This window comes from Pocillopora damicornis, chromosome 5 (genome assembly GCF_964200805.1).
Source record: "Pocillopora damicornis chromosome 5, jaPocDami1.2, whole genome shotgun sequence".
Taxonomy (NCBI): domain Eukaryota; kingdom Metazoa; phylum Cnidaria; class Anthozoa; order Scleractinia; family Pocilloporidae; genus Pocillopora; species Pocillopora damicornis.
This window is the reverse complement of record NC_142674.1, coordinates 15,132,866-15,204,954: the sequence shown is the minus strand read 5'-3', so window position 1 is coordinate 15,204,954 and position 72,089 is coordinate 15,132,866. Positions and strand designations below refer to the sequence as shown.

At 37.7% G+C, this 72,089-nt stretch overlaps 3 protein-coding genes and 4 pseudogenes across 6 annotated transcripts in view; 4 read left to right on the top strand and 3 right to left on the bottom strand.

Moving 5' to 3' along the window:
• Positions 1–1,076, bottom strand: part of LOC149045569 (uncharacterized) — a 4,947-nt gene extending 3,871 nt beyond the window's left edge. Inside the window, exon 1 of the mRNA XM_089205922.1 lies at positions 1–1,076. This exon is cut by the window's left edge and continues 3,871 nt beyond it. The gene's annotated coding sequence lies outside the window, so the exon portion shown is untranslated.
• Positions 1,077–17,254: 16,178 nt separating this feature from the next.
• Positions 17,255–20,963, bottom strand: LOC113673549 (uncharacterized). The gene is made up of 3 exons (XM_089206790.1): positions 20,612–20,963; positions 18,670–18,888; positions 17,255–17,696 (listed from the first exon to the last, which is right to left on the bottom strand). The coding sequence occupies exons 1-3, from the start codon at positions 20,670–20,672 to the stop codon at positions 17,437–17,439; spliced, it is 540 nt and encodes a 179-aa protein (XP_089062916.1). The 5' UTR covers positions 20,673–20,963; the 3' UTR covers positions 17,255–17,436.
• A 5,491-nt stretch (positions 20,964–26,454) lies between these two features.
• Positions 26,455–33,804, top strand: LOC149045567 (uncharacterized; annotated as a pseudogene). Its single transcript, XR_016187289.1, has 2 exons — positions 26,455–26,693; positions 32,153–33,804. The product of XR_016187289.1 is annotated as an uncharacterized LOC149045567 (transcript).
• LOC149045568 (uncharacterized) lies at positions 26,733–33,804 on the top strand (annotated as a pseudogene). Its single transcript, XR_016187290.1, has one exon. The product of XR_016187290.1 is annotated as an uncharacterized LOC149045568 (transcript).
• On the top strand, positions 27,746–33,804 carry LOC149045566 (uncharacterized; annotated as a pseudogene). The gene has a single exon (XR_016187288.1). The product of XR_016187288.1 is annotated as an uncharacterized LOC149045566 (transcript).
• A 10,407-nt stretch (positions 33,805–44,211) lies between these two features.
• Positions 44,212–64,439, top strand: LOC149045564 (vitellogenin receptor-like). The gene is made up of 5 exons (XM_089208255.1): positions 44,212–44,248; positions 56,327–56,390; positions 57,062–57,172; positions 62,206–62,316; positions 62,927–64,439. Exons 2-5 carry the CDS (start codon positions 56,333–56,335, stop codon positions 62,962–62,964), a joined length of 318 nt encoding a protein of 105 aa, XP_089064381.1. The 5' UTR covers positions 44,212–44,248; positions 56,327–56,332; the 3' UTR covers positions 62,965–64,439.
• LOC149045565 (uncharacterized) lies at positions 50,507–51,602 on the bottom strand (annotated as a pseudogene).
• Positions 64,440–72,089: the final 7,650 nt, after the last annotated feature.

The window sequence follows — 72,089 nt, the reverse complement described above, 5'->3', positions numbered from 1 at the left end:
TCTCTATTATTTTTAAGTCTCTCTTTTCGCTTTTCAGCAGTTTTTCAGACATTGTTTTTCTATAAGTGCCTCTCTTATCTTCAAGTCTGCTTGCCCTTTCATTAGCTGTTTCTGTATATTTGACTCTTTTCATGTAATTTCTGTGCTTAAGAAGTCTACCATGTCTGTTTTCATTGGTTTCTGATAATTTTCTCTTTATGCATGTGAGTTTGTTTTTATATCTACTGTTTTTGTCAGTCAATGTTGAAACATAATGCAACTCGTTAATATATCCAATAAATATTGTCTTTCGTCCATCCTGATCAGCAACAGGAGTTAAGATTGTACTTTCAGGTGAATTTATATTAGACTGTGTGATATGAATGACACAGTTGTATGCATTGGCCACAGCTTGCATTATGATGTTATCACACCATGTGCCTTGTTTTGACATTTGTTGAATATAGTTATTCCAGTGATCATTAGAAATGCTTTCAATATACAATTCTGGGTAACTCTGTAAATGGCCAATTCCAGCCATACGAATTTCAAGATGCAAGTCAGCAGTCCTATACAGTTGGTGCGAAACTGATTTAAAGAAACAATCTCCAAATCCACCTACATCATGTGGTATAAGTCCTATGAGACGAAGCCTTTCAGTTAAACAATCCCATGGTAAATCATGACTAACAGCATTCTCAGGAGACATACCTCCATTTAATTTTGAATTATCATTGTGAGTTTGAGGAAAGCTTTTTCCACCAGAATTCATTAAATCTGCCACACGGATATGTGTTTGTCTACAGTTACATGTAGAATAGTTATCTGTTGTTGTAAATTTTCTTTTCTGTATGTTCATGTAAAAAACAAATTTACTATAATAATGATCATTGGTATACCAGAATTTCCAGGTGTTGTAATTTCTACATAAATTAGTGATAAAAGAACTGTCTGGAAGATGTTGTCTTACAAAAGACTTGATTCTATTCCTAGACTTCGTATTACTTAGTGCCTTTAGAATTATTTTAACAGGAACGCGAGATGGTTCCCTGTCCCTTTTCCTCTGACAATTCACTCTTTTCTTACGAACTTCAACATTTTCAGAAGTAGTTACACTATGATTTTCAATTTTCTCAGAAGAATAACTTGTCAAAGCCTTATCATGATCTTGTGAACTACAATCACCACTTATCAGCCCGGTAACCATTTGACTTTTGTCACTTTTCATTTGGCGCAATGGCCATCGAGCAGAATGACTCGGTTTAATTGCTTTGTGACCACAACGGGTCATTTGGCGCAATGGCCACCGAGTACAATGACTCGGTTTGTTTGGTTTGTATTTGTGACCGCTATGGGTCAAAGCACAATGGCTTGGTAGATTTGCTTTGAGACAACTTTGTGTCAGAGTTATCGGTTGATTTGCTTTGTTGTTCGGCAAATTCGAGGACATCAATTCAAAGCAGGAGAGCAGCGAAGGTCTTCGGTTTGTTGTAGTTCGGACAACGCCGACATCGGGCTTTCTACATGCTCTTGGAGTGCTAAAAAGTTTCCTGGTAAGGCTTTGACAAGTTGAAGCGATGAACTTTTTAAGAAACATCGCATGAAGTTTGAGAAAAATAAATGAACTTACCGAATAATCCAAAGATATCCACGGAGGCGACACGGACGCACGAGCAGCTTGCACTCGCACGAGGTATAGTTGCGTGCGCACTCGCACGAGGTATAGTTGCTTGCGCATAAAAGTAGTTGTGTGCGCATGTCCACCAGGTGAGCCCGCAATTTCTTTGGCCGGCTATTGGGCTTAAAATTCGTGCGCGCGCTTAATAATTATTCAAAATGGCGCAGATTTTGAACATCGCCCGTCCAAGTAACCAAAAATCTCGAATCTTCACGCCTGGCATGCACAGGTATCCCATCGACCACAGGATCCCCAAAGATTACGAAGCGTTCTCCTAACGTCGAACGCAAAAAGTTTGTTTTCTAATTTTTTTAAAATTTCGTCTAATCAAAGAAAAGATGGAAGTAATCCTGTTTTGGCATAAAGAGAGCTCATCTGTTGCAGAATAAGATGATCTGTTCATTTTTAAAGAAATTTAAAATTAGATGACCTTGGAATGAGGACACTTAAAGTCGAATTTACATTACCATCACTGAGTGACGATATCGTCATTAATTCATATGAGATAAATCATTTAAAGCAGTGTTTTTCCTCGAAGTTACTCGTTCAGTAATTTTCATTTCAACTGACGGTACAAGATTTAGATTTTTGACTCCTCTTCCTTCTGTTCTCAAGGCGATGCAGTACTCTTGATCCAATAGTATCCAAGAAAATTAGTCTTTCACTGCTCACACATAGATGTCTAGGTGTCATTTGCCTTGAAACAGACCAGTGTACAATTACGGGGGTTTGTAAGGCCTCCTTCTGTATGTATGGATCTGAAAAATTAAAAGAAAGTGAAGTTACATCACATGGACATTTCAAAACAGGATGTATGAATTCAGCAACACTATCTTGACTATGATTTGAACAGGTCTTGGTGTAACTACGCTAGCTTGGCTTTTGCGCAGATAATGTTTTACTGAAGTTTAGCTCTACTGAACCTTTCGTATAACCGTGGGTTTACTGAAGCAAATTGAAACGCATCCCTTCAGTGAATTCGTTGGAACTAATTTGTCCTGAGAGAGGACCAGCAAGATATTGCTGGCCTAAGACGAATTTTCAAAAAATCAGTTCACGCTTCACGGACATAAAAGAGAACATTTCTAATCTCTCCTCTTATGTTCATGGTTTCAGGGAAATCTTGAGGTTTTCACGCTATGTAAAAAAAAAAAATTCAGGGTTTAAGTATACTTCAGGCCTCATACAATTTCGTAAATTCACGAATAACGTTAACCTTTCAGTAAAATTCACGCTTCGCATTATAACTTTGGCCTTCATCACGCGTCACGTATAAACCTTAGTGATGCACCAGTTTATTCATACCTTAAGTTTCCTCTCAGAAAGTGATTCTCCACAGGGTCCAGCAAAGGAATGTGATGACTTTTGCAAAAAGTCCGCACCGATTATTTTTGGAGAAAAGGTAAACTCTTGTTCCTGTTCTGTAAAGATACGCAGCTCCTGATTGTATTATTTTGATACACCATACTTCCAATACTCCCATTCCCCTTATCTTTCGGAGGCATCTGGCGTATGAAGAATTTAACGGACGCAAATGAGATGTGAGTTAGTTCAAAGACCAACTATTTTCAAAGCCGACAGACCCATAAATCACGAACTCGTGTCTTCTCATCATTGCCTTTCTTGTAATAAAATTTAGGGCGCAATTAAGAGCGGCGAAGAGAAAGTCGCAAACAACGACATTTCTGTCTGAGGTTTTCACACCTTCAAATCAATTAAGAATATGACATTTTCCCGTGAGTGCTAATCTAATCAACTTAAAGCTTCCTTGATTCTTTCTCCTGCTCGTTAACTGTTCGAAATGCCTTGCAATTGTAAGTCCTTGTCCACACTTAACCTTTTTAAGCTCAGAAATTTGAGGTTTTTTTTTTTATAACCATACTAAGGAAACAGATCTATTTTTCTTCGTCCCGGCGGGCTATAAATACACTGGCGTCACATTGGGCATGCACTCAATTATGGTTTACTATAAAACTGAAGAGCCGCGATGCCGGCGGTTTTGAAGGCAGCGATTTCGCTCAATGAATACTGACCTTCGCAAGCTTAGCGCTCACGGTAGGCCTAGTTAAAGATATGAAGTCTCCATTCGTTCTGTATTTTTTTAGAACCGGGCCAAAACCAGAAGGCGCCCTCACGATGGCTTTGTAGAGTGGGTCTTCAGTACATTATCCCTTTCATTGGTTTGTGCCTTATTAGGCAACATTGCACGGTTTGATTTTTCTTATCCTAGAAACAGTTGCAGCTGACAGAGAGAGGGGATTGTTTTTCTAGAGGATTATTTTGGCCCTCTTATTGAGATACACATGTAGCATTATTACCTACTGTAAACATTGGTGGAGATATTAATTAAAATCTGTGATACTGTTAATTTAGTTTTCCTCTGAATAGTGAACGTTTTAAGGTTTTCATTAGAAGGTTGAGCATTAATTTCCCTGTAGTCTTTACAAGACAATGCAAGATTTAAATTGCTCGCAATTTATCACGTATACAGATATTTTAAAACAGGTCAAAGGATTGAAATCGTGACTAGTTAATATATTTTGGCTAGAGTAGATTGCTTATTTGCTCAGTTTTTGTATCTGATCATAAAATAAAGTGATATGACTTAAATTGTATGTTGTATTGCTTACTTTTTTTTAACATTTTAATATTTAAATTTTATTATGTGGCATTAAGCCAAGTGCTATTTTAGGTACATAATTCCTACTCAAAGTTAATTGACAGAATATTCGTGGCATCTGTTATTGACTGGTCAGAGAAAGACTGTTATATTCCTGTATCCATGAGTGAATCTCTGCAACATCTAGTGAATGAGAGGATGCAGAATTTCTGCAACATCCAGTGTATGAGTGGTCACAGTGTTTCTGTGACATTCTGTGACATTCTGCGATACCTTGTGAATGAGTGGTTGCAGAATTTCTGCGACACTCAGTGAATGAGTTGTTGCAGAATTTCTGCAACACCCAGTGAATGAGTGGTTGCAGAATTTCTGCAACACCCAGCGCATGAGTTGTCACAGAATTTCTGCGACACCCAGTGTATGAGTGGTTGCAGAATTTCTGCGACACTCAGAGTATGAGTGGTCGCAGAATTTCTGCAACACCCAGTGTATAAATGGCTGCAGAATTTCTGCAACATCCAGTGTGTGAGTGGTAGTAGGGGACTAGTGGTTTCAGAATTTCTGCGACACACAGTGTATGAGAAGTTGCAGAATTTCTGCAACATTCAGTGACTGACTGTTAGCAGATTAGACGGATTACCTCTGCATCTTTTCATGATTGTCCATTAACACATAGTTTCTTACGGACACGCTAAATATTGCAGAGGAAAATTTAAATTTTCAATTTATTTTAAAATTTGTCCGCTAGATTTGATAATTTTTAAGTGATTACCAAAACTTGCAGAGGAAAATCATTAATTTATCCAAAAATGTGCTATTTTGGAAAATACAAAATAGATTGGAAAGCGTTATCTTTTAACTCTTAAACCTGCCTCTAACTATGCTCTTCGCTCGTCTACACAATCTCTTCTGTTCGTTCCATGGGTCAACACCTTAGGATCATGGAAATCGTTGCCGTAACCAATCAGATTGATTGATTACCATATTTAGTAACACACCTTCTTCCACAGTCGTCACGTGGTACGAAGAATGCACCCTCACTGGTTACTACCTTTAGTGGTATTCTATACTTCTGACTGTAAGCGAAAGTTTCATGCGATTATTCCGGTTCAGCGGGGTACTAAAAGTTTTATAAATTTTTTAATTTTAAACTGAACAATTGACTTAAACTGAGAGACTGCAAAATGAAGGAGCAACATACGTTTCCGTCTTCAATCTGATATAATAATTTATCTTCTCCATTCTTAACAAGCCTTGTTCACGCTTGGTTTCCTATTCTCCAAAGGTTTCCGCATCTTACCGCAATAGCGTTTTGCTCTCCTCCAGTTCAAGCTCAAGGAAATTTTCAGGGTAAAAAATAAATAAATAAATAATGGTTCAAGATGTGCGCCTCAAGTGTTTTCAAAGTTGTTACTTAGTGATATCGGTAGCAGTCACGCGAAGAGCATAATACTCACAAATAACATGCACACTATGGTCGCGTGAAATGTCTGACGAGTCATAAATAATACAACTGTGCGCTGCCTTTTAATTGCCTGTTTGTAGTAGTGGTAAAATCACACCCACGTTTTCTTTATAGAGGTCTGCTACAACTCTCTCGTTCACGAGTCACAGCTATTCCGTTCATTTTCGTCTCTCTCGCATTCCCTTGTTCTTTCTATGAAACCAACCGGTAAATAAGATGCTCGCAGTCTTCACGGAATGAAGGGAATTAGTGAAAGGTATAGTTAAATTAGACGAAAAGACATCAATTTAACACGCAATTCCCCTCTTATCACAGCTCTAGTGTGTTCAAAAACTGAATACATCGCCTTTAGCAAAATTAGACAAATAAGTTCATTGCATCAGTTACATTTTCTCGTCTTTATTACTAGCTGCCGTTCTTTTGCGAAAACGTTGGCTCTTAGACGTAAGATTTTGCTCGGCTGTTCTTAGCTCAGTTGAATTGGGGGTAAGCCACATAGATAAGACTGAAAGGCAAATGGCACTGAGATTGTTGTAAGAGCTTTCTCCAATAACGCTTCAGTTATCATCAATTCTAATCGATTTACGACTTCTGGCTAAATCGATGGCCAAACAAATGATTTGCTATTTTTTTTTTCTCAGAGCAGGGGACTACCACCCCGGATCGAATGTGAAATTACTCTCTGCACATTAATGACCTTATTCTTCGACGATAATAGCCAATTTTCCGTCGCTTTCGTCTTCACGCCGGCTTGTGCGGTCACTTAAAGAGAACAATGAAAAATGATGAGCTGATATATACTATAGTTGCTTTCCTGTGAAAAACGAGTCTACTGGTTCTGCTATTGCTTTAACTTTGCAGTCAAACAGGTACAGAAAATAAAGGAGTCATTAGGTTGAAGTGATAAGCTTCACTTAAAACAGTCCTATTCTATTAGTTTAATTAAGGATAAAAAACAAAACAAAAAAAGCTGCTGAAGGAGGAGGCGGGAGGGGGCTGTTAACCTCTCAACCCTTCCCAAGGAGCTATTCTATGCTCCTATAGAAATAATACACCGAACGTCAATTCCACATGCTTACAACAAAACCAACTTGTAAGCTTTGCTTCTCAGCTGGCATAATAATTTCAGCTCTAATTTCATTGTTAAATATGCCTATTAAAAAGATTTTTCAGTAGTTAATAAATTATTTGATGAGCTATTTGATCTAGGGCGAATTCAAGTACAGTCGGCACTAATGAGCTATTTATTACGTCGTGCATCTGCATACAGCTGTAATGAAAAAGACAAAGATCATTAGCAAAGACGTTGAAAAGCATCGCTTTATAACCTTCCTTGTTGGACTCAAAAGCGTGTGGGCAACTAATGCTACACCATCCTGTTGCACTTAACAATCTGGGTTAAAACAGCTTTGAGGCTGTGTTGTGGACTACATAGGCTTTCAGATAATAAAAATAGGGTAAAACGCATTAGATGAGTCAATCGGTACTTCATAATTTGTTTTCAAAAGAACGGCGCCATTCATTAGTTAACTTAGAATTAACTTACAGATGACTATCAGTTAACTAACAGTTCACGTATATTTCAATTAACAATACTCCAGAGAGCTTAAAAGAATCGTACAGCATTATAATCAGATAGCTGATAGGCATTGGTATATTTACTTCACACAATTTTGGAGACGATTGACCGTGGTGAGATGTATGTCAGGTTGTTTTTTTCTAACTTCTCTAAGGGATTTGATCTTGTGGATCATAATGCTCTACTGCATGAACTGGGTAACCTGGATGTGGACCCACATTTGATGAGGTGGATTGCTGCCTTCCTCACAAATAGGAAACAGTGGGTAAGGGTGGGGACGGTGCTGTCCCCAACAATACAGCTGAATGGCGGAATTCCCCAGGGAACTAAATTGGCCCCTATCTTGTTTTGTATTCTTGTGAACAGTATGGGCTTTAATTGTAAAAATAGAGTTAAATATGTAGATGACGCTACAGTTATGGAGTTTGTCCCTAGGCTTTCTCCTTCATACTTGAATTTTACTGTGTCCGAAATTTACTCGTTTGCTTTCTCTAGGGGAATGGTTCTCAACAGCAAGAAGTGCAAAGAAATGTGCATTACGTTTTTACAGTATTGCCCGTTTTCGCCACCCCCTTTAGCTGTTGGTAATTCTATAATAGAAAAGGTTTCCTGTTACAAGTTGTTGGGGGTACACTTATCAGATAACTTAACGTGGAATGAGCATGTATTTCCTATTGTAAAGAAAGGAAACAAGAGGTTATATGCAATACGTGCTCTTAAGAAGTGTGGTTTAACTGATGGGCAGCTTATCTTCTGACCTACTATGAAATTTAGTACCGCGATGTCAATTTTCAAGACCATATGCCCTTAGGGCAGGAAGAACTGTGTCTGTACCTACCTCCTCAAGATCTATTAGATTTGGAAATTTTTGTACCATTAAATATCAGAATCATGTGTAATATACTTAACTGCAATTTATCTTATTACTTATAGTATTTAATGTTTACACAATATTTAATATTTATATTTAATTGATATCTAAAATAGTTCTATGTATGCATAATGTAGAAGTATTTGTAAATTATGACCCGCCTTGTAATTCAGTTTCTACTGCAAGAAGGCTGAATAAACGATCATCATAATTGCAAACAATCTAATTGTGAATTAAATCTTTCGCTGTAGCCGGTGATGTCATTATCAACTCTCCATAGCGTTTACCATACTTTCCTCATAATGTTTGTTCGGAGAATTTGGTGTTAAATCCAAACAATTCATCTTAGTTGGAATTTTTTTCCATTTCCGCTACTTGTCGGCTTGATAATAAGTTCACACTGCAAGCTGGCAATAATTGCCCATTGATCACTTCTGTGAGCGGGTGGATCAGTCGAATTTTTGGTTTGCTCGCGGCCTGTAAGACGATGTTTTTCGCTTGAATGCCACTACCTGTTCGATTGGCTGAGTGCAACAATACCTAACAACCAAGCCCAACTGCTGTCAGTTGTCATTGCAATTTACAGCGAATTAGTTTCGTCTTGCAGTGCGTTCGTCATTTGATGATCAATTCTCACACCCTGGTAGCAAAGTTGGAACCATGGAAACTTTTTCTGTCGCTTCTGTTGCTCTAGTGACTTTGTGCAGTGCATCATCTGGTGAGTTTATCTTCCTGAATTTTCCTTTTTTAAAAAAGAATTTCCGTTGACATCTTCTAGCTCCTTATATCCGGCTCAAATGCATAAATGTTGAGTCACTGCGGAACTATTACACCAAGATCAGCTAAGATCACGGCTTTTTGGGAGCGCACAGATTCAAACGGATTTGATGGATGAAAGTAAAAGCGAAAAAACGAGATGTTCCTTCAGAATGTACGAAATTGATATAAAATGGAGACGTCAATTTGTTTTCAATTTACTTAATCACGTTGGGACCCGAGCGTAAAATTTGCCGCCTCCTTACTTGGTATTCCGTGAGCGACTTGCCTTTTAAAACTTTCTTGGGAAAAGTTCTCTTCCGCGTTTCAAATTAAGGTCCGATCAAGTTGAAACTGCAAACACCCGGAATTTAAAATCAGTAAAAGACGAATAGAAAAATCACATAGAAGCAGATTGAAAGTTATCAAAGCTCACGCGATGAAAGTGTTATAATTTTGTTTTTCGTTTATGTGTCTCTTGCATTTATTTATTCATTCAATCGTCTTTTGAGCTACCGAGTCCGCGAAGCATGTTATCAACTGTTCAGGTTAAGTATAACATAACAAGTTTCGTAATGCAAAACGTATATGAAGGTGTTATGTGCACCCCAAAAAGCAGACGCCAACTCAATGCTTGATATCATTTGCCATGTTTAATGTGAAATAAGCTGTATTCCGCAAATACCTCTTTTAGGCGAACGCAGACCTCAAACTGGAGTCCTTTTGAGAGCTAAAAGGGTTTGCAAGAGATTATTCTATTGTTTTATCAGTATTAACTGTGTTCAATTCGACTCTTCAATGTTAAACAACGTCAGAGTGCCAGATTTCTCACACGTATTCTTGTATACGATATCAGTTGAACAGAAAGGCGTGCAGTACGTTTATGGGCTAGTTATTGGTGTTTAAACACAAATAATAATAATAATAATAATAATGACAATCTTTAATGAGGAAACTTTTTCACTAAAAAGTGGTTTACAAAAAGGCCCTCGAAAATTAAAAATTAAAAATTTACAATGAATAAAAATGCTAAAAGATGCTACTAAAAAACTAATATATCTTATGTGTAATACAAAACTTAAATCAATGAATTAAAAATCTGACGCTTCAAAATATTTACATTATCAGAGGCTCGTATAGTTTTGTCCAGCGAGTTAAAATCACTTACAGCATGATAGCCAGTTCTTTGTTTGCCCCAGTTTCTTTTAACGGATGGAATTTTGAGGTTTGCTTTATTTCTTGTGTTGTAACTATGCTGTTCTTGCTGAGTGACTAATGTTAGTTCGTGATGCGTGAGACCATTAAGACATTTATATACATGTACGCATCGGCGCTGGAAGCGCCTTTTTTCTAGTGTTAACCACTTCAGTGTAGTTAACGCATCAGACGCAGAGGAATACAGTGGTCGATCTAATATTATTTTAGCCGCCTTATTTTGAAGCACTTGCAAACTAGACATTAAAGTTACATTATGTTTGTCTCCCCAAACTACATCAGCATACTCGAATAAGGGCATAACAAGGCTTTTATAAAAAAGGATGCGCGCCTTAAACGGTAACAAATGCTTAATGCGTCTAAGTAGGCCAAGCCTTTGATTAACTTTCCCTGCCATGTATTCGACATGATTTGTCCACGAAAAATCAGACGATATTAAGATTCCAAGATATTTAAAACAAGTAACATTGTTTATACAATGATCAAAGATTGAAACAGTTAGAGCTATTTTCCTCTGTAACTTCTTGTTACTGCCTATAAGCATGCATTTGGTTTTGTCCAGATTCAGTGTTAACTTATGTTCATTCAGCCATTTCGCCACAGCCAGGAGGTCTTGGTTGAGCTTTTCAGTCAGCTCCTGAGAGGAAGACCCATAGCAGTAGATCACCGTGTCATCTGCATAAAGTGATGCTTGACAGGCATCTAGAACGCTTGGCAAATCGTTAATGTAGATGACAAATAGCAGAGGACCCAGAATACTTCCCTGAGGGACCCCATGGGTAACTGGCAATTCATCAGACAACTCATTCCCACAACATGTACGCTGTTTCCTGTCAGTAATGTAAGAGCGGAACCACTGAAGCGAGTTCTCATATAAACCAATTTTGGAGAGCTTGCGTAACAAAATCCGATGGTCCACAGTGTCGAAAGCCTTGGTTAAATCCAAAAACACGGCCCCACACAGTTTACCTTGTTCCATGTTCAATAAGACTTCATCAGCAAATGATGTTAAAGCAGATTCAGTAGAGAGCCCCTTCCTGAATCCAAACTGTTTCCTTGTGAGAAGGTTGTTAATAACCAAGTGCTGGTACAGCTGGGAATGCACGGCTTTCTCGAGAATTTTACTGAGTGTCGGTAAAATAGAGATAGGTCGATAGTTCGATGCATTAGATCGGTCGCCTGATTTAAACAAGGCTGTAATTTTTGAGCATTTCCACAATTTAGGAAATTTACCAGTAAGAATCGATCGATTCAACAGCTTAGTGATGGAGGGAGTGATTGTATTAGCAGAGCTCTTGAGTAGTCTAGCACTAATTTTGTCCAAACCAATTGCTTTATTTGTCTTCAAAGAGGTAAGCTGCTGAAGCACAAACGATTCCTCTACTTCAGTTAACTGGAACTGAGACAACGGTTGTTCTAAAACCAAGTTGCAATTCGACCAGGTAGTCGTTATTTTGTCAGCTAGGCGCTTGCCTATGGATGCAAAGAAGCTATTCAAAGCAACAGCAATGGATTTGGAAGTGGTGTGCTGAATGCCATGGGAAATGATGTACAAAATAGCTTGGTTATCAAAGACTCCTGCAAGACAGCTTAAGCACTTAATGAAACCCACTGTTTTACGTTGCACCAGTCAATTAGCAGTGTTGTGTTATACCTCCAAGCTGTGAAATGGAACAAAATGGCTCGGTGATGAAAGGTTCCTGCCAGTAAGCAAGTTGAATTGTATTAGAAAGGAGAGACTTAGAGTTATTTAGCACTTAACAAATTGGCTTATTCATGCATTGAATTATGTTTGAAAAGGGAGCTTAAGGACTTAATTCCTGCAACTCAACACAAGTATGTTTTGAATTGTATTAGATAAGAGAGCTTTTAAGAGTTATTAGGCATTTACTAAATGGCCCTAAGGAAAACGAAGCTTACTTCCTGCCGTTGGGTCACTCAATAAGTGTTTTGTGAAACCTTCAAAACTTAAAAAGGGGAACAAAATGACCTGGCGATCAAATGCTCCCGCAAGTGAACTCAAGGATGCATTGAATTTTATTTGAAAAGAGAGCTTTTAGATTAGAGTTATTAAGCACTTTTAAAACGACAGGACAGTATGCTTGCGAAACCTCTCAACTGACTTAAACAAAAAATCTTTGGCGAAGAAAAGCCCCCTGCAAGCCAACTCAAAGATGTCTTGAGTTTTATTTGAAAAGAGAGCTTTTAAGGCTTTTAAGGTTGTTAATGACAGGCGCTGTGGATAACAGAAGTCAACAATAGCTCTTTATTCAAAAACACGACAAATTATGTACGAATTACGTCTTAATTGCAAAATTAATATTATTTGTTTTATGAAGACGGCCGGCGAACAAATGCGCCACGATTTCAAGGTGCAGGACCTCATCACGTGCAAGTCGAAGGTTCAAGTTGTTTTTAATACAAGGAATTAGTGAGTTTTGACCCATGGTACGTGAAAAATAGAAAACGTATGTGATTTGGCAAGTACCACAAACTGACTTGTTGGCCCTAAATTTTACTTCGTATTTTAATCGGTGATAAAATTATGCAAGAGAAGTGACAGGTTTTTAAAAAGGAAGCTGACTAAATTAAATTTTTTATCAATATTGTCTTCGTAATTACGTAGCCATGAATATCTACAGTGGAGCGATGGCTCCTTATCTCTTTACAGTTCACATGTCTTCAATCGATTTCCAAACAAAAACTATTGCATGTTGCCCGTAGACTGTTTACCAGTCCCCTCTCTAACCGTGGTCTTCCTGCAAGTAAAAAAATTAAGCGAGATGAAAAATACACTAACATCTTTGAAGTTCTGGAAGCAATGTGCACGAATCCAAAGCTTCTCTTTTCTCTCGCAGATCCGGAATCGAGGGTGCTTTTATACAAAAGTAAAACACAAAACTGGAAAATGTCATTGTTACGACAAACATTAACTGCATTATTGTTGGTAAAGGAATAAAATTTCTTTTATTAAACAATTATTATTAATTATTATTTGCAAATATTCACTGAATCTGAGGCGAATAGTTGTTTTAGTATAATCGCTTAGATGCTTTCGAATTCTGTTGAAAATATGCTTTTTGTGTTTCAATTGTTTCGATTACTCAATAAACATTAGCTTTAACAGAGATAAAATGTTTCGATTGATTTGATGACTTTTGTGAAATGAGAGAGACTTAGAATCTGACCTTCCTACGTTACTTGACAGCATTCGCAATAAAGTGCGACGTATGCAGCAACTTACCACCCGAAACTGGATATCTAGGTAAATCCTGCATTGAACCAGAAGTCCTGGAGTGTCCTGTAGGTTATGATAGATGCATGACCATCGACATCAAAGCAATGTTCCCTGACATTGGTCCGTTTGATATGAAATTGAAAAACTGCTCCATCAGCGCCTCAATGTGTGCACCGGACGGGCCAGCGAACAGTGAGTAAAATATTTGAGTAAAAGTTTCGTTTCCGGGAATTTTTTGGATTTGCTTCATCTCGCTCTATGCTTGGTCCAAAAACAAAATTACGCCATCCTCTCATCCAATCAGATTCAAAAGCCAAAACAAACGTGACTGGCGTTTTTCCTTGCTTTAGACAGCTTGCTCTCAGCTTGCTCTCATTTTGATTAGCTGTCATGATTAATTGGTTTTGGTCTACGAAAATCAATCGAAATTCGCTCTAAAATGATCTTCTGATGATGATTAGAAGCCTGGGAAATGCTCGCAATCAAATCACATAAACAAAAAAACAAGACATGAAAAACAACAAGAGTAAAGATGACTTCAACGCGTTTTGAACCTGATATTTTACAATGCCCATAAAGACTGGTTGGCTTGAATCTCAAGGTATTTTAAGAGGCTGATAGTTAGTCTTAGTCCCCCAAGATTGACTGGCATCTAAGTTCTCCTAACAGTATTACTGCTGAGTCAAACATTTAGGTTAAGAGAGTACAGAAAATGATCGCCAATTAAAGAAGCTCAAGATTGTCATGCAGATTCTCCTAACATGGGGAAAGCATATGAGTGTACGCCTGGTGATTTCAGGGTGTAAAGAGGTAATACAGTGTTTCTGAAAATTGAAAACAGACTTTAACTATCGAGTCTTGGTGTCCCTTATTGGAAAGGGTCACTCATTCCGAAAAATTGAGGAGAAAAGTATCGAGCATAGGGTGTTCTTAGAAAGGAGCTTTTCTCTAGCTTTCATATTTAATTTTTCATCACATTTTCTTCTTTTATAGTCTGTAATCGTAGTACAATTAACATGACGTCTTGTTCAATGGATTGCTGTGAGGGAGACTTTTGCAACAGAGGTGAATATGGTGGATCTGGGGCTGAAGCCGCTAATCTGTCAGTCTGGCTCCTAGGCTTCGCTGCCATTTTGATGGCTCTGTACCAGAAGTTCATCAGCTGATTTGTAAACCTCTATGTTGTCAATGAAGTCCACTGAAGGTATTATTTTTAGCTGCAGCCCTGTTCAAGAAGTGAGCAACATCAAAACCCCATGATGTCAGAAGAGGAGGGAAGGAGGAATGTGAGGGAACGGGAAGGGGGGGGGGAAGTGGGAAAAATAGTATTTCCCTTTTTTTGAAGTCTAGTATTTTGATAAAAAAAACTGAGGTACCGGTAATTGTGTTTCAATCTCGGTATCAGCCAAAGGGAATAAATTTGTTAATTTTTATTTTTGAATTTAGAGTTTGGACTCGACATTATGTTGTGTGGAGCTCATTCTTTCGTGTTCACCATTTTTCACCTTTTTAAACAGACTTAGATTCTTTTCCCACCCATCGTCACTCTCTTACTTATAGCAGTTGTTTGGGATATACTGACTCTGAATATCCAATGGCCAGAAGCAAATGAATAACTTGTCAAATTTTTCAGCCGTAACAAGTAAATACCATTCAGGGCTTCTTTCCTTATTAGTTTTCTTTATGAAAGAGCTGTCTATCGAGCACCTCAAGAAGCTCAGGTGCAAGGGTCATTAACTACTCGCATTTGCTGATGCAATATAATAAATGGGCTTGAAGCACACCCTGATCGAGGGTTACCCCTGCATTTCGCAAATAAGTTATGTACTTTTGTCATGCGTTCATACCTTCATCTTTGACTTCACCCCACCCAGTTGAAAAAAAGGTGATTTGTTGATTTGGACTTGTTGATTTGGACTTGTGGAACCCATGACTCAAACAGCGTTACGCAATAGAACCAAAAACATGGAAAGAAAAGTTTATTTTAATTTGAACAGATCTCTTAAGACCATGTGAAGGATTTAACCCTTTATATTTATTTGTTTTACTCTACGATTTTCATTAATGTAAAAAATATAAAAATTGGTGAAGACAAAACAGATGAATGGCGAGGAAACCAAATATAAACCAATTACAAGCTCAGGTTCTCTCAAAATTAATTCAAGATATGTAAACTTAGACCACATACAAAATTAATTGCTCTAGAATTTTCAACATAACGCTACGCAATTTTATGACCGTGAGTCCTGTAAACAACGATTCCAGTATGATAAATCTATCACACGGGTATCGTAAATGCTAGAAATTCGTTCTTTTTTTGCTTCTGAACGGTCAATTTTGGCCCTTTTTTTGAATAAAGAGACATTTGTTGGTCATTTTTCGTTGCATTTTATTCAGTAATAGCTTCTGGTAACACGCGATTATCTGGTAAGCCCGACAAATTTGCATGTTGCATTTTCATTGATTTGTGTCTGAAATGTTTCAAGTTCTGAGGAAAACCAAAAGAGTAAAGCACTCTTTAAAAATCGGACCAAGAAGAGAAAAAAAAAAAAAACAGGCGGAATTGTGCCTCAAGAAAACACTGCCAAAGTTGTGATGGAAGCTGAAAATGACTTGAACTCAAGTTTTACCGCGAAATGTAAATAAAAGATTTTCTAAAAGATTTTTTTATTTTCTAAAAGTTACGTAAAAGATTTACGTAACTTACAAGATGTCTTGGTTTGTTACATGTTCTCCTCGGCCCATCATGGAGCGAAAGAAGGTCTGCAAACATATACTTTTTGAAACGTTTGAGAAGCTTTTCGAGATTATGACAAACAAGAGCAAGCCCGTGCGAAACGGGATGGAACGAAAAGTGTAACAACGGACTTCTGTGCGAACCCACGAATTGGAAATAAAACATTTTCGTTAAAATTTTGTACATATTGGTATGTCTTTGATCATTTTTACAATCCCACTCAGATCAATGATCTCCTTGGACCATCAGGGAGAATAAAAAAGGTTTGCTAAAATACAATTTTAAAAGAATTTGCGCAGCTTTTTTGGCTCTACATCTCACACAACAACCAAGATCAAGGCCGCGCGAAACAACATGACCTGGTACAAGGTTGGCCAATTTCAGCGTTCAGTTGGATGCGAAGTCGCGTTTTAATGTAAGGAAAGTTGACCCGCTTTTCTCGAAATCGGATTATTTTGTGTATGGTTTTTAACCAAGTCTAATCTTACTGATTACTCTAGGTAATATTCAGTTACGGAACTGGGAATTAAATTCAAATGCGTTTACTAAGCTTACAGATTACTCCAGGTAATGTTCAGTCACTGAGCCGGGAATTAAATTCAAATGCGTCTAGCAATGCTATTGATGAAGCAGGTCATAGTTTTAAACATGTTAAAGTTCCCTTTACCGTATCAGTCTTCTTGAAAGGTCAAATTTCACCCCGCAAGCGTCGATGCAACACTTATTTCAAGAGACGTAAAATTAATAGGGGAAAGCGAGTTATGGCCTCTCTCCACCAGGATTGGAAAATATCGAGTAGTGAACTGTTTTTATTCCACCTCCACACCAGCAACTAATTTAAGGAACGATTTGAGAGGAAATCATTCAGAAAAAAAAAGATACTTGCGGAGGTCATTGAAAAACATGCCTTGTAATTGATGAATACTTTGGCTAATTTATTTATCATCACATTCATGGAGCTTAACCTATTTCGTGACACAATTTCTTGGTGGGACGGTAATTTGAGAAAGACTTCCCTTGGATAATTTGAATTTTATACATTTTGATTTAAAATTCTTTTTAAGGAACATACTGTTGTCCCTTTGTTTCTGGCTTATATTTTTGAACCAAAAAATTCGTTAACAAAATCCTTTATTTAAAGCAGTACGCGTTTTCACCCAGGATGAGATCAGTTACACTCTAAATCCTTACTAGTAATAAAACTAATATTGGTAACAAACAGTGTATCATATTTTTCTAGAACTAGCGAGCTTTAAGTGGCAAAATTTATGAAATGAAATAGCAAGAGATAGCTGGTCTTAGTTAAATCCCACAATCTTTGGTAGAACTACGGCAGACAAAATGCTGGCGAGGCTCACAGCTGGTCCCAGTACTGCGCCGGATGGTTTAGATGTAGGGGACTGGACCACACTTGCAGTGGACTGGATGCCTTTTTTAGTTGAGCCCTCCCCAGCTGTAGATGGCTTTGAAGTGGACCCTCCAGTATTACACAATTCGCCTTGGCAACAGTCCATTGTACAGTTGGAGACTAGACCGCCATCACTGAGCATTTTGCACGCTGTTGAATTAAAAAAAAAATAGTTTTCAATCAATGTGAAATCACATGTAATAACTTAACAACACAGGAGCTTTTCTGGTGTTCTGCATGAAAGCGGATACTTCTTTTAGTAGCTTTGATCCACAGGATCAAAAGATCGAAAGAAAGTATCTAGCACACCGTTTAACAGGGGACTGCAGCTCCGTAACGTTCCTAGGAATGGTCACTGAGATTTTATTTATACTCCCAAAAGTCAGAAGCACTTAGTACAGCATGAAAAATTAGCACGTGACCATAGCAGCACGAACTGAATAACAGCTTTTACATGAGTAGTTCTCAGTTAGAGATTCAACCACAGAGGTGAGAGTTTCAACGACCTTAAAAATCCCCAAATGCTATTTCCACTCAGCAACATATGAAATAAACTAATTTACAAATATTACCCTTGAAAGGTAGGAACTTAACTGCATGCACAACCCTTGTTTGTTTGTTTCTTTTTTGGCTGCATACACCAAACCTGACTAGCAGGGCATGTCACGCACGATAGAAACCGTGTCTCCTGCTTATCAGCTTTTTCCTATAAATAGTGTCATAACAAATCTCCCCTGGCGCTTTCCTCTCGGAATTTCATTTTTGCACTCACGGACTATTTCAGTTTTCATAATTCATCATCTAATTAACAAATAGATTCCAAGTTGCCGTGCGTCTGTTCAGTAATAATGATACGACAATTGAAGACCTAAATATATTATATCGCTTGGATGCACTTGGATAGTAGGCCACAATGGAAATTTTACGAAATTGGAGGGCATAGAAAATGGAGGACTAAGCGCGTAATGATTTGTGGTTGACTAAGATCCTTTAGCAGAAAGAAATACATGGTGTAATACCCTAGTAAAATCAAACTAAGACTTTGGTTTAACAAGAACAAAGAAGAATCGTCATGTTATGCGATTTAAGTGAAGATGGAGAGGAAATTCTTTCTAGAGCTTACAATTAAAGTCAGACTGGGGATCACAGGCTGCGCTAACTGAGCAGTTTCTAAGCTCGACGAATTGCGGTGCACCAATGCCGATAGACATGTCATACTTCATCTTCATACATCTGTCGTAAAAAGGAGGACAAATGAGCTTTTTCACATTGTCGAGGTTACAACTAGTTCCGCCAAGAACTTGTGGAAGGTTGTTACATTCGTAACACTGAAGAGACATAGCTGTTGGGTAAAAAGAAATACAAAGGTTAGCATATGATTCTTACGACTCAATACAGAATGTATAAAGGGGTAAGTTTCTAAAGAAACTGTGGTTCTGCGTCAGTGGGAGAGTATAGAAGGTAATTAAGTGTTAACAACTGAGTTGAAAACGTAAATTAGCCACTGTAAAGGATAAAAAAGCTGACGTTTCGAGCGTTAGCCCTTCGTCAGAGCCATTGGCTCTGACGAAGGGCTAACACTCGAAACGTCAGCTTTTTTTTTTCTCGGCAGGAGAACGCAACACGTTTGAAGTCCGGTCGATACTGATTTGAAACAGCTGCATTTCAAAGTGTTGTGCTGTTTGCTCTTAACGATAAACCCTCTGCTGAGTTTTTATCCGCTGATAATTGCAGTTGAAAAGTGATCCGTTCCGAAATATAATGCTGCATCATAAATTGTGTAAACGTGTAAAACGTGTAAATTGTTAGCTGCAAAAGGATTCTTCGAGGACATGCTCGATCTTGAGAACACGTGCGAATCGGTTTTTCCGCTTTCAGCAAAAGCCCATCGAACTGTTTTTCTAGGAGTTATTTTAAGTTCCTGTTTATTTCCCTCACAAAACAGGAAAATTGAAAGCGAAAAAAGCAAAGGGAATTAAAAGGCTACGTGCATTATTTAAACTTTATGTGCTCTTATTTACCTTGTCAATGGAGTTCCTAGGCCGCTCACGCAAATCACAACACAACGACTCAGTTAAATTCTAGCGATTCTAGAAGTAACATTTCTTCACTTCTTCTTTGCTCATGGACTTCAATGCTTTTACCAAAATAAAAAAGGAAAACTTAATCGTTGCGATCAACAAAAAGCCCGACGCGTTGTGCTAAAGCTGGAAAAACGATAATCAAAGTTATCCTATGTCAGGTATGTGTGTGCGAGGCGCATTTAGCTAGTTTCTTGCTTTTCATTTGAGTCTCTAATAAAACAGAAAAAAACGTTTCCAATTGAAGGTTACAAAGGCTGTATCAAAGCATTAGTAGTATCATAATGCAACTTATAGACAGGAAAGAAACCAGTATACGTTATCCTGCGTAAATTTAGCTCCAATGGCCACGATTTCGTTGAAGACATTTGAAAGTGACTACAAAGATTTCGTTGTTGCGATAGATGCATCTTGATTTGACGACACCAAATGAAAAACCAAAGAAAGCAAAGTTAAAGTGTTCTGAGGCAATATTTTAGCCTAATTTTTCGGAAGAACAAGTTCAATAAATGTGCAAAGCAGTCAGCTTTCCTGTTTGAGCTGAGGTGACAGTCCTCTGCTCTGAGGATAAAAAAATGAGACCATTTACTAATTTCAATCACTAATTTGTTATGACATCGATTCCATCGAATAGAATGAAAGATGACTGTACGATTAGCGGACAAACCACTTGCTATGATCTGCTGCTGGCCTTTCAGTCTAAACCATCTGGCTCACTCCGAATTCAATCATGCAAAAGAGAGCGTGGCCTTATCCAACGTTTTCGCAAAAGAGCTGCAGCTAGCAATCAAGACGAGCAAATTTAACAGATGCAATACACTTGCTTGGTTTATTTGCCTGTATTACTGTGATTGGAAAAGGGTTTAGTGTTGAGCTGATCTATTTTCAGATATTGAACCTTTAACTTTCACTAATTTCCTTCATTTTATTTATGGCAACTGCGAACGTCTTATGCATGAAACAAAGATTATGAATCTTACTTACCGGTTGGTATCATAAGAAGAACCATGGAAGCGACAGAGACGAAAAGGAACGGAATAGCCATGACTCATGGACGAGAGAGTTGTAGTAGACCTCTATGGAGGAAACCTGGGTGTGATTTTGCTGTTACTGCAAACAGCCAATTTAAAGGCAAGGCAAGGCAAGGCTGTACTATTTATAACTCAGGCATTTCACGTGACCAGAGTGTACACGCTATCTGTGAGAATTATGCTCTGTGCGTGTCTTATATCGATATCAATGACCCAAGATGAGTTACATGACAGTGCTTTGAGTTGTTCTTCGTAACACGGAAAAAGTACGTGGGAACAGGAGCGTTTGTGGAAGGATGGAGAATATTACAACGGGTAGCATGCAAGTGACAGATTTGAAAAAAATTTGAGGCACACGTCTTTATATTTCGAACTATTAAATTATTTTGCCTCCAAAGCCCAAGAAGGGGTCTCAATAAATTCTTGCGGTAAGATACGAAATCGTAGGAGATGCAACAAGAAATCAAGCGTGAACAGGGCTGGTTATATTTATAGACACGATTAAAGCAAGTTGCGGATGACGATCTTGCTACTTCAATTTACATCCCTCCGTCATCAACTGTTCAGGTTAAAACTAATTTAAGTTATAATTTGACGAGTTGTGAGAATAAGCCACCCTATTCAATGTGAGGACAAGACACAACCGATTTACGCCAACATAACTCCTAATTCAAGCCACCAAGCGAGTTCACAAATATGCACATTCTCGAAGTTTAAAATATCAATACCGTGCTGATCCGGAACTTCCGCTTACACCCAGCTCACTTTTTAAATTTTCCTTTAACCTCTCAACGTAAAACAGAACAACGAAAAGCTTAGACATTTAAAAGAAACAGCTATATTGAACTTATCATTCCTTGTTATGTGCACCGTCGATGGTGCAGGAGTTTTTCCGGCGAAATAAAGTTATGATTTCATACTTCACTGATCATCATCATGCCATCATTTTCATGAGGAGATTTGATGTGTCCATAGATAAAAATGCGTTCTACACTGCATTTCAAATTAAATTAATCTTAGAGCCTTTTTGTTATTGAACTTTAAATGTGATTAAAATGAAAGCTGTTCAGCAATACAGACAGTGAACCCATCGCTAACTGCGAACTGACCTCTCTTGTATCATAGTTAAGCTGGCAATCTTTTATTTATTCAATTATAATGAGTGGCGTTCAAAGATATTCTCGAGATGTTGTTTGGTATCAAACTTCATGGAAAGGCCAAAGGGCGCAGTGTTTGGTTATGAATGACTCCAGTAAAGTAAGGCCCCTCTTGTGACTTGGTGTTGCAATCCATGAAATAATATGAAATAACCTTAAGGGCCATTTAAAGAGAGACTGTGGTCGTTGGCTGCTATACATAGCCTGACCTTAAGAACACGTGCGAATCAATTTTTCCACTCTGAGAAAGAGCCATTCTACTGAGCTAGGAATCTCTTTTAGTTCCTTTTGATTTCCTTTATCAAACTGGAAGAATTTAAAGAGAGAAAAACAGGGGGGGGGGGAGTAGGGAGTGATAACGTTTTCAAGGGGAGCTGGGAGGAAAGTTAGCGCTTGCATAGTTAAAAGGAGGGACCATGGCAAATTAGATGTTTCTTTTATCCCATACACCCACTCGCTCATCCACTCTTCCCTTCTTTTGGGAGTCTCGGTAAGCAGGCTACCGTTTTCTGATAGAATCATTGACATTACACTTGCCAATGATGGGGGAATATTAGAATGCTAGAAATCCATCTGGGGGATCAGGTTAAGTTTTTGGGATCCTTTCCACCCTCTTCGCCTCTTCTTGGCGATAATTAATTACTGGTTCCTTGGTCGATTACTTTGACAGTTCTAACTACTTAATATCAGACAGTGAGGTCGTTACGAGAAAATATCAAGCTGAGGCTTTCGCGAGATCAATCATTCCCGAAATGACCAAATGGTCGAAGTTGTTAAGTTGTTTATTGAAATGGCTTACAAAATGAATTTTGCTGTCCTCTTATTGACTCGCTTCAAATTGAAGTCATAAACATTCAAAGAAAGAAGTTATTGTATTCTGAAATTCATCCTTGTGCAAAATACTCGTCGTCTTCTTCCTTTTTTGCTATTTATTTACTTTTTTATTATTTGTGTCATCACGGAACGAGGTTTAAATCTGGCGACTCTCCACTTTGTTTGGGAATAATTTTTTTCAACCGAAGGAAAACGTTGAGAAAAGTTTTATTATCATCATATTATTTGTTTTCTTCCGGTATCCTTCGGATCATTAAAACGTTTCATTCGAGGCCTATTAGTTGTTTAACTCAGTTGTTGAATTGTTGATGAAAGCTGTGTATAATCAATTTTCGTTGAAGATCATCATCCATCTTATTTCAATTCAGCCGATTGAATCTACCATGATGCACTTTGGTTAATTACATTGTAGGTTTTTTAGCTCATTCATGCTGAAAGCAATGGATGAGGTATCTTGGTGGAGTAGATGTTGACGGGAGTTGTATCCGTGGACGGAAGTTGCATTGCAGACCGTGAACGGAAGTAGTCTCGTATGCTACCCCTCCCCACTCAGTAAAAGTCAAAAAAATTAATTTCGATGAAGCTCAGAAACTCACGTGGAAAGAAATAAGATGTTTGTATGGTTTAAAAACAATGATAACCTCAAATCACATTTCTAAACTTCTAAAAATGCAACTTGAATCGAAAAGCCAAAATGTTCACACCTAGGGGACCCTTAGCGGGTTCATTTCAAATCACGCCGTTACCACGCAGAAGAGCTTCAGCATCAGAGACAGTCATATTGGCAAGCCACGCATTTGCGTTCATCTTCATCTGGTATAAAGTTATTATAACTCTATCATTGTGCTTGTCCTCGGGAGCTTTTCAACATACAGTCAACACATTAATCATAGCGGCCAAGATGGTCTAAATATTTTCTTTCGAGCTCCATTATTTCGGTCCGGACTTGAGGCTCGCTCAGACAAAAACAGCAATACCAATCCGGTCAGTACAAAATGCAGACTGCAGACAGCAGACCGGGTACAAAATGCAGACTAGGTATAAAATGTAGACTGCAGACTGGTTACCAAATGCAGACTGAGAATTTATACTGTTTTTTCGTTTGATACGTGATAACATATCGTATTAAAACTTACGAGCGTCACGCAATCGCTTTTCCGCCACAGAATTTACCAACTTAATAAAAGTGGATGTAGATGTAAATGAGATGTCACTATTGAATATTTAACACGCGCAATATTCGAGAAACAATTGACAGCTTTGCACGTGGTCCATACGTTTCATCTTTTTAACCGATATGTGTTCACTTTGTTGACAAAAATGCGGGCCGGGACCAAAACTGTTCCCTCGACTTGATGTATTTTTAACGTTTAGGGCTGTTCGCGCACTGATTTTCACATATGTGCGTTATAATGTTATTGGCTTACATAAGGAACTGGCGAATTTTTATAGGGAAAAGCGAAGCGTTGCTTTCGTGACTGGCCATTTGATTACTTTTCTGATGGTTTTATCTCTCATCTGTTTGGGGATTACGCAAATATTGATATGTGAAAATCAGACTATATGGGGGCTTGAAATTCTATTAAGAATAATTGTGGCCGCTTTGTTAAATACCAAATGCAACGACCGCTTTATTAAAAACAAAAGATATCAAGAAACGTGCAAGGAATATTTCAAAATAGTACAAATGATCATGAAAGATGAAGGTTATAAATATTTTGCTGCTTGAGCAAAATTTGATGCCTGGTCATGCCCACCCGGCCCACCCTCCGCCCCACAAATTTCGACAGCTCTCGTTTACAACAGTCCAGTGACGCTAGTAAAATAATTACGTTATTCGTTACCCGATGGTTGCAAGCGTTAACGATCTCTTACTTGATTGACTCATTTGAAATGATGATGATTCCCCAAGTTTTTTTTTTTTTCGGCACGATTATGGCAAATTTATTCAACAGTAGTTTTAATTTGCGCGTAAAAAACAATGGAGATCTTAGGATTCAGCGGTGTCATTAAAATATAGTGATTGACACAAAAAAAATTCAGTTTTTCATAAGCTTTGGCAGTGAGTTGAAATCAATTTAAAATCAACTCAGAACTGTTTAGAAGGGAATAGTCAACACTTACTTAATTCCACACCTGATGGTTGCAATGGGACAATTTTGATGTGCTCTTATTGGCTCCCTTCGACGTGAGGTCATAAACATATAAAGATAATAGTTATTGGATTGTGAAATACATCCTTATGCAAAATACTCGTCATATTCTTCCTTTTTATTGTTTGTGTCATCACGGATCGTGCTTTTATATCTAGCGACTCTCCATTTACTTTGGAAATAATCAAATTTTCAACAGAAGGAAAAAGGTGAGAAAGACATTATCATGTTTAGTTGTTTTCTTCTGGTCTTGTTCGGATCACTAAAACGAGTTTCATTCTGGGCCTGTTAGTTGTTTGATTCAATTGTTAAATTCAATTGTTGATGATTCGCTGTCAATTTTCGTTGACGATCTTCACCCATTTTATTTCGATTCTGCCGATGCACTTTATTCAGTTCCATTATAGGCTTTTTAAATTATATTTGCTGTCGGTCGCTGAAAATAGCTCAACGCTTCTCAATTGTAAATAACTGTTAAAAAAACAAAACAAAACAAAAGAACACGAAATAAAAACAGGTACGAAAAAAAAGCGAGAAGCGAAACTCGACAGAACAGAGAAAAACCAAATTTTTAACTGTTCGTAATACTAAATTCTCCAGAGTTTTTAAAAGGAGCAATTTTTGACAGCAATCGGTTACACAGACCGATGACGCTGGTAAAATAGTTAGGTCATTTGTCACCACGAAATAAACACGAAATAGAAATAGGTACGAAAAAAAATGCGAGAAGCAAAACTCTACAGAACAGAGAAAAACCAAATTTTAAACTCTTCGTAATACTAAAATCTCCGGAGTTTTTAAAAGGACCAATTTTAACAGCAATCGGTAATATAGTTACGTTATTCGTCACCAGATGGTTGCAAGCGTTAACGATCTCTTACTTGATTGACTCATTTGAAATAATCATGATGCCCAAAGAGATGTTTTTTTGGCACGATTGTAGCAAATAAACTCAAAAGTAGCTTTTAATTTTCACATTTAAAAGAAAGGAGGGAGTCTTAGGATTCAGCGGTGTCACTAAAAAGGTAATGATTAAAACAAAAAATAAGTTTTCCATTAGCTTTGGCAGTAAGTTGAAATTAATTTACAATGAGCTCAAAACTGTTCAGAAGGGAAAAACTATTTAAATAAACTACTTTTCACTCTAGGCCTACTAAATGTTTAATTCAGTTGTTAAAATGTTGGTGATTCGCTGTCAATTTTCGTTGACGATCTTCACCCATTTTATTTCGATTCTGCCGATGCACTTTATTCAGTTGCATTATAGGCTTTTTGTGTCTAGTGCGTTAGCACGCAGACACAATAGAAGAGCGTACGGAATTCGAAAAGCACTTTATATACGCCACATTTGAGCACGAAATATGATGTTTTACTCATAGTTTACCTTACGTGACAAATAACATGAATTGTACACTGATTTTTAACCAGTGGAATGTGTAACCATGTCGATATTTTATCGTTATAATTTCGGAAACTGTCGGTTGACCAATTGGATTCAAGTAGAAAACCGCAAGGAAGATTCGGGAGTAATTGAGTTCGGGGACGAAAATATGACGAAGACTCTGGTCTTTGACCACCATGTGCTTTTACCCATGCCTTGAGGAAAGGAGGAATTTCACACTCGTGGATCACACTTCGGAAAGTTGGTGAGTGTCCTTTTGCTCTTGTTACCTTTATGATGAACTTCTATAACGTTGGTTTCTCAGTATGCCACAGCTTTAGAAGTTTGAGTCAATGTGGTCGAGTAAAAGACTTTAAAGGATGTTTTCAAGTGTTCGATCGATGCTCTCCACGCCAACAGAATAGTCATGCTGCGGTGTTGTTTACGATGCGTAAAGGGAAGAACTTCAGCTTCGTGAGACCCATTTGGGGAAAAGAAAAGGCCTTAAAGGTAAACATTGAACCCCTTTTGGGGAAAATTGAGCCCCCTATGGGGAAAATTGAGCCCCTTGTGGGGATTATTGAGCCTGCCCGTTTGGAGATTACACAAAATGTATATCGAAGAGCGAGAAACCTGACTGATGTTAAAGGAAAGACTCCTTTGACTGATGAAACATCTGCGAAAGCTGTGGTATATATGAGCAGAAAAAGTTATGTTAGTAGCAGTATAAATGCGATTAAACGTAATGTAAGCGATTTCTCGAAAACAACGGATGTGGATATGTTGTGTTCACGAGGAACAGATGGAATTGATACACATTTCAAAATAGCTGACCAAAAACAAAAGAAACGACGTAGAGACCGAGAGCCGTCGAGGGTCTCGATGAAACGGATTGTGCAGTTTATGAAAAAAAGAAAAACAAGGTATAAACTTAAGGTCATCATTTGGAAATATATTCCTAAGTCTTCAAGGTTATACATCTTTGCTACTGACTATAAGTTGTGTTACATAAGATATCTTAAGAGATGTGACAGTTTTTTCACCAGCTTAGTTAATATAAGCAAACCAACCGTAAATAAGCTTTTGAAGAAATCAAGCAGCCATTCTAGAAGATTTTCTGTATCAAGAATGAAGCTTATGACTTCAGGTGATATTGAATTAAATCCAGGCCCTTAACTACATGTAAATGTCAACACTGAAACTACAGTATCAGTTGGTTCCACCATATTGTTAAACTTTCGGTTATGTCAGCTGGGATTGAGATCCCTAGATGTTGGGGGTGCTGGTGACTGTTTTTTTAGAGCTGTTTCTCATCAGTTATATGGTGATCCATGCCATCACTTGCATGTTAGGCAAACTGGTATTGATTATCTAAGAGCAAACCCAGAACATTTCATTGAAAGCAATACCCAGAATTCATGGAATGAATATTTGACCAACATGTCATTACGAGGCACATGGTGTGATGCACTCATTGTTCAAGCAGTTGCAGAGTCACATTATTTGAGAATTCACATCATAGAATCCCATGAAAATTTTGGTCACACAACTATAGTAAATTAATGCAGGCACCAAGAGGTAGACAATTCAAAATACATGGAAATGTTGTAAATGTACCAGCAGAAGTGTCTGAGACTGTGAATATGTTACCAAGGTTACCATCAGAAACAGGTACAATTAAGGTAAATTTAAAAAGAAGATTGCAATTCAAAAGTTCGGCATTGTCCCTTAACATAAGACCTCATAAAGTTGTCCAAGCAGCAAACTGGCTTGTCACTAACAGTACCCTGTATAGACAAGAAGGAATAACAGTTAATCAGGCCTGGGGAGAAGAATGCACATCAAACTTTCTATTTGATGACAGAAATATTGAAAATGAAACTGAAGAACCGCAAAATATTCACAACAGTACTAGTAATATCACAAATAATACATGTACTTCCTTTAGTGAAGTTATTGAGACTGAAGATCAGTGGAGTGAGGATGAAGCAGAAATACCTGCTAGAGTTACTGACACTATGTAAACCAACACAGATTTTGCTGAAGACAATGGGAGTCAATGTATTCTAAGTGTTGCACCAGGTGAAGGAAAGGAACCGTTAGGCATATTTCAAGATCAGTATTCTGAAGAATTAGCATATCCTGGTATATTCCTTGGTCAAAAACGACCGGAAAATAATGATAGACTTGTTAATGTTCACTACAGTGACATTTGTAAATCTGAATTATGACGATCAGATAGAAGAGCTGCAATGTGTGTTGAAAACATAATTATTCTTCAAAGCAAAGAAACTGCAAATGAAAATATTACGAGGAAAATCACAAGTTGCTCTTAGAAAGTGCAAAGGAAATAGCAGAACTTTAAATGCAGCACAACTCAAACAAGAAGGGGCAATAGAAAATTTGATTCATCATGATGAAGAATTTCAGTTCCTCAAGGCATTAAGAGGCTCTCCACCTTATTTTGAAAAAGCAAAAAAGGACTTGTTTGCCATGATAAGACAGTTAGGACCAGCATCATTATTTTGTAGTTTCTCTTTAGCAGAAACTCAGTGGATCCATCTGCTTAGAATACTTGGTGAATTAGTTGACCACAAACAGTACACAGATACTGATTTAGAAAATATGAATTGGAATGAAAAATGCAGGTTAATTCAAAGTAACCCAGTAACATGTGCAAGGCATTTTGATTATCAAGTTAGTCAGTTTCTGACTAACTTTCTCTTGAAAGGAGCCCAACCTCTGGGCAAAATATCTGACTGGTTCTATAGAGTGGAATACCAGCAGCGAGGCTCACCTCACATCCACATGCTTATATGGCTAGACAGTGCACCAGTATTTGGAGTTAATGATGAAGCTATTGTTACAGACTTCATTAATCAGATCATTAGTTGTAAATGGCCAGTTGATGATCTAGAACTGCAGAAATTGGTGAACCGGCAAATTCACAGGCACTCTCAGACATGTAGAAAGAAGAATAAGAATGGATGTTGATTTAATTACCCACAGCCTCCTATGAGGGCAACTGAGATTTTATATCCTTTAGATTCAGATATACCTCTACATGAAATGAAACAACACAAACAAAATTGGAAAACTATTCAGAAACAATTGAATGATTTAAAAGAAGGTGAATTAGTTACCTTTAATGAGCTGCTTGTCACTGAAAATAACTATAGATTGGCTATCAGGTCAACTTTAAATGCTCCAACTATCTTTTTGAAAAGAGAACCAAATGAGTTAAGAATTAACAATTACAACCCAGCTTGCCTTAAGGCATGGAGAGCAAATATGGATATTCAATTTGTTCTTGATGTGTATGCATGTGCTATGTATATAGTGTCTTATATTTCTAAAGCTCAAAAAGGAATGAGTGATCCTTTGCGACAAGCATGTGCTGAAGCTAGGAAAGGAAATTCTAACATCAAACAACAAGTCAGAGATATTGGAAACAAATTTTTGAACAGTGTTGAGATAAGTGCACAAGGAGCTGTTTACATTGTTCTACAGCTTCCTATGAAGAAATCATCACGCCAAGTGATATTTATAAATACTGCACCTCCTAATGAAAGAGTACAGCTTCTTAAGCCTATTAATGACATTTTAGAAATGGAAGATGATTGTGAAGGAGTATACACAGGTGGTCTTTTGCAAAGATATGCAAAACGTCCTGTTACTCTTGAGCACTTGACATCAGCAGATTGGGCAGCTTGGTATGACTCATCAGGAAAACCCTATATCAAAAAATCATTTCAAAATGACACTGATAACCTTCCCTTTGAAACAGCAAGTGAAAACAATGATGATGACCTTTGTAATGAACTTAGTAATGAAAAGAAAAACAAAAAAAGATCAATAGCTAGAGTTATTAGAAGTTCCTTATTATGCTCTTTACACCATGGAGAAATGAGGAAGCTGACTTGCTAGCAAATAGTTCTTCCTACAAAGCACGTTTCTTACTTATGAAAGATGCCATAAGTGAACACATGAAAGAATATGCTGTTTGTGGTAGTGGTATGGATAAACTCCAGGAACACTTGAATGGTGGTGAAGATACAGGTGATTATAATCAGTATGATTCAATAGCACCATTTACACAAGATATAGAATACCAAGATATGGCTGTGGGTGATAAAGATCTACACCCTGATTTTAATGAAAACTATGATTTATCAGATGATTTTGGAATTCCTTCTACTGTATCAAGTAGTGAACCACTCATACTAAATGAAATGCAAGATCAAGAGTACAGGCAGTTGATTCAAACACTAAACAAGAAGCAAAAGGAATTTTTTTTATCACATTTTGCATCTTATTAAAACATCTGACAAACCATTCTACTATTTTCTCTCTGGGGGAGCTGGAGTGGGCAAGTCTCATCTTATCAGAGCTCTATATCAAGCAGCAGTAAAACATAATTCCAGAGCAGGCGAAAACTTTAATGAAGTTAAAATTTTATTGCTTGCCCTTACTGGAAAAGCTGCTTATGGTATCAAAGGGAACACAGTACATAGTGCCTTGGCAATACCAGCATGCCAGTCTCTAAAGACATATAAACCTCTTGACTCAAGCAGACTAAATACCCTCAGATGTAAACTTGGTGCTGTTCAGCTTATATTTCTTCATGAAATATCATTGATAGGCAATACTATGTTAAATGTCCAAATAAATAATAGACTTAAGGATATCTAGGATAGTAAAGAGGTATTTGGAGGTATTAGCATAATTGCATTGGGTGATTTGTTTCAACTAAAACCTGTTATGGACAGTTATGTGTTCAAAGATATGAAGAACTCAGATTATGGATCTCTTGCCCCTAATTTATGGCAAGAACATTTTGCAATGTTTGAACTGGACGAAATTATGAGACAAAGGGAAAGTAGAGAATTTGCTCAAATTCTAAATAGATTGAGAGAAGGTAATCACACCCAAGATGATATCGCAAAACTGAAAGAAAGATGCATTTTAGAACACTGTATGAATTACCTAATTGATGTTCCTCATTTGTTCATTCAAAACTCAAAAGTTGACAACTTTAATATTAGAGTTCACAGGGCAGAGGACATACGAAAAGACTTAAACTACTCAAACATGGATGTAAATGTATTCTCAGAAACATGGTTATGTTACTTAGACAGTGATACTGACTACAGCATCACTGGGTATACCCTATTTAGAAATGACAGTCAACTTGACGTTTTCAATACAAGACCTTATAGTGGAACCGCAGTGTACAGTAAAATTCCTTTTCTACCTGGATATCCAGTTTGCAACAACACTGGTGGTGTTCAAATAACTATCATTAAGGTTACAACAGTTCCACATATTACCATAATAGGCATATATCAGTCTCCAAGAGTGCCAATTAGACAAATGTGTGTAGCATTGATCAGACTTCTTACCCTTGATATTTCAGGTTTCAAAATTTTCATTGGTGATTTCAATATCAATTGGTTAAATGAAAAAGACAAGATTCCTCTTTATAATCTATTTATAAGAGATCACAGTTACAGACAACTGGTATCATGTTCTACCACTGATAACAGAACCACTATAGACCATGTCTACACTAATTTACCTGAATCACAAATCCATGTACACATTTTAGAAACTTATTTTTCTGATCACAAAGCAATCTGTGCATTGATTCAAAATAGACCTTCATGGTTTTCTTGTCACCTTCACTGTAACTTCCATGTGTTTTTCTTTTTGTCTTAAAGAGAATACTCATAGTTAATGAGTACAAAAAAATGAAATTAACTCAAATGTACAAATTAGATACCAATCATGCACTGTGATTGACATCTAAGGGGTAATCTGCAGATATGTGATATGCAACACATATCCAGGTATGTTTATTTTATGATTATTGCTTTTGTGCCCTGTAGTACATACAGATTGCAGTTTTCTTTGATACCTGTTCTACAACCCACAGTTACTGATACCATTTATTTCTCTTTGCTCTCCAGGTAGACACACCTTAGTTGTAATAGGACTTGAACGACAATGGACAACCTAACAGGATACATTCATAACGTATCTCTTGTTAAGCACTCCAACAAGACTCGCTATTTTGACATGCTTATTCAAACAGAAGCGACTAAAGTACGTGGAGTCTGTTTCTCTTCAAGCAAGCATCTCAACTTTGAAAGATGTAGCAAACAAAAGTCCCCAGTAAAGATTAGCAACTTCGCTATTAAAAATGACAGTGTTCTCATGAATGCAAGAGTCCAAATAGAGGAACTGAAGGAGGTCACTTTTCTAGGAGAAGAGATACCCTCGACTCTAAACATCTAGATGCTCTCGAATGTCACCAATAACCAACTTATTAATCTCAAAGCCAAAGTGGTCCACTTATCTGGAGTGAAGAAAATAATCACAAGAGATGGCACGAAGTCGAAAGCTGATTGTCGCCTCCTAGATCCATCTGGATCAATCAAATTAACCCTGTGGGAGAACCTGATTACAGAAGTTGCAGACGACAACACATATAACTTCTGTAACCTTAAAATGATGAAGGATAATGACAATTACTCCATTTACCTTACTACACCAAAGCATGACTGTTCCATTTCACCAGCTGATCCCTTCCAAGAGGAAGTAGCTTCACCAGGTGATTTGCCAGACTACTTCACCCATCAACAAATGCTGAAGTCTTTGGTGTTCAAAATTTCATGTGCTATCGCCAATGTTGCAATTGTAACAAAAAGCTTCCAGCAACACCAGGGAATGTGGTAAAGTGTGAAACATGTGGCCTCAGGCAGAAAGTGTCTGCTTGCAGCAGTCAGTACCACTTGCAAGCATTGCTGAGACATGATGACATTAACACCACTGTAACATTTTTTAATGATACTTTGCTCAGTGCCTTACAGTTGTTTAAAGTTGACACTAAGCAGTCATTAAGTGAAGATATTGTTGTTGAAGCATTCCTAAATACACCAATGCTCTTTGTTACCTTTGATAAGAAAACTAAAGTTGTGGCTGCAGTCAGTGTTGTAGAGAACTAAACTGCAGCAAGAACCAAAATAATGGTAAAGATCAGAATGCATCCACTCTATATTACCATTTAACAGGATACCAAAGCCATTGTTGTATCTTTCACTAAAGACAAAAATGTTCATGTTATTATCACTGGGACAATGTTCTATTATAGCATTCCCCTTCTCCCAAGTGACTTTTTGTATTTAGAAGTATTTAGATATTAAATATTTTATTGAGTTTGTACATTCAATTGAAAACTGCAACTGAAGTACATTTATGAACAGTATTTTTAATGCTTATACATTGAGAAGCGAAAGTTTCAACAGGAACTCAAGGCTTTCAATGCAGATTACTGATATTGCCACATAATTTTCAATTACAACAGTAACCCGTCTCAGTTGAAACCTTCAGTAATTATCAAGTAGTAGAGCTGTTCGCATTTCTTCATACTCTCCTGTTGTTAAACTTTCTGTTTCTTTTTTATATTACAGTTATATGTTCATTAAATTTTCTGATGTAAAAGAAAAAAAAACAATTCCTAACTTGAATCATGTTTTGTTCTTACTTATTGTATCAAATGCATACAGTTACGGTTCCTTTTGTATTGCAGGCTGTTTTTTACAATAAACTTGTTCATCCCTGATGTCTATGTTCCAGTCTCTGTATTCCAGATTTTAGCCACCTAAACTTGCAGCTGAAATTATTTTAATCAATTCTTGCTCAAATTGTTGAATTGAACTTGCAACCAAACCTACACAAAACAAGACCCCACGGAAGTACCGCTAAAACCCAGCACTAGACACGCGTACGCATTGCGGAGCTATTTTTTAATTATATTTGCTGTCAGTCGCTGAAAATAGCTCAACGCTTCTCAATTGTAAATAACTATTAAAAGAAACGAAACAAAACAAAAGAACACGAAATAACAAGTACGACAAAAAAAGCGAGAAGCAAAACTCGACAGAACAGAGAAAAACCAAATTTTAAACTGTTCGTAATACTAAATTCTCCAGAGTTTTTAAAAGGACCAATTTTTGACAGCAATCGGTAACACAGACCGATGACGCTGGTAAAATAGTTGTCATTCGTCACCGCGAAATAAACACGAAATAAAAACGGGTACGAAAAAAAAGCGAGAAGCAGAACTCGACAGAACAGAGAAAAACCAAATTTTAAACCTTACGTAATATTCAAATCTCCAGAGTTTTTAACGTGGTCTTGTATCTAGCGACTCTCCATTTACTTTGGAAATAATCAAATTTTCAACACAAGGAAAAGGGTGAAAAAGACATCATAATTAGTTGTTTTCTTCTGGTATTGTTCGGATCACTAAAACGAGTTTCATTCTAGGCCAATTAGTTGTTTAATTCAATTGTTAAATTGTTGATGATTCACTGTCAAGTTTCGTTGACGATCTTCACCCATTTCTGCCGATTGAGTTTACCATGATACACTTTATTCAGTTGCATTGTAGGTGTTTTTAATAATATTTGCTGCCGGTCGCTGAAATCGGCTAAACGCTTCTCAATTGCCAGTGGCTGCTAAGAACGAAACAAAACAAAAGAACACGAAATAAAAACAGGTACGAAAAAAAAAGCGAGAGGTGAGAAAGCCTATTATTTGTTGAATTCACTTGTCAAATTGTTGATGATTCGCTGTCAATTCTCGTTCACGATCTTCACCCATTTTATTTCGATTCTTCCGATTGAGTCTACCATGACGCACTTTACTCAATCGCATTGTAGGCGATTTTAATGATATTTGCTGTCGGCCGCTGAAAATAGCCAAACGCTTCTCAATTGCCAATAACTGCAAAAAAAAAACAAACCAAATCAAAAGAACAAAAAATAAAAACAGGCACGAAAAAAAAAGCGAGAGGTAAAACTCGACAGAACAGAGAAAAACCAAATTTTAAAATATTCGTAATATTCAAATCTCCAGAGTTTTTAAAAGGAGCAATTTTGAAAGCAATCGGTTATACGGACAGATGACGCTGGTAAAATAGTTATGTCATTCGTCACCACGAAATTAAAACAGGTACGAAAAAAAAAAAGGCAAGAAGTAAAACTCTACAGAACAAAGAAAAACCAAATTTTAAACTCTTCGTAATACTAAAATCTGCGGAGTTTTTAAAAGGACCAATTTTGACAGCAATCGGTAAAAGAGTTACCTTATTCGTAACCAGATGGTTGCAAACGTTAACGGTGTCACTAAAAAGGTAATGATTAAAACAAAAGATAAGTTTTCCATGAGCTTTGGCAGTGACTTGAAATTAATTTACAATGAACTCAAAACTGTTCAGAAGGGAAAAACTGTTTAAATAAACTACTTTTTACTCTAGGCCTACTAAATGTTTAATTCAGTTGTTAAAATGTTGGTGACTCGCTTTCAATTTTCGTTGACGATCTTCACCCATTTTATTTCGATTCTGCCGATGCACTTTATTTAGTTGCATTATAGGCTTTTTAATTATATTTGCTGTCGGTCGCTGAAAATAGCTAAACGCTTCTCAGTTGTAAATAACTATTAAAATAAACGAAACTAAATAAAAGAACACGAAATAAAAACAGATACCAAATTAAAGCGAGAAGCAAAACTCAACAGAACAGAGAAAAACCAAACTTTAAACTGTTCGTGATACTAAATTCTCCAGAGGTTTTAAAAGACCAATTTTTGACAGCAATTGCTCATACAGATCGATGGCGCTGGTAAAATAGTTATGTCATTGGTCACCACAAAATAAACACGAAATAAAAACAGGTACGAAAAAAAAAAGGCCAGAGGCAGAACTCTACAGAACAGAGAAAAATCAAATTTTCAAAACTCTTCGTAATATTCAAATCTCCGGAGTTTTAAAAACGACTAATTTTGACAGCAATCGGTCTGATGACGCTTGTCATGTCATTCGTCACTGCTGATAAAAAAAACCAAAACAAAACACGAAATGAAAACAAGTACGAAAAAATTAGAGCGAGAGAGAAAACTCGGCAGAAAAAAGATAAACTAAATATTGAACTGTTCGTAATGCTTAATCTCCAAAGTTAGTAAAAGCACCAATTTTGACAGCTATCGTTTACGATAGTCCAGTGACGCTAGTAAAAAAATTACGTTATTCGTTACCCGATGGTTGCAAGCGTTAACGATCTCTCACTTGATTGGCTCATTTGAATTAATGATGATGCCCAAAGACATGTTTCTTTCCGGCGCGATTATGGCAAATTTATTTAACAGAAGTTTTAATTTGCGCATAAAAAACAATGGAGATCTTAGGATTCAGCGGTTTCACTAAAACATAATGATTAAAACAAAAAATTTAGTTTTTCATTAGCTTTGGCAGTGAGTTGAAATTAATTTACAATTAACTCAGAACTGTGTAGAAGGCAAAAACTATTTAAATAAACTATTTCTTGTTAACACGCACTTAATTCTACACCAGATGGTCGCAATGGGACAATTTTGATGTCCTCCTATTGGCCCCCTTGAAGTGAGGTCATGGACATGTAAAGATAATAGTTATTGGATTCTGAAATACATCCTTATCCAAAATACTCGTCATATTCTTCCTTTTTATTGTTTGTGTCATCACGGATCGTGGCTTTATATCTAACGACTCTCCATTTCCTTTGGAAATAATCAAAATTTCAACAGACGGAAAAAGGTGAGAAAGACATTATCATTATTAGTTGTTTTCTTCTGGTATTGTTCGGATCACTAAAAGGAGTTTCATTCTAGGCCTGTTAGTTGTTTAATTCAATCGTTAAATTGTTGATGATTCGCTGTCAATTTTCGTTGACGATCTTCATCCATTTTTATTTCGATTCTGCCGATTGAGTCTACCATGATACAATCGCATTGTAGGCGTTTTGAAAGATAGTTGCTGTCGGTCGCTGAAAATAGCTTAACGCTTCTCAATTGCCAATAACTGCAAAACAGCAAACCAAATCAAAAGAACACGAAATAAAAACCGGTACGAAAAAAAAAAGCGAGAAGCACTCTTCAGAACAGAGAAAAACCACATTTTTAAGTGTTCGTAATACTAAAATCTCCGAAGTTTTTAAAAGGACCAATTTTGACAGCAATCGGTAATAGAGTTACGTTATTCGTCACCAGATGGTTGCAAGCGTTAACGATCTCTTACTTTATTGACTCATTTGAAATAATAATGATGCCCAAAGATGTGTTTTTGGCACGGTTATGGCAAATAAATTCAAAAGTAGTTTTAATTTTCGCATCAAAAAGAAAGGAGATCAGCAATTGGTAATGAAGTTATGTTATTCGTCACCAGATGGTTGCAAGCGTTAAAGATCTCTAACTTGATTAACTCATTTGAAATAATAACGATGCCCAAAGAGATGTTTTTTTTTTCGTGGCACGATTATAGCAAATAAATTCAAAAGTAGTTTTTTTTCATTTTCGCATGAAAAAGAAAGGAGATCTTGCGATTCAGGAATGTCACTAAAAGGTAATGATTAAAACAAAAGATAAGTTTTCCATTAGCTTTGGCAGTGAGTTGAAATTAATTTACAATGAACTCAAAACTGTTCAGAAGGGAAAAACTGTTTAAATAAACTACATTTCACTCTACGCCTACTAAATGTTTAACTCAGTTGTTAAAGTGTTGACGATTTGCTGTCAATTTTCGTTGACGATCTTCACCCATTTTATTTCGATTCTGCCGATGCACTTTATTCAGTTGCATTATTGGCTTTTTTAATTATATTTGCTGTCGGTCGCTGAAAATAGCTAAACGCTTCTCAATTGTAAATAAGTATTGAAATGAACGAAAAAAACAAAAGAACACGAAAAAAAACAGGTAGGAAAAAAAAGCGAGAAGCAAAACTCTACAGAACAGGAAAAAACCAAATTTTAAACTATTGGTAATGCTAAATTCTCCAGAAGTTTTAAAACGACCAATTTTTGACAGCAATCGGTTATACTGACCGATGACGCTAGTAAAATAGTTACGTCATTCGTCAACCACGGAATAAAAAAAACAGGTGAAAAAAAAAAGGCGAGAAGCAGAACTCGACAGAACAGAGAAAAACCAAATTTTAAACTCTCCGTTATATTCAAATTTGCAGAGTTTTTAGCGTGGTTTTATATCTTGCGACTCTCCATTTACTTTGGAAATAATCAAATTTTCAACAGAAGGAAAAAAGGTCAGAAAGACATTATCATGATTAGTTGTTTTTTTTCTGGTATTGTTCGGATCACTAAAACGAGTTTCATTCTAGGCCTTTTAGTTGTTTAATTCAATTGTTAAATTGTTGATGATTCGCTGTCAATTTTTCGTTGACGATCTTCACCCATTTTATTTCGATTCTGCCGATGGCATTTGCCATGATGCACTTTATTCAGTTGCATCATAGGCTTTTTGAATTATATTTGTTGTCAGTCGCTAAAATAGCTCAACGCTTCCCAATTGTAAATAACTGTTAAAAACAACGAAACAACACAAAAGAACACGAAATAAAAACAGGTACGAAAAAAAAAAGCGAGAAGCAAAACTTGACAGAACAAAGAAAAACCGAATTTTAAACTCTTCGTAATACTAAATTCTCGAGAGTTTTTAAAAGGACCAATTTTGACAGCAATCGGTTTTACAGACCAATGACGCCGGTAAAATAGTTATGTCATTCGTCACCACGAAATAAACACGAAATAAAAACAGGTACGAAAAAAAAAAGACGAGAAGCAAAACTCGACAGAACAGAGAAAAACCAAATTTTAAACTCTTCGTAATACTAAAACCTCCGGAGTTTTTAAAAGGACCAATTGTGACGGCAATCGGTAATAGAGTTACGTTATTCGTTACCAGATGGTGGCAAGCGTTAACGATCACTTACTTGATTAACTCATATGAAATAATTATGATGCCCAAACAGATGTTCTTTTTTGGCACGATTATGGCAAATAAATTCAAAATTAGTTTTTAATTTTCGTGTTAAAAACAAAGGAGATCTTAGGATTCAACGGTGTTACTAAAATGTAATGATTTAAACAAAAGATAAGTTTTCCATGAGCTTTGGCAGTAAGTTGAAATTAATTTACAATGAACTCAAAACTGTTCAAAAAGGAAAAACTGTTTAAATAAACTACTTTTCACTCTAGGCCTACTAAATGTTTAATTCAGTTGTTAAAATTTTGATGACTCACTATCAATTTTTGTTGACGATCTTCACCCTTTTTATTTCGATTCTGCCGATGCACTTTATTCAGTTGCATTATAGGCTTTTTTAACTATATTTGCTGTCGGTCGCTGAAAATAGCTCAATCCTTCTCGATTGTAAATAACTAAATTCTCCAGAGGTTTTAAAAGGACCAATTTTTGATAGCAATCGGTTATACAGACCGATGACGCCGGTAAAATAGTTATGTCATTCGTCACCACGACATAAACACGAAATAAAAACAGGTACGGAAAAAAGAAAGGCGAGAAGCAGAACTCGACAGAACAGAGAAAAACCAAATTTTAAACTCTTTGTAATAATCAAATCTCCAGTTTTTAAAGGGACCAATTTTAGTTAACACGCACTTAATTCTACACCAGATGGTTGCAATGGGACAATTTTGATGTCCTCTTATTGGCTCCCTTCGACGTGAGGTGATAAACATATAAAGATAATGGTCATTAGATTCCTTAATACATCCTTATGCAAATTACTCGTCATGTTCTTTCTTTTTATTGTTTGTGTCATCACGGATCGTAGCTTTATATCTAGTGACTCTCCATTTACTTTGGAAATAATCAAATTTTCAACAGACGGAAAAAGGTGAGAAAGACATTATCATCATTAGTTGTTTTCTTCTGGTCTTGTTCGGATCACTAAAACGAGTTTCATTCTAGGTCTATTCATTCATATTCCATTCTAGTTGTTTAATTCAATTGTTAAATTGTTGATGATTTGCCGTCAAATTTTCGTTGACGATCTTCACCCATTTTATTTCGATTCTGCCGATTGAGTTTACCATGATGCACTTTAGTCAATTGCATTGTAGGCGTTTTTAATAATACTTCCTGTAAAATAAAAATGTAAAATAATTATGTTATTCGTTACCCGATGGTTGCAAGCTTAACGATCTCTTACTGGATTGGCTCATTTATAATAATGATGCCTAAAGACATGTTTTTCTTTTCAGCATGATCATGGCAAATTTATTCAACAGTAGTTTTAATTTGCGCATTGAAAACAAAGGAGATCTTAGGACACAGTGGTGTCACCAAAACATAATGATTAAAACAAAAAATCTAGTTTTCCATTAGCTTTGGCAGTGAGTTGAAATTAATTTACAATGAACTCAGAACTGTTTAGAAAGGAAAAACTGTTTAAATAAACTATTTTAGTTAACACGCACTTAATTCTACACCAGATGGTCGCAATGGGACAATTTTGATGTCCTCTTATTGGCTCCCTAGGAGCCAATAAGAGGACATCAGACCTTCCTAGGTCTGAGCAGTGTCACTAAAACATGATAATGATTAAAACAAAAAATTCAGTTTTTCATTAGCCTTGGCAGTGAGTTGAAATTAATTTAAAATTAGCTCAGAACAATTTAGAAGGGAAAAACTGCTTAAATAAACTATAGTTAGTAAACACTTGCTTAATTCCACACCTGATGGTTGCAATGGGACAATTTTGATGTCCTCTTATTGGCTCCCTTCGAAGTGAGGTCATAAACATATAAAGATAATAGCTATTGGACTCTGAAATTCATCCTTATGCAAAATACTCGTCCGTGATATTCTCAATTGCTCATAACTGCTGAAAAAAAAAACCAAAACAAATAAATACAAAACACGAAATGAAAACGGGTACGAAAAAAAAAAAAGCGAGAAGCAAAACTCTACAGAACAGAGAAAAACCAAATTTTAAACCGTTCGTAATATTCAAATCTTTAGAGTTTTTAAAAGGACCAATTTTGACAGCAATCGGTTATAAAGTCTAATGACGCTTGTAAATAGTTACGTTATTCGTCAACAGATGGTTGCATGCAAGCGTTAACGATCTCTTACTGATTGGCTCAATTGAAATAATGATGATGCCCAAAGACATGTTTTTCTTCAGCACGGTTATGGCAAATTTATTCATCAGCAGTTTTAATTTGCGCATTAAAAACAAAGGAGATCTTAGGATTCAGCGGTGTCACTAAAACATGATGATTAAAACAGAACATACAGTTTTTCATTAGCTTTGACAATGAGTTGAAATTAATTTACAATTAACTCAGAACCGTTTAGAAGGGAAAAAACCGTTTAAATAAACTATTTTCAGTGAACATACAATTGATTCTACACCAGATGGTTGCCATGGGACAATTTTGATTTCCTCCTATTGGCTCGCTTCAAAGTGAAGTCATAAACATTTAAAGATTATAGTAATTGGATTCTGAAATGCATTCTTATGCAAAATCCATGTCATCCTGTTCTTATTTTATTGTTTGTGGTATCACGCAACGAGGTTTCATATTTAGCGCCTCTCCACGTTTTGGGAATAACCAATTTTTAACAGAAGGAAAAAGTTGAGAAAGGTATTATTACAATATCACTTGTGTTCTTCTGGTATCGTTCGGATCACTAAAACATGTTTCATTCTTGGCCTATTAGTTGTTTGATTCAATTGTCAAATTGTTGGTGTTGCGCAGTGTATAATCAATTTCGCTAACGATCATCACCCATTTTTTTTTTATTCTGCCGATTGAATTTACCTTGATGCACTTAGGTTAATTGCATTATAGGGTTTTTAATTTTATCCGTTGTTAGTCGTTGAAAATAGCTAAACGCTTCTCAATTGCTAATAAGTGTGAAAAAACAAAACAAAACGCGAAATGAAAACAGGTACGCAAAAAAAAAAAAAATTCGAGGAGCAAAACTCGACAGAAAAAAGATAAACTAAATATGAATCGTTCGTAAATTTGCTAAATCTCCAGAGTTTCTAAAGCACCAGTTTTGACGACTATTGGTTACAACAGTCCAGTGACGCTAGTAAAACAATTGTTATTTGTAACCGGATGGTTGCAAGCGTTAACGATCTCTTACTTGATTGGCTCATTTGCAATAACGATGATGCCCAAAGGCCTTTTTTTTTTGGCACGATTATGGCAAATAAATTCAAAGGTGGTTTTAATTTTTGCATTTAAAAAAAGGAGATCTTAGGATTCAACGGTGTCACTAAAACATGATGATTAAAAAAAAATAGGTTTTTCATTAGCTTTGGCAGAGTTGAAATTAATTAACAATTAACTCAGAACTGTTTAGAAGGGAAAAACTGTTTGAATAAACTATTTTTAGTTAACACTCACTTAATTCTACACCAGATGGTTGCAATGGGATAATTTTTCTGTCCTCTTATTGGCTCGCTTCAAAGTGAAGTCGTAAAAATTTAAAGAAAATAGTTATTGTATTCTAAAATGCCTTCTTAAACAAAATCCATGTCCTCTTCCTTTTTTTGTTTGTGTTATCACGTAACAAGGTTTTATATCTAGCAAATAACCAATTTGTTTCGAAATGATCAATTTTTCAAAAGAAGGAAAAATTGAAAAAGGTATTATTATCATATTATTTGTTTTCCTTTACAAGTAGCAAAACTCGACAGAAAAAAGATAAACGAAATATTAAACTGGTCGTGATATTAGAATCTCCAGAGTTTCTAAAAGGACCAATTTTGACAGCTATCGGTTTCAACAGTCTTATGACGCTAATAAAATAATTATGCTACTCGTCACCAGATGGTTGCAAGCGTTAACAATCTCTTACTTGATTGGCTTATTTGAAATAATGATAATGCCCGAAGAAATATTTTTTTGGCACGATTACGGCAAATAAATTCAACAGTAGTTTTATTTTGCGCATTAAAAACAAAGGAGATCTTAGGGTAGAGCTGTGTCACTGAAAAGTAATGATTAAAACAAAAAATAAGTGTTCCATAAGCTTTGGCAGTGAGTTGAAATTAATTTACAATGAACTCAAAATTGTTCAGAAGGGAAAAAATTGTTTAAATAAACTACTTTTCATTCTAGGCAATAGCTTTGGCAGTGAACTGAAATTTATTTAAAATTAGTTTAAAGCTGTTTAAATAAACTACCTTTAGTCAACACTAAATTCTACACCAGATGGTTGCCATGGGACAATTTTGCCGTCCTCTTATTGGCTCGCTTCGAAGTGAAGTCATAAACATTCAAAGAATATAGTTATTGGTTCTGAAATACATTCTTATGCAAAATATTCGTCATCTTCATTCTTTTTATTATTTGTGTCATCACAGAACAAGGTTTTACATCTGGTGAATCTCCACTTTGTTTGGGAAGGCTTTTTAATTTTATATGTTGTTGGTCGCTAAAAATAAATGAACGCTTCTCAATTGCTGATAACTGCTGAAAAAACAGTCCAGTGACGTCAGTAAGCTAATCATGGTATTTGTTACCTGATGGTTGCACTTACTAAAGATGTATTACTTAATTGGCTTTTTTTTAATAATAATGATATCATAAGTTTAAATTGTGATGAACAGAAAGAATAATACGCTAATTTTAAGATTTCTCGTCGAGCTAGGAAAAAAAATTAAAGCTACATGATTATTTATATGTCTAGAAATCATTATTATTTATATCATTCTCATAAGTGATATTTTTTCATTATTACCGATATCATCATCATTATAATTATATAAATTCTCATGATCACTATTGTGTTCTCTATCTCAACAGAACAGTAACGGAGGATTTCTGTTTAGAAATATGTAGCGCCAGAGGTAAATGCTCATTTGAAACGCGTTGAACTTTTACATTGATGTTCAACGGTGCTTTATCAAGTTTCTTTATAAAATGTCTGTGTTATTTTCGATTTGATGTTTTATTTTTATACCGAATAAATTGGTTATAAAATTCCAGTTGAACTTGTCTAATTAGAGTTTACTACCTACGGCTTTGACGAACAAGTAACACAACTAATCAAAGCGTTACTAATTGAATTTCTATACTAAAGTGTTCCAGTTCCGTTTGAAAAACGCTCCGATTTGTTCGTTGATAATGTTTTTGTTCTTGCAGATTATGCCAGCGTTTTGAGTCACTGCCAAGGTGCAAGAAAGGTGAAGTGCTCCTTTTTCATCGCCACTTATAAGTTTATCCGAAGTACTACAATATCACCATAGGTGGCTATAAATTAACCAACGTACTAGAAAACGAAAGAGAGAGAGAAATTCGTACTACGCAGATCACAGACTAAATTGATAAAGTTTCCAAAAATTTTGCGGATGTTCGAAATGTTTTTTTTTTGGTTCTTTTTCCTTTAAATTTGTTGCAAGAGAATTCAATCAAATTACATTGGGTTATTGAGCAAAGTGGTTTCGAGTATATGGGAGTGGAAGAGGATAAACTTCTGATTCAGTACCCATTTGATGTTATTAGTTATGGTCGGAGAATATATCTTAGACACGCCCAAAATAAATTTAATAGCCTCCTTAGTGCTTGGGTGGTGATCGCCTTTGTAGAGATATTATACATGCGAGTTCTGCCTACATAAAATCTCGACTAAAATGGGGGGCGGGGAGGGGGGGAGGGTAGCTAGAAAAGGGGCATTCTGACGCATTTTGAAAACAGCCCTCATCTTTAAGGCAATTAATTACATTTTTAACCTTGACTTCTAGTCAACCTGGAAATCAACTTGGATTTCAAAAACAGTTCTTGCACATTTTGGGGACAACCTTGATTTCAAGGAAACTTGAATTTTTCATCGGTGAATAATAATTCACAATGTCTCACTCGTGGGTTCTTAAGAGGATGTGAATATTATAATCTCGAATGATCCTCTTGTTGCGCCATCGGGTTATCGGGGGGGTGTTGATTGTTCGTGTGAAGATTTTCAAATATCAATGTTGTATCTTCTCGCAAAAATGTTGTCGTGTGTCTTGATTTGTTCTTCTGTCAAAATTGTGTCTTTGTAAATTAGAGGTTATTTCATTAATAAGTCACGCTTTCCAGCTCACGGTTAATAATGTTGAACTGAGCATCCGAGAGGATGAGGATATGACATTCAATAATTCCTGAACCCGATAATTTCTTGTTAATTGCGAGTTGAACTTCTTTTGTATTCACCAATCTCAATTCGCTTCCATAAAGATCATTATCTTTCATACTCCTGAGATCGATAAAAAGAGCGAATCTGTTTCCGGCGTAAAAGTCTGTTGCATTTTTCGCACTGTTTTCCTTACCGAATCTTCTGAAGATCTCTTCTCACATATCTCTTCCCTCCATTCCTTGACTGTAAACCTTATTTGGGATTCCAGTGACAATCCCCTTCACTTCAGTGATGTCAAGATTGAATGCCTTCTCACTGTCTCTCTCATCAGCGACTTATGGCTCGTAAAAAAAAAAGAGGAAGTCACTTTATTGACCTCCTTGTAACATTGACGACCTCATTGATGATTGTGTCTAATCCCATATCTACTGAGATTGTCTTGAGATGAGTGACGTGCTCGTACATGAATCTCTTTCCATTTTTGTTGCTAGACAAGGCCTCATCAGTGAGTTCTTGACTGCGAATGACTTCATACTTGTAGCGGCGTCAGCTCCGATAGCGGAGAGATACGTGTACTTAAAGAACTGAAAGACTCAAAGATTCCACAGGGCTAAGTTTATTATGTCGATGGTTACAGCGATCCTGTTTGGTAGGACGTGTTGGGCGAACGCTCTTGCAGGTTCTGAGTTAAGCAGTAATAATCGGAGGTTCTCTGGTTGGACCCAATGTTACCCGTCGAATTTCTGTGAGCCTTATGGAAAATTACACAAATTTTTGCAGTATTCAAGCTAAGGTCACACAAAAATTAGTGGAATGTCATCGTGACGTAAAATGTAGTAGAGCTGGAAAACATCTAAAAATACCGCGGAAATTAAGACACACGGGTGTCGTTACACTACTTCCCTAAATGTTTCTTCATTTGCCTATAAAAATAATAACGAGAACAAATGCGATATAAAATCGAATATTTGCCGATTATGATTCTTATTGATAAAAACTAGATATAAATCAGTTCTCACTGTCCTCTTTTGCTAAGAGTAGAACAAGCTTGTGCACTGGTCACTCGAAGAACTTTCTTTCTCCGTCCTTGGCTGCCGTGATCTGCACTTTTCGGACAAGTTGGTCGTCACTGGGGAATACTTTGGTGACTACGGCTAAAGGTCATTGATTTCTTGGGGATTCTTTGTCTCGGACTAGTACCACGTCTCCCACTTTCATACTTCTTTTGGGTGTGATCCATTTCTGACGCTTTTGGAGGAGGGCGCAGTATTCTTTCCGCCAGTGCAGCCAGAGCTGGTTTGCGAGGTACTAGACTCTTCGCCACCTTTTGCGAGAATACTGGTCCGGTGAATCAAATTTGCCAGGCGGAGGCAACACAACTTGGGTATTAAGTGTCAGCAGGTGGTTTGGTCAGTGGTTCTGGTGCTAAGGGATCTGTGAGATTCTCTATTGTTAGGGCAGGGGAGTTGACTATACATTTAGCTTCAGTCATGAACGTACGTAGCGCTTCGTCGTCAAGCTGCATACCATGTTCCAGGACAGAGCGTTTAGTGCGTATTTGACGTTCCCAAATACCTCCCATATGTGAAGCTTGAGGAATGTTGAGATTGAAGTCAATCCAGTCGAAGTCTTGAGAAGACAAGAATTCTTTCAGGGGTGCAGTGTCCAGTTTTTTTAGTGCAGCATAGAGTTCACTCTTTGCGCCGACGAAGTTAGTTTCTTGATCGGATCTAAGCTCGCGGACTTTTTTTCTGCGGCTGGTAAGTACTCTGAGTACGTTCAGGAACGAGTCTGTTGTCATGGAGTTCAAAGTTTCCAAGTGTATCGCACGTGAAGAAAGGCAGGTAAATATTAGGCCCCATCGTTTCATCCCTTTTCGTCCTTCTTTGATGTAGAGTGGACCAAATATATCCATTCCAGTGTAGGTGAATGCAGGAGCTGGTGTGACTCGCTCGGGGGGTAAGTCTGCCATCTTTTGACCTTGCGCGTGGCCACATAATCTACGGCACATTACGCACTTAGCGACGAAGTGAGAAACAGTGGAACGAGCATTGACGATGTGTCATGTCGTAACCTTGGTGATGCTGCTTCCCATGATAGGTAGTGTGGATAACGTGGATGCCGAAGGAGAACAGTCGTGTAGCTCCCTTTGGGTAAAATGACGGGGTGCTGGATTGCGTAAGGGGACGTTGCACTTTTGAGGCGGCCACCAACTCTAAGGAGGCCTTCTTTATCGATGAATGGGTCCAACTTGTGAAGGTTGCGGTTGAGCTTGACAATGCTTTTTCTTTTCCGCGCACTTCGGCGATCTTGGAATTGGTTGTCGTTACCTTCAAGCGTACTAAGGATCTTGATCTCTTATTTGAAGTGGTAGTGTTGAATTGACCTCAGAATTATATTCTACGCTTGAGAAAGCTCTTTCAGTGAGGAGGGTCCTTCTTTGAGACGCCAGTGATGCATATTGTTTGGTCTTAATCTTTCAATTGCTCTCTGTACTTGAACAATGCATCGTTTAAGACCGTTAAGCAAGGAGAAATGATTAAAGCAGTCGGGTTTCAATATTCCAAGGCCGGTGTGAGAGGTTTTGACTTTCTCACTCTTTGTAGATAACGTGGATGCCGAATCCTTTCTGACTTCAAGGTCTGATAGATGGAGGGCACAAATAGGCTGTGGCTGTAGCGGAAGCGGGTCTTGTTGCCATGGGAACTTTGGTCCGTTGAGCCAGCGGTTACTTTGTAGCAGTTCTTTTGCTGTTAAACCGTGGGAGGCTTCATCGGCTGGGTTTTCTTTTCCTGGGACGTGGAACCAGTCTCCTGGGGAGTTGCGGTCTCTGATATGCTGTACGCGGTTGCCAACATACATATGGAATCGGCGAGCGTCGTTATTGAGATAACCAATTACGATCTCAGAGTCGGTGTAGTAATAGCTTTTGATGTTATCGATGTCAAGCTCGCTCTTCAGCATTGTGGCTACATTATTGACGGAGACGGCCGCTGCTGTCAACTCTAGACAAGGTATTGATATTGGCTTGAGTGGAGCGACTCTAGATTTTACCATAAGGAAGCTAACGTGAATTCGTTTCCTTGATTTCTCATGCGCAGATAGATCTGACCGATGCCAGTGTCGGTTGCATCCGAGAAGCTGTGGATCTCAGTGCTGACGGGGTCGCCGAAATCCTGTGGTTTAAGACAGCGGGGAAACATTAGCTTCTCCAAAAGTGGAAGTTCTGTACGCCATTTCTCTCACAGCGGCAGAATATCCTCTGGTATTGGGTCGTCCCAATTCACATTTTGACGACAGAGTGCTTGAAGTATCTGCTTTCCGTTTAATATGACAGGCGACACCGCTCCGAGGGGATCATAAACTGAGCCGATAGTAGAGAGGATCCCGCGCCTGGTTACGGGTTTGTCCCTAAGTTCAATGTGGAATCCAAAGGTATCTGATTCGATACACTAGTAGGTACCAAGGGACCTTTGAACAGGCATTGTGTCTTGTCGAAGATCTAAATCCTTAAGGTCTTTTGCGCGATCGTCTACAGGTAGAGCTTCCAAGACTTCTTTGCAGTTACTTGCGAACTTATGTAGGCGTGAGTTGTATCTTGTGCAAATTGCTTGCGAGTCCTTGATTAACTGTAAAGCTCGCCCTGCCGTAGGAACGGACTTGACGCCGTCGTCTACGTAGAAATCTCTAAGGAGGAAGTCGGATGTGATGTTTCCAAACTCCTGTCTGTGAGTTTCTGCTGTTTGATGTAAGCAGAAGTTTGCCACTCCAGGGGGAGGATGCTGCGCCAAGGAGATGTACATTCATTCAGTATTCGACCATTGGTCCTGTTAGATCCTTGCTTTCGAACCACAGGAAGCGCAGAAAGTTCCTGTCCTCAGGGTTAACTTAAAAGCTGTGAAACATTTGCTTAATGTCACAGGTGAAGGCTACCTTTTCTTTCCGAAATCGTGTCAACACTCCAGTCAAGGAATTTAGCTGAGCTGGACCTTGGAGCAGATGCTTGTTTAGCGATTCGTTTTCGAAGACGGCGCTGCAGTCAAACACGACTCGGATTTGATCTGGTTTCCTTGTGGGGAAGGAACCATGCTTTGCCCTTTTCTGTACTCAGTTGATCATCAGGAACTCGACTGGCGTGACTGTTATCGAGTTTTTTTTTCGTGAAAGCTAAGTAGTCGTCTTTCAATTTGTTGTTGTTTAAAAGCCTTCTTTTAAGTGATAGAAGCCTTCTAAAACAGTGCCCTTTATTGTCGGGTAGTGAGATGTCATCAGATTTGAAGGGTGCTGGTGCTTGCCAATTTCCGTTTGTATTCTTGTGCAGGCCTTTGGTAAATCTTACTCCGAAGCGTTTATCCTCTATGAACTCGGATTGTTCAGTTCCACGAATTTTACGGCTATGGTGAATCTCGCTGTAGTCGAGTTCCATCATTAAGCGTACTTGCTTTGGGCTTGTTAGGTCTTTGGAATTCGTAAGGTTCTTGAAAGGAGGAGTTATAGACAATTCTTCCCAGCGATCTAAGAGCATTTCTCTTTCCACTATTACTCGATTGACCGAGGCTGCGTTGGGCGTTGGGTGCTTGTTTTTACATACACGACCTATTATTGTCCAGCCAAACTTGTATTGCTCTGCCCAGGGCTCTTCGTCGTTTCCGAAGATGACTTTAATTGGCTGGAAGGCAGCAGGAACATTTCGACCGATGAGTAGGCCTATATCGATATCGGGCGGTGCTGTATCTTGTCCGCAATGTGAGATAAATGTTTTACTTGCTAGCTAATTGGGGTGTGGCGATGTCCTCATGTGAAGCGGGGATGTACTTTTGTTAGTACGCAAACGGAACTTTGATAGGTAGATAACAATTTTCTTTTGAGTAGATAGTCCAGTTACTTTCTTGGTTCTAATGGAGCTGGAGCCTAGGATTGTATTAACCTGTAGATCTACTTCTGGTGCATCTACTCTCAGTTGTTGTTGAAAGTGTCGGAGACTGTGGATTGGTCATCCACGATTGCATTGTTAATTTCTAGCTGGGTTGGACTGATGAGATGTTTGTACTAGGACGTTTCTAGCACACAACCTACTTGTTTCCTCCTCCCCGAAGATTTACGTGCAAGCTGTAGATATATGAAATTAGGAGATCCTCGCAGCTAAGAACACTATTGAAACGAGTAGTTGTAAATAGGACCTGAAAAAAATTAAAAAAAAAAAAAAACTTTTTTTTTCAGGTCCTATTTACAACTACTCGTTTCAGTAGTGTTCTTAGCTGCGAGGATCTCCTAATTTCATCTTTCCACCGCAGTGCAAATATGTGAGTTTTCATATATCTAAAATCTGTAGATATATGTTTTACTTCAGGGGTATTAGATTCATCCTTGTTGTCGGGCGTTGTCTGAGCGTTGTATGTAGCGCTGTCAAATGCCTTTTGCGGCAAATGTCGCAGACTGGAGGTGTTTGATCACAATCGTCGGCATTATGCTTGCTGGGAGCCATACACCTAAAACAAAATTTGTTCTTCTTAAAGAAGTCTCTTTTTTCTTTCAAGGTTAGCTCATGAAACTACTTACACTCGTTTAGGGTGTGAGACTTTGTTTTGTAGAAGAGAGAGAGCTGATTAACCGCTAAGGGCCTTTTATCTGTAGGATTGTCTTCCGATTTCGTGTGCTTTGATGTTGGGGATGAGGCGTCTCGTTCACCAACTGTTTTCAAGGCCAAGTTAGTAGAGCCAGGTAACCTTTTACGTGGCTGAGGGCCAGGTGGTGAGAATGTACCAGGTGAATTTCGCGTTTGGTCTTTGGCTGTCTGGCGAAAAATGTGTGGAATGTTCATGCGATCGGCGTGGAAGGTTACTTCTTCGACAAACTCAGCAAAGGTCGGGAATGCCTCGCAACCTTTCTTTTGTTGTAGGGTTTGCTCTGTTGTGGACCATTTTGTTAAGATCCAGCTGGGAGCTTTTCCACCAGGCGTCATTATTGCCGATTTTAGGTCAGTTAGCCAGTTTGTTTTCAAAGTCGGTAGCTATAATCGTGGGGCGATAGAGAAGATACATTTTCTGTTGAGCGCTGATCGGTGCGAACTCGATAAGAGCGTCGAAAGCTGTTTCCCAGATAAAGAATTTAGTGTCTGACTCGTTACCAGTGAAAACGTCTGGCTTGGCTTGCGGGAGTCTTTGCAGCTGAGTTACCTTGGCCAAAGCTTTGGCAATCTGGAAGACACTGCCTGAATTTGGAGGAGCGTGATTGTGACCTTGAACGTACGGACTTGGTTTTATCTCATGGTACGAAGTAGCAGGTGTTACGGGAAAATCTACTGATTTTCCCGTGTGTGTTATTCGGAACATATTTATTCGTAAACTTTCACATTTAACCATTTCAAGTCCTTTCATTTTAAAAAATCAAAAAATGCATAAAAACCACAGTCGCTTTTGAATAGATTTTTGTTGTTACTCGCTTTCATCATATGCACCTGGTTGTCGGCACTTTTGTTATTTATAACATGGTTTTCTTAGGTAAATATAAGTGTTAATGGTCTTTCTGGAAACATTGGTTTTCATGGTAGTTAGCAGCTGAGTTTATACTCGTAAATTTAATTTCTTTTCATGCGATGGTTTCCAAACCAACCTTGCATAGATAAGCAGAAACTTTTAATTGCTTTTCTTAATTTTTTAATTGCTGCGCTGCTGCAATTAAGATAGGTATTGTTTTCTATACCAGAGCTGTAAATTCGCACCTAGGTTTCCTATTTTAATGGCCTAGAGTTTATTGCATCCGTCTTTTTAATTTTGAGATTCTTTCCGTCGTAGAAACAGATGGAATATTTAAGTAGTTTTCGTTTAACTTCAAAGAGACTTTTTTCCGCTCCTTTGTGTCCTAATTCAAGTATTGCGATTTGGATAACAATAGCACTTCACACCAGTTAGTTCTTAAGCAAGTACCTTGTACAGTTTTGATGATTACAAACTAGAGTACGCTAGAGGTCATGTCACTTGTTGGCCTGACCTAGAATAAAGTTCGGTGGAACCAAAGATTGTCTTATCCTTGACGTCCGTATAGGCTCGCTCGAAGTAGATCTCCGTGTACCAGGAAATCGTAACGAGTTTCCGTTCTCGCTACCAAGTGGTCTCTACCGAGCTATTTTCCCCCAGTTGTTATTGTTCCGTCCGCGAAGATTCAGTTTTTCAGTTGGGCGCGAAAACTTATCGTCACACAAGAGAACTCTCAGGGGTGAAGGGATCGGGGTATGGACGTAGGTTATAGGCAGACGGATGTATCGGTTACGGGCTGGTAGTGACGGCCGGAGCATGGCGAGGAAGAGGAGTCAAGAGTACTTGATATAAAGCGGACGTGACTGAGGTACTGGCGCCAGCGGCGATCTTCGGGGCTGTCAGGCTGTTTGTATTACTTAACACAAAGGGGTTCGAGGTAGTTAGATTGCCTGTGTTTGCAGAGGGGGCCGGAAGCTGAGGCGTTATTTGAGAGTCCTGTTTTAGGAAAGGAAGTGGCTGGCTGTCCTGTGTAATCGTAAGATTTGCCAGGGTACTTCATCAATTCAGGAAAGGATTTTACTTGATCTGGTGTGTCTTTATGGAAGTGAGCCTCGGTCCCGTGTCGGTTGTAGGATGGGAGGTTACTTGATGTCCTTTGTCTGGGAAGGAGTCCGTTGGGAGTCCTGTGTCAGTGAGGGTCATGTCGGCTGAGTGTCCCATGGGAGGTGGGTGTCCTATGTCAGTAAAGGGTGTGACTGGTAACCCTTTGTTTTCATTTAGGTCGACGTCGGAGGAGTGGGAGGAAATTCTGAGCGCTTTACAAACCGATCAATCGTCTTTTCCGTTTCTTTGGGCAATTGATCTGTTTCGTCACAATCGAACGGATTTTGCTCTTTTAAGGCCTCTTCATATACGGCTTCCTCTGCTAAAGTTTCGCGTAGCTGTCGTTGCAGTCTCAGCTCATTTGGAATTTTTTGTTGTTCTTCGATCTAGTCACTAAATTTTAATTTCTGTTCTAGCGCTGCACGTTTTGCTTTCACATTTATCAAAGTTTCTTTTAAAGATCGCGATGAACCGGATGTAGATGATCTTATCGAATGTCTTGACTTGCGTGACGACTTTGATCCCAAGGATAAGGTTTCGTCTTCTTCCAGTTCCGTCTTCGTTTGCCGAGCACGTGCTCTTCTGTCCTTCTCCCTCGCTTCCCTTTTTTTTTTTTTTGTTCGGCTACGATAACAAAGGAACGTACTTACTTGGTGTCTTCGGTTGGCTGCTCAGCTGCTTCCAGGGGTGGACATATCCTCTGGCTCGGATGAGCTCGCTTGGCTTGTAGACTTGAACTGTACAGAAATTCGACTGTAGCGTCAGCTCCGATGGCGGAGAGATCCGTGAATTTAAAGAACTAAAAGACTCACAGATTCCACAAGGCTAGTTTATTGTGTCGACTGTTACAACGATCCTGTTTGGTAGGACGTGTTGGGCGAGCGCTCTAGGGTTTGTAGGTTTTCTGGTTGGACCCAATGTTACCCGTCGAATTTCTGTGGGCCTAATGGAAAATTACACGATTTTTTGCAGTATTCAAGCTAAGGTCACGCAAAAATTAGCGGAATGTCATTGTAACGTAAAATGCGGTAAAAGCTGGAAAACATCTAAAAATACCGCGGAAATTAAGACACTCGGGTGTCGTTAGAAAACTCAAAGTGGATGTTCGTCAAATTATAGGCAAGCTGTGTCTTGTCAGATCCTATTACAGCATTGCTGGCAGGTGCAAGTCTCAACTCGAAAAGAAGCTCATCAGAAAGAGCTCTTGGGAAGACTCCATGATCCTTCAAAATCTCATGATGGAATCCTATATTTGTTCTGATAAACGATTGAGCTTATTCTAATTGTGAACTCCTGATTTCTCCTTATCTTCAGCATTGCATCTGATCTTTCAAAGATCAACAGACTGAATAACTTCTCTAAACATGCTCGCCCTCTCATTCTCAGTCAAGGAGAGGTCCTCATAGAACTTGTATAGATCATAAACATCATTGTCCTGTGCGATTATTTCGGCGAATTTCACAGTCAATTTGTCAACAAGAGCTCTTGAAACATTGTTCACGATATAACTGTTTGCGTGACCACTAACTGCCGAGTCAAAGATAAGTGAAAAAGATTCTGGCACAAGGACATCTCTGTTATTAGGCTTTGGAACTGGGACTCTAAGGACTTCAGCTGAAGATGCCCTATTAGGGTTAAATGTTACTCTGTGAATTGGGCGGTCAGCCTTTAGGGTGTTTGACGTCATTTTTTTCAAAATCTGGGTTGGTTTTTTCCCTGACTTTGGTTTTAAAATAATAGATATTTTACTTTGAAATGGATGAGTTTGGAGATGCTGGTCCTCTTTTAGAGCACAGTGACGGTGATAATGATGATGATGAGGTCCGACCCCAAGTTGTTCCCCCGGCGGTCTGTTGTCGTACTGGTCTCCCATTGAGTTTCTTGGTCATTGGTACCCACACTTCACAAATTTCGATTTCGTTATCCCAGTTGATGTTATCAGGGAGAAGTCTTATGTCAATTGCTTCCTTGACTCTTCTGGTGTACCAGTGTGATTCTCGATCAATTAACTTTACTTCGTTCCAAGTTGTTGGCGCGCGCAGAAACGGCGGAGGTCTGGGTACAGGCTAAACGTATATCCCTCTCGTGTTCTTTCAGCCTCTCTTTCATACAGGTCTTCTCATTTCACTAATGTAGATTTTGCCGCATTCACAGGAATCTTGTAAATCACGCTGCTCTATCTAAATGGATTGACACTGTTCTTTGGTCGTACTAAATGTTAGTGGCGTCTCGGACTTGAAGACTGCGCGGATGCCTTGTTGTTGTAGGCAACGGCGAAGAGGCTCTGATACACCTTCTACGTAGAGCAAGAACGCTGTGGACTTGAACTGCGTCACAGGCCCTCGGCTTGGGGAGGAGTTTCTTGTTTTCGTAACCTTCTGTACAAAGGAGTAGGAAAAACCGTTAGAAACAAGAACTGATGACAAATGTCTCTTTTCCTTGATGACTGATTTTTTTTCGCGAGACGCTTCGCCCGGTCATACAAACACTTAACAATACTGCGCCTTACTGATTGAGGGTGGTGTGAATCATGCGCTGAGTACTGATTTGTCTGAGTTGGTTTTCTGTAGACACTGGTGGTCAGGCGTCTGTATGGTTCCCTCGTAACTGACAAGTGGAGAAAGACGATCTTGTTGTCTTTCTCAGTTTCCATGATGAATCGGATGGTAGGTTGCTGACTGTTGAGATGCTGTAATAGACAGTCTACATAACTGCGATCCAGGATGGTGACGCTGTCATCAATGTACCGCTTCCAGGTCTTGGGTTTGTGTAGTGGATTCTATTGCTTGTTCTTCAAATACCTCCGCGTAGAGGTTTGCAATAACCACCGAAACCGGGCTGTGCGCCCATACTTCAGGTCAATATCTCGTAAAAGAGGTTATTGCTCATCGTGGTGGCAAGTAATAATAGACTGTGTAATCGTTTGTCTCACGATGCAGTCAGTAGTCTCTTGAGATGTAAATGGCGACGTTTCGATCGCTGTGATACAAATGGTATCGCGTAAGCAGTCGACCCCATCGCCTGATGAAGACTAGCAGTAAGCAGCCGAAACGTCGCCATCTAAATCTCAAGTGACTAGATTGTCAGACAAACGATTAAACAGTTTATTAAAATCAAGGTTGTTTTCAAATGCGTCAGAATCCCCCTTTTCTAACTACGGGGGCGGGAGGGGGGGAGGGGGATTGGATGGATTTTGGAAACGGAACAACATTCGTTTTATTTAAATATAAATGCGAATGTGGTCAGTTTCAGAGCATTTCTGTTGGACGCATTTATCTAAATTTAAATAAGTGTTTCCTCTTTAACTATTCGTTGGAGATTCGATTTCTCAAGGAAATAAAATTATCTACTCATTCAAAAAAAATTCAAATTACCCCTTGAATTTTATAATTTTAATAAATTTGTTTTACATTTGTTTTTTATGTTATCGGTAAGGATGATTAATTTGGTAACACAACAGTCGGCGAATTACTTAATTATTCCTTACCTAAAAAAGAGAACGATTTGACGCACTACAATCTTTTCTGTTTAATTGCCTTTTTTCTTTTTTACTTTTTGTTTCCATGAAGATTGTCATGAATCCTCAGGCTGTTCTATTGCTCACACTGGTAGCCGTTCCATGGACGTCTGCGAGTATGTTTACTTGTTATTTTGTATAATAAATTACTACTTTAACTGTTCGCAAGGAAACAAGTTTTTCAAGAAAACAGCCTGACGGTGATATTCTGCTTGGCTAAGGCATCAAATAAATATAAAAGCTAAGTCTCACGCGCGTTATTGGCAAATGGACAGAACACAAACATAACAGCTCACCACGGGGGATAGCTTTATAAAAGAATGTCATAAAAAAATGCATGTAGGTCTGTACATAAAGGGAAAAACCTTTTGCAATAAAGCAAACTCAGAGTATGATGTATGAAGTAAATATATCCAGCAAAGCCCACTCCTTCATAGGTGCCTTCGAGAGAAAAGAAAGAAAACCATGGAAAACTATCTCTCAATGAGAAGAATAGTTGATGTGAATGTAATGAAAAGTTATCAAACGCGATCTCTGATGAAATGTTACTGCACAGTGTTAATTAAAAAAATGTATATATATATATATATATATATACACGTATATAAACAAAAAAAAATCTAAAAGTAAGCTGCGAACTGCCCTTTCTTATCATCACAAGGTTCGCAATACTTACAGAGCGAGCGTGAGATATTACGCAACCTCGACAGTCAAGGTGTTAGTGTAAAAAATATATAGTTAGTGTCAACGATTGGTCACGATTCGTGTGATTCTTTTGATCATCTAGTAACTTGTAGAGCCCATCAGTTTGCTTGTGCAAATCAAGAAAAGTGTATCCATGCGTCTCAACGCTGCAACATTATCAGGGACTGTAGCGATGGATCAGACGAACAATGCAGTGAGTATCGTATTTTTTTTTTACATTTTTTGGAGGCTGAGCCTATCCCACTCCGAACTTAATGTCAAAATGAGTTATACTTTCAAAACAAAAACAAAAAAAATTGTTTACCGAGAACCCCACATTTACAATAATATTTCCAGAACAGGGAAATATAAATATAAACTTTGACGCACATTACATGCAATGAATTTCACATCCGTCCTCTTTGGATACAGAGCTTCGATGATATGGAAACGATTGTTGTGATGACCACAATCACTTTAACAACGAATGAACTAAGCTGAAATTTGTTAACTGTGCTAGCATTAAGTTACGTGATGTATTGAGCTAGTTAATCGTTGATAAATTACTTTGAAAATGATAATTTTAGAACTAGAGTCATCCCTCGACATTGCCTCAATCGACGATCTAAATTGACCACAAAAAAGTCAACATACAAGCTGTATCAACGCAGATAATACTAAATTTCCGTCACGAATACATTCTTCTTTGACAGATGAATTGTCGTCGCCCATGGTAAACGACATTTACATTTTTCCTGAAAAAAAAATTACAGAGCTTAGTGGTATTGTCATAATACTAATAGACCATTTCAATAAGTTTTCGTTTTCTTTCATGTTTCACCTGGACGAATCAGCTGGCCGTAAGTACTTTAAATTCAAACTGTGATCTTTTTGTGTGTCGTCTCAATGTGCAATGATACAATAACAGCATTAAGAAACTGTCGTATCATTAATTCACCACTCCAAGTTGTGTTTAGTTTTTTTAACTGGTTCACATGTAGCCATCAGGAACACATGTAAAATTAATCATGATTGAAGTATGAAAAAGGGTTTTTAGAGGAACAATGATTAAGAATGAGGCGTAACAAAAGAAAATTCAGTTGATTTCCTCTTGCTCGATAGGGAGGATAAAAACAAGAAAATTAAATTCATCAAGTTGTTCTTAGATTTCATTTTTTTTATTATTATTTCCTTTGCCTTCTGCCAAGAAAGCTGATCGAAGTTCCTGGAAACTCTATTGAACGTAGTGTCGTGTCCCTTTCTTTTTCCTTATCAACCCTCTTTTAATTCCCAAGTGGCCTTTTTTAAATGTTTTGCCTTTTCCTAACAAATGTAATGATTTCAAGCCCTTAAACTTAGCTAAAAGTTCATTCATTTTTAAACAAAAAAAAAAAAAAGGCAAGGCTAAGGGTAAGCAGCAACCTTCTAGTTTCTGAAGACAATGTAGGTTAAATTTTATAAGATGACATAGCTGCAACAACAGTAATTTGAAAAACAAAACCAAATATGTCGAAGAATAGGCTATTCGTCTTGGTAAATAACACTTGAAAGAGGAATATAATTGTTTGTCTCACGACGTGGTCACCTCGGTGTGGATCGCGACGTTGTGACTGCATTCTGCCAGTTTTCTCCTTGAGATGAGGTCGATTGAGGACGCACCACCTATATGCTGTTAAGCTCAGCAAAACTATTTAACGGGTAATAAACTCAGTAGCCTCCATTTTTCTCCAAAAAGATATGATAATCCATTTGTCCCTGGAAATCGTTGTTCTTCGAAGCTCACATTTTTCGAGCTTTTCTTTCAGAAATTTGTTTATTCTCAAACAAACCATGTCCGCGGACTAATATCCAAGACTATTTTAACACCAAAAGGAGGCTAATGGTTATTAATAATCGGGTAGGCAAACTGAGCGTTGCAATAAGCATCACCATGTCTTGACTTCCAGTTTTTGGTTGTTCATTTCCTTTGTCTTACGAGCAGAGGCTCAATGTTGCATGTCTTTCAATAAGCAATCATTGGGTGAGCTTGAGCAGGATAAAACAGATTATGAAAACGAAAACTCATCGAGGTCTGAGTTATTAACACAGACATAAGGTTTGATGATTTATGATCTCATGCGAAAACCAAATAACCCATTTCAGAATCGTTAAGTGCCTGCATCGAATTCTCGCGTGGGAGCGAGGCTAGGTGCTCACTTAGCGGCGCGAAAATATAAGTGTTCTTAAGAATTTCTAGAAGTTGTAACACAAAAAATAAGAAAAAAAATGACTAAGCACAATATGGTTTGTTGCTCAGAAGCTTTGTATCGGTAAAGTAATCGTAACTTGGAAGACCTGTCTTTCTTCGATTTCCTATAGACAAACGATTTTCTGTGTTTTAAGTTGAAATTGTGCCGTAGAGCTAATAGCAAGTTCGAAGAAGAGCGAAGGGAGGCAATAACTGACGAGGAACATAACTTAAGGAATTATAAAAAGTACTCTGCTGCTGATTCTCATCGAAAACACTCAACGGTTGACGTGTCTTAAACGGTTATGCAACACCAGCAACATTTCAAATCCACGAAAAAACTGAAAAAAGAATGAACGTTGAGACAAAGGTACTGAAAAACCATCTTCAACGAAAGGGTCCTATGTCAAATAAAAAAAATTTAATGAAAATGTAAAGCGCAGCACCACTGATCCTGTATAACATAATACGATCACATCTATGCCAAAACGCTAAGTAGTCCTCATGGCCGCATTGCGCAGAAGACAATTTCTATCCGAACACAAATCGATGTTTCTTTATACGATATCCTACAGCGGCAAAACGACCAAGAGGAGTTAACTCGGTTACGTCAATAAATGAAGCAATGCAGCATAAACTGCGAGAAAAGCCTACTACAAACGAAAATTGTTTGTGAAGGATGTTTTAAAAAACCGCGAATCAGTCAGGTTCCGTAATGGTATATCAAACATCTAATAAAATATACTAGGACGAAAGAAACTTTTGAGACTTGAATAGGAATCTGTTATGACTCTTGTGAGGTTAAGACTTGAGGAAAATGGGGAGGCGCACGGCCGAAATATTTCCTCCGTCACAAATTAATCGTTCTTTCATTACCCGGGCGTGCTCTTTATGTAACATTCATATTACTCCTCTGGCAAATTAAAGAGGAAATAAGAAAATATCGTTCTCACTCTACCCAGGAAAAGTGATCATAACATATTGTAATGAAATGTTGATCAAAGAGCTATTCTCACCCTAAGTATGGAGAGCCACCTTGAGTGGGCAAAAAGAGCACAGTACAAGTATAATTTTGCAGTTGAAATCTCCTTCTCATGACCCCATTCCAATGGTTCTAAAATATTTTCCATTGCGCAACAATTAACTGAAGCTTTGGTGGAACCAGTCTTATCTGATGTTTCTTTCAAACCGTAGACTCTGTAGAAATATGATGCTGTAGATATCTGCCTTTTTTTCTGATCAACCCAAAACTGACTGCCTCCTTGATGTTCAGTCTTGTGTCACTTTGAGTTTGGACCAGGTTAAAAAAGTTAGTAAAATATTCCACTAGCTCATCATTACAACCAAAATCTTCGGTAAAACTGAGATCTTCCAGTCTAATGGCATAGTCAGTCACTTCTTCTATTTGTACGTTTCCAGAAACATTTCTCTGAGTGACATGTGTTTGTAAGATTATTTGATACTGTAGAACGGCTGTAAGTCAAAAAGTGCATTGGTGATATGTTTGCTAGAACCATTTTTGCTTCCCTTACACGGATAAAAGGCTGCGTGCACTTCGGCGCTCGATTTCAAAATAAAGTCACTATAAGTTGACATTCCATCTTCTGTTTTTTGTCGGCGCAGTTGGCTTAGCTTCATACTGAAATAAGGAAAACACTTTGTTTACCAATGGACAGCACTATAAATCTTCTATTTGTCCATCATGGAAAAACTTGCATCCGAATAGACGTTTACATGTTTTAAGTGCAGCTCCCGTTAAGAGCGGTCCTCTCGACTTCCCGTCAGAAAAAAGTTCTTTTATTTTTTGCCCATGAAAAGGGTTTAGGACACATGTTTCAAAAATAGTTTAGTTGTTCTCCAATTCTCTTTTTTTGCTTCGCCACAAGTCAAAAATCATTTTTGGCCAGACCACCCCTGTGAACAGCGATCGAAAGTGTCAATTTCAAAGATTTTGTCCAGCGCGCAGCGACTGCAACAATGTAGCTCACGGAATTCTATCTTGCTACAAGTTACAAGGTGTATTCAGGTATTTCACAGACAAAATATGGAAACTTCAGCTGAAATATTTTTCATACCAGCGTCATCAGAGGAGACCCTTCTCTTCGACCTTAATTTACATATTAAAAATTCACTACTTTGTAAGAAAGAATTCTCAAAATTCAGGCGTTAATCGGGCCGAAAAAGCATATCAGTGCATAGTTTATACACCAATGAGGTCACGGATTGCGTCAAACCCGCGAGTATATCTCTAGTTTCCATCCACCAACTTCTTAAAAACAACGCAAATCCATGTGTTTGCTCAATTGCGCTCGTGTCAAAGATCATTTGCATGATTCTTGGAATTGACCAAGATCTCCTTTTGACAGTTCAAACTTCGTTCGTTTATCTTCTACGTTGAGGATTTTAGGTTTTCACAGCAACTGAATGGAGATTAGATGCCGAGTTGTCCTAAAACGTTGCGTAAACGTGATCGGTCATACCGCTTGCGCGCTTGCATGACTTACAAAGTAGACAAAGGTGATCGGAAGGCGCCTTCTCGATAATTTACGTTGAAATATCAGGTCATGAACTATGCACAGTGTGGAGATGATCAAAATTAAAGAATACAATTTGGTACTCTGGTCATAACAGACATATCGCGTTGCTTAAAAGGACACAAAAACCAGTTAAAATAGGTTGCAGTGTTTATATTTACAAAACAACACGCTTACACTCTGAAACAATTTTTTTGCAGTTTTGAGTTATTTAATAATTGCTGTATTACATGCATTTTTCGAATAATCTGCAAAAAGAGGATATTTCTCTCTAAGTTTGCAGAAAATTTGAGAACACTAAACGGGCGAAGGTCTAGGAAACTAGACAGTATGTAATGTCCTGAGTGGAATATCCGTTGCAGAGATTGCATTTATTATGCCAAATAAGCACGCTATCGTATATTGATTGAGTTAGCTCTTTACCAATCAGACTTTTCATAGTAAGTCTAATGTATAATTATTGACGTTACTCACATATCTATACAGGAAAGTGTGAGAACTATGAGTTCACTTGTGGAAATGGAAGGTGTCGCAGCAAATATTTACGTTGTTTTGCGGGAAATAACTGTGATGATAATTCAGAGGAACAAAAGTGCCGTAAGTGTATTTTTACTACCACTTCTATCTTATATTGCAATCACCTTTCCTTTGGGCTGATGGCTAACAGTACTTTTATTCAAGTCAGCCTGTACTTACCATGTCAAGATACAAACAGATACTCTCTTTCGATCTCTCCCTTTTTTCTTCAAACATCAACGAAATCATAATAGTACCTATAATATGGACCAAATAGGGAAAATGATTTTTGTTCTTATTGTTGTTACTACTGACTACATAGGATGCCTTGCTCCACTTTCCATTTGAGTTGTTCTTTGTTTTGTTTTGTTTTCCTCTCCCTTTTTTTTTTAAATTTTGTGTGTGTTTATTTTTAACTGCAATTGCAACGACCAAGTCCTGATCACTCGATGTTGTATTAATTTGGGAATGTTTTTCTTCTTTTCTCAATTTTCAAAACATTTACACGGAAACACTAGCTCGGCGTAAGTATCTTTTGGATATTTCATTGACTTCCTCTCCTTAGAGACCGGTCATTTCACTTGCCATGTAGGGGAAGGGGAAGAGAGAGGGGGGTAGGGTATGGATAATTTTGTTTGTGTCATTTCAAATTCAGTTTTAATTTACAATTTTCATTTTACCTTTCCCATAGTGGTTTGTCCAAATACCAAAAATCTTTGCAGGTGTTGAGGGTCCCCAGTAGGTTTCCCGGGATCCGGGATTGGGCTTATTTGCAGAAGCGAGATGCGGGATTGTCACTATGAACGGCACATGAGAATCGGCAATTTTGAGGGGCGGGATTCAGGAAACAATAACTTAAACGCACCGAGAACCGGGCCATCCGTTGACGAGAATTTATAAAGAGATTGTTCCACGTCAAAGTCCTAAAAAGCCTGGCTTCCCACGCAGCCGTTTTTATGAGATCGTGTTTCACTTCTTTCCACAAACGCGTTTATAACCTGGTGAGTCCTACGACAATAGAAGTGGAGAGTGCTCACTCAGTTGTGCATTTATTACAAAGATCCACTTTGATCGGTGTTAATTTACACAAAAAACTTGGGAAATGCAGCCAAAGAAGCCTTAAAGAGGACAACCCAGTAAGTGGTGTATTATTTTACAAATTCAAAGTCATTGTATCCTGTACCCGAACTTGCCATGATCCTGTCGGCCATACCGGTATTCAAATGATATCACCTGTACCAATAGCACCATAGAACATACAGAACATGAAGGACTGGGCGCAAACATTTTGGTGTTGCGGTGTGTCAGATGGCAAAAGCTGGGACTCTCCAGTTGTACCTCGATTAGAGAGAAATTCAGCCAGGTCAACCGCTCAGCTTCGAACTGTCTGACCTCAAGGAGCAGCAAAGAAAAAAAAGACAGGCGAAGAGGAAAATGAGATATTAGAGTAAGATTCCCTAACAGTGATGAAGAATCGGATGATGCATTTCTGGACGACGAGACCGCATGTGATGATGGTCACTCTATCTTTGGAACGAGAGACTCATTATCTCCGCGGAAGATTTTTCCCACTTTGGAGGAAGTATTCGCTTCTACAGTAAAATTGTGTTCAGTTGACTTTTCGTAATTTCCCTTGTTATGGAAGCAATGGGATTGCCGTCACCTTTTTTTTGTTTTATGCACTTGTTGAGATTGTTATTCGTTTCCTTGATACTGACCTGTCTTTACTAATATGTTTATTCGTGATCGAAGTTAAAACGGAAGGAAATCGTTACCGTGACTGATGTAAGTTATTCGTGAAAAACTTTGAAAACTTCTGAAATGAACGGTATCGTTTGGTTGAAAAGAGTTAAACTTACGACTTACAGTGAGCAAAGACATCAACAGATCAATGCTTGTAGAGAAGATCATCACCCATCGAAAAAGCCCTTTCAAGTTGAAGAAATGGACTAAGAACAAAAATTTATGATCGGGATCGGGATTAGCCGGTATAAACCGTCGGGATTACGGGACCTAAGTCGGGATCGTGCGATTAAAGAACCCTATTGGGGACCCTTAGCGTTTGTTCATGATATGTAAATCAGAGTCTGACATTAAGCATAACATCAAGTTCATTTTAAAACTCAACTTATCCAAGTGAGATTTTAGCTTTAATTACATGTTTTGCATCAATGCAATAAATACTTTGACTCGTTTAGAGAACCGTAATTTGCGTAGCCAGGTTCCCTAAAGAACGAAGAAGGGAAGGGGGGGGGGGAGGGGGAAGTGGAGATGAGAAATGAAATGAAAAACTAAAATTTCAACGGTCGCTTCTTTCATCTCCGTTATTGACGACTGACCCTTCCTATGTTCTCCATGACAAAACCATGTGAAACCCCCCAGAGTTCTCCCCCCCACCTCTCTTCCCCCCAGATGAGTGATGTTGACTGGTCACTTATGTGTGGCTACCGGTAAACTCACCCCCCCCCCCCAAAAAAAAAAAAACCCCTATGTGCTCGCTTAGTTAATCATTTATTCATTGTTTGTCCTTCATACTTTCCTGTAAGTTTTTCGGGACAAAGGTAATTGAACTTTTGTCCAAGCGTAGAAGCTACCTTCTTGGAGAATTTAGGCGTGTGGGATTCACATTTGTTTTACAATCTGTTTTTATCTGTCTTTATAAGCAGAGTCTTGACTACGAAATATTTATTAGAATTAGCTGATTTCATTCTATTTTGATTTGGTTTTTTAACGCTTCCCCTATATCATACATTTAACGTTGAAATTAAGTTTTAAAAAATGAGGGAAGTTAAACGTGTTTATATTTGCCTGTTTCGTATACATTGACCTTGTTTTTAACTACCTGGCCGACGATCAGGACAATAATATCTTCCCAGGTTTACAGCAAGAAGAGAAGTTCTGGCAACAAAACTTACATAAATTCTCCCTTCCAGTAAAGCAGAAGCCAAAACGTTTGAAACAACATGCTCCCCTGTGGCTAAGGCGTTGATATCGACTGTGTACTAACCGGTGATTTTCCTTTTCTTTCCTCTTTTTACGTTTTTAATGAACTGCTCCTCGGAAACCAAAGGAAGTAAGTGGTCCTACAATTTCATAATTTAGATGTTATCTCTTGCATGTCATTATTATAACAAACTAGACCCTGTGAGCAGGGTAACTGGGATACCTGGATGGTACTGGATCCGTGGAATCAAGTGTAGTGATACTACGCGTGTCGGACTAGTATACTGAAATAGTGAGCTCAAGTCTGGCCAAGGGCATACACCTGTCTCAAAACATAGGCATGCTGTGCATGCAAGAGTTATTTTTTCTAGGGTGGGTGGATTACTTGAAACATTGTAAGTGGTCTACGTTCTTACAAAAGGAAAGAAGATTATTAACGCGGGAAAGAATGAAAATGTCGAATTACCTCACACACAGGTATTTTGTGGTAGATTATGTGTGTTGTACGAATAAATGTAACCAAAAATAAACTGTATTTGTGCCACGGATACCTGTTAGTACAAAATGTAGACAGCAGACTGCAGACCGGATACAAAATATAGACTGCAGAGTGGGTAAAATATGCAGACTGAGAATCTGAAGAGTTTTTACGTCTGGTATATAATAACATGTCATCTTACAGCTTACCGAGCGTCACGCAATCGCTTTTCCGCGATCAGCCTTCACGATAATTTGCACAATTGTGGAAAATTCCTGGCCCATTTCTTGATGAAAATCGATCGTAATATTATTTCAAGCCTTCAACATAGTCTTCTTACTTTGCGCGCGAGTTGGTTGGTGTGATGTCTGTACAGATTTTACCAGTGTAATAAAAGTAGATGACGTGAATAATAGTGATGGTAAAGCAAGCTTAAAACGGCAACAATCGCCAGAAACTACAACGGATACACAGGGTATGAGTAAGTTTTATTGATTTTACGAGAAAAATCTTCATATTTCGAAATACTTATCGTTGTAAATCGACCATATTTCGTTCCCTATACTATTCCTGATAACGTGTTCAAATTTTCAACGGTTCCTAGAATAACTTACTCTGAGTCACACAACGCGTGACGCGTTCGTGAATTAATCGTTGGCTCTTTCTCGAAACGTGACCTTGGGTCGCCTGTGACAAGACAATTGCGTAAACAATACTTGACATAATAACATTATACACAAAAAACACGGGATTTTGGATCATGTATTTATTAAAAAAGAATATCCATACAACTACAATGAAAACAAACATAAGATTCACCTTTCTGATCGTGAAATTAATACCATTCGCACTGTTATCGTAGCTACGTTCCCTGGCATCAAGTGAATCCAACATGGCGTCTTTCTTCACAAGCAGTTTGCATCCATTTGAATTTTGTTCTTCAGTCTCACAGTTACCGCTCAATAACATCTTTTTGTGTGGATTGGCCGCGAACAATACGACTTGTGTATGCATCTATAAGTATTTTGAGCGTTTGCCCCATAATGCTCCAGATGATCGTAATCCAATTACATTGAAATACAAAACGACTGACAAAATAGTTTTATGGGCAAAAATCTCGTGTTCGTCATGTGACCCGGCCCTGTCCGTGCATTACAACGTCAATCATCATCAAGATAGCACGCGTGATCAGCATGTGAACACCTTATTGGATCACAGTTAGGTGTCATGGTGTTGAGGGCCCAATGACCTCTGGGTACTATTGCGCAATTTTTCCATTTTGTGGCGGAGGAAAAAAAAAAAAAAAACGACAAAAAAACAAAGGCATTTTAAGACTGGGCTACCACAGGTATCCCAGTAAAAAGCTGTTAACCACATTCTAGCCGCAACCTTTCTTTGCCAACTAAACACTACTAGCGGCATAAGAGAAGATCGGGAAGAGGAATCTGCCTTTCGGTCTGGAAAAAACCCATGGTATGAGATAATATGCCCAGGCCAATACTTTTATTGATGGAGAATTATATTTCACGCACTACTCAGGAATCTTTCAATTTTGCATTTAACCTTTTTTGAACAATGGAACAGTAGATCTTTTTATTTTTCGCTGCAAGGAAAATCTCATAACATCACGATCATGGGGAAAAAAAACTGTGGTTATAATCCATCAATTGTTTTTTGTACCCGTATTAACATTTGCATCCGTTTTACATGGGAGACACTCTTTCCTTGCCAATTAGAACTAAGTCATTTTGTTACGCGAGTAATCTTTTAGAGGAAGGGTAGCTCGGAGACCAAACTGAACTCAGGGTTGTCGTAACAGCAACAAGAAGATTTATTCTAGAGAATGAACGTAGTTTCCACGAAGTTAAACTCTTACTCGGCCACCGCCAAACTGCACTTAATCCGGCTTGATAAATTCACACAGCCTCCGCCAACTTCAATAAATATTGCTTCGTCACACTTGAATGAACACGCTAGAGTCAAGCTCTCTTCGCTTGTGAAAACTGGTTAAAAGTTCGCTTGGACTCGCCTACTTATATACTTACACAATAAATATCTAGAACTTTCTAAATAGTCTAATTATAGAAAGAATACAAAATAAACCGCTTTACGAAACGCTTGCGCAATACACTAAAATAAACAAACTATGACCTCTCGCAAAGCTTCTAAAAGGTCACGCTGTCACGCACTACAATTTTTCGCAACACATTTTTGTTTCCTTTTACATCATTAATTAAAAAAATAGTCTTAGAGCATCGAATTGATGTGTTTGATCAGCTTTACATAATCGATTAATTCATTTTTTGCTAACTTATTATCAATATTTTCATTCTTTTTCTTAATTTACTCTCCCTGAATTAATTGTCATTATTTTCTTTCTCTATTCATGCATTGCCTTTGTCAAATTAAACAGCCTGTAAGTGATGAACTCAATTTAATGAGGCAACTGAATTAAATAACTTACTTAATAGCAAAATAATACAACAGAAACGTGTATAGTAAGCAAAACACAGTTACTGATATAATATATGTGACCCTCCACGGGATTCGGGGAATAAGATGAACGCACGCACACGGTATGCTCGCACGCTAAAAGAAAAGAACTAGCTTTTAACACTTTAGCAGCGTGTTAGTTACTCGCCTCATTAACTTCAGAGCCATTGTCTGCTTCGCACGGTAGAAACAAAGGACTGAACGTGTTAGGATCTTGCTCGCAACTTTGCACGATACAACACAGGGACCGTGCTAATTTTATAACACGCCTCCCAAAGTTAAAGTTGCTTTTTTTGTACCTGGAGCCAGAAATCTGTTGCTAAAGGATTCACAAAGATTCGGTACTGAGCTTATTAACCCTTTAACTCCCAGATGTTATTAAAATGAAACTTCTCCCTATAATACCCATACATTATTCAGCAAACAGGTAATGAGAATATTCGAGCTTATCAGGTAGAAGCGGCTATCTTGATCTAGCACCACGTTCACATAACTAATTTACTAGGAAATGTGTAACAGCTGGAGGGGAGAATTAACAACCGATCTTGGGAGTTACAGGGTTAACTGTGGGAAGCGATAAGGATTTATATTTTGCAAGGTAAGAATTAAGTTCTAAAAAAGTAATTCGTGCGTTCAAACTGAGCTCCTCTAGAACTTGTGAAACACGTCGTGCTCACTGAATTCCCTGTGAAAATCCTGAGGGAAAGAGCCGTGATTTGCCGGGAATGTTTCTTTTTTATTACAACTTTCGGATAGGACAGAAGATCTTCTGCATTTCCGCTTATATTCTGTAAGTAATATACTTTACAAACACTATTCTCACGATTAAGAAGCTGACAAACACAATTAACAAAGTGAGCTGGGTTGTACAAGATAGGTTAGCGTGTTAAGGAACAAAGGAACTAAGCGTGTTAAGAAAAACAAAAAATCTAGCGTGCTATATAAACAAAGCTCTACCGTGTTAGCAATGTTTACGAACACGCTTTCCAAAATCAATTGTTTTTGTGCGCATATCTGCACGGTAAGCGTGTCATGCCACTAGCGTGCGAGCGTGTTATAACGTGCCGTGTGCGTGCTATCGCCTTATTCCCTGAAACCCCGTGGAGGGTCACATATGGTATGAGAGTTTGACTTTCCAATATCAGTCGTTGTATCATATCTACATACAATAGCATCATTGAAGAACGAGGACCAGTTTTCAGTCTGTAGTGATATCAGTAGGAAGCTTCTTAATACTACTTTGATTTACTGAATTTTGAACCGATCAAGTGTTTTAACGCCTGAACTCTACTTATCCCAATCTTTTCCTCTGCTGTCTATGTCAACCATGCTGGATGAAATAATCACATCAGGTGGTAAGTGAAAACGTAAAAATAATTGTTTGCAGAATCATAATGATACATCGAGTCCTCCTTGGTATTTACAATGTTTTCTACGTTGTTCTCTCTCTCTAAGCTAGGATTCTGACAGACAATTTTTGGACGGGAATCTCATGTTGTTTTCGTCCTTTTACTTTTTGTTGATAACGATGACTGTTAACAGGAAGTACTCATCGATTAAAGAATTAGATGCATATGCAAATTTACTTATGTGGGAAGGTGATAAACTCTAAGTTATTGATTCAATTTCGTAACTTGGGATAGAATATAATTGATTGTCTGATCTTGAAAATACGTTAGCGAGGTGACCACCAGTTCGGAATCATTAAGTAGTTTTGAGAGAAGGATTTAAATTTGCAGCCAAATGAAAATCAACTTTAGATAAAGCCTCGCTTGAATGCGCCCCTCTTAAGGCATTGGTATCGCGAAACTAGCATATTGAAACAAAAGTCAACGAGATTTTCTGATGAAACGATTTGTTATTAAACTCTAGAATTCGTAGATGTTTGAATTACAAGTGAGGGTTAATGTTGGGTTAGGGGAGGGGTAGGTGGGCAGTTGCCCAGATGCTGATATTGATCCAATCATTTCTTAGGCACGAACTCTTTCAGCAGAAAACAAGAATGGCAACCGAGCGCCATGTTCATTTAAACACTGAATAGAAATGATCGTGTGTTAGTTTATGATGAGATTATCTTTCAGCAATTTCTCCCTCAATACTCGTTGCCAAGTACCTTTTACGATTATGACGGTTATTATTATGATCATCTTTCGTGGATAATTATGAAATTTACTTACTTGAACACATGCTGAAGTAACATGACATGAGTTAAGATGACTTAACTCGCCAACCCTACATGATTATCGCTGGTCACCATTATTTTATTTCTTTGATCTGTCCATTAAAGTCCTCGTCTTAGAACCAGTTTCATGGCTGGCAGTGAAAAACATAGGTAGCTTACATCATTTGGTAGATTTGTCTGTTTTGTGTATTGCGATAACCGGTGAAATTAGACGTAATCGTTACTCTTAAGTCCACGAACAGTCACAAATATGTTATTCATCGATCATACGTAAATTTCTGACATATGAAAGTATCATCATCGATTGCTATAAGTCAATTGGTTTTCGTAATAACCATTCGCGAACTTAACAGAACTGGAAAAGGGATTTATTCGCTGTAAAAACCCCGTATACAATTCACAGTGGAGTCAAACAGTCACGTTAAAGTCGCGCACCGAAAAAAAGCTAAAGTTAGCAATTGCTATCAATTGATTGAATCAAATTGGTTTCCGTAATAACCAGTCGGGAGTGATTTATTCGCTGTCGGTGACCATTGACAAACTTCAATGAACGACTGAGAACCACTGTTGTGGAATATTTGTAAGGAGTAGAAAAGAATGCAGGGTAGAGGTTGATTTGGTGGCAATTTTCTCGGAAAATTTTCACTGCTTTGTTGCAACTTGGGTCAGAGTTGAAATCAAAATTTATATCGCTGGGTATTTTACGTAGTGTTTACCACTAGACGTACATGTCTTCAGCAATAGCTTACAAAGACAAATACATAGATATCGCGTGACATGGCTCGTTTATTTACTTATTTAGTATTATCATTGATTTTATTATCATTTTTTCCTATCATAATCATTAGAATTATTAATTGTTATCACAATTATTATTGTCTTTTTTCGTGATCGAGGATAGTATCGTACGTTGATGCAAAAAATAATTTCGACATGTCAAGAAAATTAAAGTTTGTTAGGCAACAATATGTTTTGGTAAACCAGTTATATGTACATGTTGGACTAAGGTTGACTACTTTTATGAATAATCCTCTTTATGTAGGTTATCTCATCCTTAGGTTGTGTCATTAGGTATGTTAGTAACTTAATGTGTTTTTGATTGCCGTTCATTGATCTCTAGCCCATTAATCTAAAATCTAAAGGGGAATGTTTCAATGTCTGAAACAATTTCTTAGGTCATGAACTTAACCAAGTTTCATTAATTTGTATTTAACATAAATTTTCTATTTATTGTTTAACTAACACATTTTGTTACTTTTCTTTTCCCCTTTGCTACTCAATACAGCATGTGAGTACTGTTTTAATAATCTACTCGAATTGGAAAATATTGAATAATTACAATTTTCAAATCAGTTTAGTTCATTACCTCATTATTATCTATTTATCCTTTTATTGTCTCTCCAACTGTTCCTCATTACCTTCCTGACCCTGTTACAATCAGGCTGTAAGTAACCATTATTTTGTATTATCCATCTTGGGTATTTTAGCTTAGATTGTTTATAAAAGTTGAGTTGGACAATGTTATTACTAGTTATTTTTTAATCTAAGTATTTGATTCGATTTAATCTCAGATCCTGATCACACACAATTAAGACAGATTAAGGTGCAGAAGATCATCTGTTGGAAAGTGAAATTGATTTGACCAATTAAAGAACGGTTTTTTTGATAATGCGTGCGTAGCACCATTCGGTTGTGACTTTAACAGATTTCTTGGAGAATAAGTCAATATTTAGTATTAATTTTTTTAGAGGGCACGGT

Coding starts and splice junctions, on each gene's coding strand:
- LOC113673549 (XM_089206790.1), bottom strand. CDS start 20,672: ATGGCTATTCCGTTCCTTTTCGTCTCTGTCGCTTCCATGGTTCTTCTT. Junction 18,889..20,611: donor TCTTCTTATGATACCAACCG/GTAAGTAAGATT, acceptor TTTACCCAACAG/CTATGTCTCTTCAGTGTTAC. Junction 17,697..18,669: donor TCCCCAGTCTGACTTTAATT/GTAAGCTCTAGA, acceptor TTAATTCAACAG/CGTGCAAAATGCTCAGTGAT.
- LOC149045564 (XM_089208255.1), top strand. CDS start 56,333: ATGAATCCTCAGGCTGTTCTATTGCTCACACTGGTAGCCGTTCCATGG. Junction 57,173..62,205: donor TGGATCAGACGAACAATGCA/GTGAGTATCGTA, acceptor ATATCTATACAG/GAAAGTGTGAGAACTATGAG. Junction 62,317..62,926: donor TTCAGAGGAACAAAAGTGCC/GTAAGTGTATTT, acceptor CCTTTCCCATAG/TGGTTTGTCCAAATACCAAA.